We start from the raw sequence: 72,089 nt of genomic DNA, 5'->3' as shown, positions 1-72,089 counted from the left end.
CCCAGGTTCTGGAGCTACCAGTATTGGTAGAGACACCAGGTGCTGCTTCAACTTTTGAAAGGCTTGTTCCACCTCTTCGGTCCAAGAGAACGAGCCGGACTTCCACAACAGCTTGAAGAAGGGCAGCGCCCTCTCAGCCAGCCTTAAAATGAAGCGGCTAATGACCCCATAAGCTTCTGGACGTCCTTGATACGGGTCGAAGGCCTCATCGCCTCAATCGCTTTGATCTTCTCCGAGTTTGCTTCAATGCCCCGGTGCAAAACCAGGAACCCTAGCAACTTTCCTGTGGAGACACCAAAGACGCACTTGTCCAGGTTCAGCTTCGTGCGTGTTGCCCGCAGCTTGTCGAAGACCAGGGTTAAGTCTTCCACTAGGGTCGACCCTCTCTTAGTCTTGACCACGATGTCATCGATGTATACCTCTACTCTGTCCCTAATCAGGTCCTCGAAAGTCTTACTCATCGCCCGCACAAATGTCGGCAAGGCGTTTTTCAGGCCGCAAGGCATTACGACATAGCAGTAAAGCCCATCCACTGTTACAAAAGCGATATGCTTCCTATCTTCCCTAGACATCTGGATTTGATGGAAACTAGAGTAAGCATCTAAGAAGGACAAGAGGTCGCACCCGGAGGTAGAATCCACGATTTGATCTATACGTGGAAGTGGATACGGGTCCTTGTGACAAGCTTTATTAAGGCTAGTATAGTCGATGCACATCCGAAGCTTCCCGTTTGCCTTTGGAACGATGACTGGATTGGCCAGCCACACTGGGTGATGAACCTCTTCGATGAAGCCGGCGTCCGGCAGCTTCTGGACCTCCTTTCGGATGAAGTCTTGCCTCTCAACGGACTGTCTCCGAGGCTTCTGACTCACCGGTTTGGCGTCAGGGTGGATCTTCAGATGGTGCTCGATCACCTCCCTGGGGATCCCAGGCATCTGTGATGGCTCCCATGCGAACACGTCGACATTTGCCTGGAGGAAGGCGATGAGCGCGAGTTCCTATTTTTCCTCCAGATCACCCGCAATACGAGTGGTCTGGGGGGAATCTGCGCAGAGCCGGATGGTCTTGACAGGGACGTCGTCCGCTCCGGATGGCTGCACCTTTGGCACCTTGGTAGGCGTACCGGAGGTCGAGGGGCCCTTCCCTCCGTCGTCCGAGCGAGCAGTTCCTGCAGCCAGGGCGTGCAGCTTCTCCACAGTCGCAAGTGCAGCGGCGCGGTCGCCCCGCACGGTGAGGACCCCGACTGGAGACGGCATCTTGAGGACCAAATACCCGTAATGGGCAATGGCCATGAACCGGTACAGGGCCGACCTGCCAATGATGGTATTAAACGGGAGGTTAACCTCTGCAACGTCGAACTGGACGTTCTCTGTGCGGAAGTTTTCCTCTGTCCCGAATGTAACCGGGAGCGTGATGCTCCCAAGGGGATACACTGGTTGAGCGCCCACTCTGGAGAATGGACGAGAGGGTCCCAGTCGGGACCCTAGGATCTGCAGCTGCCTGAACGCAGTGTGGCTGATGACGTTGAGCCCAGCCCCACCGTCGATCAGAACATGATGCAGCTTGATGTTGGCAATGACAGGGGCGATGATGAGCGGCAGTATGCCAGCCCATGCCATGTTCTCGGTGCAGTCGGATGCCCCGAAGGAGATAGTGGTGCTCCGCCACCGCTGGTGTGAGGCTGCCCTCGGGACCCCTAGGGTCGCCGACAGGACCTCGCGGCGCAGGGACTTCACGTTCCTGCGGGAGGTGAGTTCCCAGCTTCCGTCGTACATCACGTACAAATTCTTGCGGCAGTCGTCATCATCACCGGAGTCAGAGTCTCCAGTGAGGATGTCCTTGAGGACCTGCTCAAGGGACTGATACCCGAGGTCCCATTCTCCCACGATCACATCACCGTCGTCGACCCTCTCCTTGCCAGGCCAGCGATGAGGTGGGGAGCCATCCTTGGAAGTCTGCTCGCGCCGCTCGCTGACGCGCTTCATGAGCTTGATGGTCTTGCGGCACTCCGAGGCGTTGCGGCGATTGTTGGGGTGCACAGGGCATGAGCCGCTGTTGCCTCCCTGTGGCCGTGGGCGCTTGTTGCGCTCGTTCTAGCCCCTAGTCGCAGGTGCAACGACCGGAGCAGCAGACTGCGGCCTCTCGTAGCCGCGGTTCTTCTTCTTTTTCTTTTTTCCGTCCTGGGCGACGGCACCCGAGCCACCCGTCTGGGCAACTCCGGTTTATGGTGCCGAGTGCCATGCACGGCCCTCGGTGGCTCTGGCACACTTGTCAGCCAGAGCGAAGAGCGTGGTGACAGTTTCCACGTCATGCGTGGCCAACTTTTCCAGCATCTTCTCATCACGTACCCCCTGGCGGAAAGCGGTGATGATGGAAGCATCAGAAATACAAGGTATAGTCCCTCGTACCTTGGTGAAGCGGGAGATGAAAGCCCGGAGAGTTTCCCCGGATTCCTGCCTCACTGCATGGAGGTGAGCCTCCACGCCATGTTGCTGATAAGCACTGGCAAAATTCGCTGTGAACCGCGTGTAGAGCTCTTCCCAGGAGTAGATCGATCCCGGGGTGAGGTTCATGAGCCAGGTCCGGGCTGGCCCAGAAAAGGCTACATGGAAATATGTTGCCATTACAGCAGTGTCTCCACCTGCTGCCGTAATAGCAGTGACGTATACCTGCAAGAATTCCAACCGGTTTGACGTATTGTCGTACTTTTCCGGCTGGTGTGGCCGGAACTTGGATGGCCAAGTCGCCGCACGGAGATGATCCGCCAGTGCGGCGCAGCCCACGCCGGCCAACGGGACACCTGCCTGAATTCGGGCACCCTTTGGAGTTTGCGGCGCAACCGCGGTGAAGTCTAGGTCGAGGTTGCGACCCTCGATGTTCTGCCAGCGCTCACGCGCCCTCTCCAGAGAGACTCGAGCATCCCGCATCCTCACCCGCACGCCTACGGTTGAGTTCTGCCCGCAGGTCATCAGGCCTCTCCAGAGAGACCGGAGCGTCCTCTCCCGCACGCCTGCGGTTGAGCTCCGCCCGCAGGTCCTCAGTCGGTGTGGCCTTCACCGAGGGTGAGCGCACTGACGCCGACGCCTCATGTTGATGTCGGGATGACCGAGGCTGGGCCTGGCTGAGCCAGAATGCGCCAGGTCGAGCAGACGGTCGAAATCGTCACGCCACTGCTTCATGGCCCCCGGCGAGGCCGTGAAGCTAGGAGGGTGGCGTAGCAACTCCCTGGCTGCAGACAAGGCCCCAGGCGCAGCCCTTGACGCTCTGGATGTCTGTGCAGGAGTGTGTTGCCGCGCAAAGCGCACAAGAGCAGCACCAGGCGCAGGGCGGCTGGAGGCCCGTGGCATGGTAGACACAGCCTCTTCCTCCATCGGGAAGTCCTCGGGAACGAAGTCATGGTGCTCGACGATCTGGACCATGGTGTCGAGCAGGAAAACAGGCAAAAACCTAATGCCAAGAGCCCCTATCTGGCGTGCCAAATGTCGGAGAGGAAAATCTCCGGCCGGGTGGCGGAACGCACCTGCCCTAAATCCTAAGATGAGGAGGGGTCTAAGCGTTTTGTCTGTCTGCTAGATGATCGATGAACACGAGTGGACACGAGAATTTAGAGTGGTTCAGGCCGCCGGAGCGTAATACCCTACTCCACTGTCTATGTGTTGTATTGAGTCTGTGAGCTTGAGAGAGCTTGTGAGCCTGTCTGAGGGTGTGTGTGAACTTGTCTTGTAACGTTGTGTGCCTTCCATTTTATAGCTCAAGGGAGGCACATATAAGGATGCTAAGCCCCGACATGTGGGCCCAGGAGCATAATGGAAGGAATACATTATAGGAGTAACTAATGCAAGTAACGCCTGAGCAATCTCCGGGCGCCATGATGTCCGCAATCCACGCAGTATTGATATGTGGCGGCTGCTTCTTTGGTAACGTGCGAGTAATGATGAGCGTAGTGCACGCGGCAGTATGGGCGTGTCGCCTGCCAGTGGAATGGACAGGCACGCCGCCTGCGGGATGGACAGGTCACCGTCTGCCAGAGGAATGGACAGGTCTCAATAAATGCAGAGGCGGCACACCGCCTACCAGTGGAATGAACAGGCGGCGCGCCTTATCATCAATAAATGCAGAGGCCGCGTAGCCCAGAGCCCTTACGTCAGGCTCCGCCCGTTGGCTTACGTCACGTGTAGTAGGCAACGCGGCAGCATCGGGTCTCCGCCTGGGCGGGGAGCAGAAGCGTATACAATAAGGTCCGGACACGTGTCGGCTCTGGACCCCCGCCTGGCCTTGATTAAGGCATGGGTATTCTCTGTCCCAGAATCCCGGGACCCTGCTGTGAGCGGCCCGGACCCCACAGAGAGGGGTCCGGATCCCATCCTAGGGGTCCGGTTTGCGCCCGTGGAGGTCCTGGACCTTACCCGAAGGCCCGGTCTGTATACACAGGGGTCCGGCACTTTTCCATGGGATCCGGACTCACTGTTGATACCTTGGAGTATATCATCTTCTCTGGCCACGTGGCGGCTGCTTCTTTGGTAACGTGCGAGTAATGATGAGCGTAGTACACGCGGCAGTATGGGCGTGCCGCCTGCCAGTGGAATGGACAGGCATGCCGCTTGCGGAATGGACAGGTCGCCGCCTGCCAGAGGAATGGACAGGTCTCAATAAATGCAGAGGCGGCACACCGCCTACCAGTGGAATGGACAGGCGGCGCGCCTTATCCTCAATAAATTTAGAGGCCGCGTAGCCCAGAGCCCTTACATCAGGCTCCGCCCGTTGGCTTACGTCACGTGCAGTAGGCCACGCGGCAGCATCGGGTCTCCGCCTGGTCGGGGAGCAGAAGCGTATACAATAAGGTCCGGACACGTGTCGGCTCCGGACCCCCGCCTGGCCTTGATTAAGGCATGGGTATTCTCTGTCCCAGAATCCCGGGACCCTGCTGTGAGCGGCCCGGACCCCACACAGAGGGGTCCGGATCCCATCCTAGGGGTCCGGTTTGCGCCCGTGGAGGTCCTGGACCTTACCCGAAGGCCCGGTCTGTATACACAGTTGTCCGGCACTTTCTCATGGGGTCCGGACTCACTGTTGATATCTTGGAGTATATCATCTTCTCTGGCCACGTGGCGGCTCTGGAGCCGTCCACGTGGTGAGGTCGGGTGCTGTTGTTGGCCCAGAGTAGTCACTCGAAGCTAGAGTGAGTCACGGCCTGGCCCCACGCACAGCTCCATTACCACGCGACCAAAGATAGTCGCGTGGGTACTTCGTCTTCATACAGTCAATTTCAATAGCAATTTAATCCTAGAAAAATAATAGATTTATGATATTAGATATGTGGACATGCGATCTAAGCATGACGAGTGTGTAGAATAAATATAAATTTCACCTAAAAATTATTGGACAATGAGCAAAGCAACAAAGATGGATGCATTTGACATGGTATCTGTCAATGTCATTGTTCCGCTTGTGCAGTATAGAGAAGTAGCCATACTGATCAGCACTGATCCGTCCCGAAGAAGTTGGCGAAGTGAACAGTCATGTCACTTGTGGATAGTCCACCAAAATGTGATTGTAGGCATTTACCCGATCAGGTGAACTCTTGGGTGTAGGGATGGCAACGGATACAAATCTATCGTCTCAAGCTGGTACCTATAAAAAATATCTACAGTCATTAAAAAACTTATACCCATGACGGATTTGAAAATTTGTCCAACACCGTACTCATCAGGTTAGCGGGTACCCACGGGTTTCATCTCCAATATACTAGTGCTCATAATCAATAAATATCGTAATGATTAATGACATCATAGTCTAAAATTTATGTGATGAACAACGAGTTCATGATTTGGTATAAAACATATTAGTAGAGAGAATGAAATACAAATAAAAAATTGTATAATCAAGTGATCTTGCACTAAATTATTCATCCACCACATATATAACGCTAGTAAAACTATAATAGCAAGCAACCAACACTCTCACCAACTACTTATACAGTCATCATTTGATAAAAATTGGGAAGTAAACTAGGGAGATAATAAGTTTATTGTTCGTTTATAAAATAAAATGACAATATGCACTAGGTTTGGTCGGGTTTTAAAAACCCACGGGTTCACGAGTTTGGGTACTGTAGGTACAAACACGTACCCATAAACCCGTCGGATATAGATTTATACCCATTAACAAAACCATAAATATAAAAATTGATCCAAACATGTATCCTAATAGAGTAAAAACCTATCAAGTTTCGAGTCCATTGTCATCCCTACTTGGGTGACACATCTCAGAGGCCCTATTTCAAAATGCTCGTGCTTGCAAGAACAGGAATAGAGAAACTTGGTCAACAGTAGAAATATATGCAAACTAAATAAATATGACATGATAAAACAAGAAACTCTCGTAACTCCATAAGTTACACGATTTTTCGATAACTTATAACCTTCTCGGTGAAAAAACATCATCACACTCCATTGCTTCGGATCGGCGGTGGCGACGCCTGTGTGTGGTATGACTTTATTCTTTTCTCAACAGCTCAGTTAAGATGATCTAACATTCAGTTAAGATCTCGTATGAAACTAAACCATAGCGTTTATTTTATTTAATATAGATATTAGAATTTAATTATTTATATGGATCAAACCCATAATACTGTTGGATTTTTTATGGGCTTGGCCCATTTATTGAATAAACTCTATGATGTGTAATGGTGGAGAATATCAATAGTACCACATTGGAAGTCCAAGGGTCTTTTGCCTTGACTTATATGGTGGGATTTATTCCACTTAACTTGAGAAGTCAAGAAATGGACAAGGGCGTGCCACACGCGCGCGCGCGCCGCCGCCGCCGGCCGGGCCGGGCGTGGCAGGCAGGCGTGGTGTGGTTTGCCGACTTATGGCGTGACTCGGCAAGAGCTGGCCGACTCATGACATAACTCGGCTAGAGCTGGCCGACTCTTGGCGTGACTCGGCGACCTTTCTCCTTCAGCTTCCCTCTGCGAGAGGTTAAATAGAGGAGCACCCCTGTCACTCGGTACACGCGAGAAAACACTTTCAGAACACAGTCCAGCAGCCGAGTGAGGGTATTTCCATCTCGTGACTCTGCGCGCACAGAGAAGCGAGAGGGCAGGTGCCTCCGGAGCCCTTGCCGTTCGAGACCTTGCACGAGGGATCGGCAATTAGGTTTTTGGGGAGCGTCTACGCGACTGCCCAAAGTCTTCTTCCTGCTGACATGACAAGTGAAGTTGGACAAGGATCTAGATCCTCGGAGCGCATGGCAGGGTATGATCAATTCATCTCCTTACTGTTTTTCATTCTGCAAATTATATATGTTCATACCTGCTGTTTTATTTATAGCCATAAATTTATCCAATATGTTTTGTCGTATTATATCATGACGTGTCTAATGCCTGATCATACTAGTAATATGATAAATCTGTTTGTCTTAATTTTACAGTCATGCTGTTTATATTGTTATCTGTTTATTTCCAGTTGTTCTGCAATAATCCATGAACCATGTTTATATGCTTATTTTATTTATATGAATTACATGCTTCATATGCTTTGTGTTCTCATGATCCATATTGTTATGGATATTTTTGAGATCACGTTTTCCATGTTTGATTATCTATTATATGTCATCATCATAATGTTAATTTATGGAATTAAAATAATACAGAAAATGCCTATATTTCTAACATTCCAAAAACCTAATGTTAGGCATTTTTCTGTCAGAGGTTTTGCTGCTGTGCTAAAGCCTGATCCTTTTGATGGTAAAAACTTCTTGATATGGAAAGCTAAAATGGAATTGTGGCTAACTGCAATGTCTTGTTTTCATGCCGCTGAGGGCAAGCCTGCCAACTTACCTCCTGAGGATGAGGCTAAGTTTAAGGCTGAAGACAACCTCTTTCGAGGTGCAGTAATTAGCGCACTTGACACTAAATTCCAGAAAAGCTATATCATCCTTCCCACGGGGAAAGAGCTGTGGGATGCTCTTGTTGGAAAGTTTGGAGTTACTGACGCTGGTAGCGAGCTGTATCTCATGGAGCAGCTGTATGACTACAAGATGGTTGAGAACCGATCTGTAGTGGAACAGGCTCATGAGTTTCAGGCACTAGCTAAGGAACTCGAACTTTTTCCTTGTCCTTTGCCTGACAAGTTTGTGGCTGGCGGTATAATCGCCAAGTTGCCACCTTCTTGGAAGGACTTTGCTACCTCTCTCAAACATAAGAGACAAGAGTTCAATGTGGAAGAGCTCATTGGTACTCTTGATGTTGAGGAAAGGGCTAGAACAAAGGACAGTGGAAAAGGTGTTGAGACCTCTACTGCTAATGTGGTGCAGAAGAGAAACTTCCGCAAGTTTAATAAGAAGAAAAACCAGAACAAACCAGAGAACACGAATAAACCTGTTCATACAGCACAGTTTAAAAAGAAGAACAACAATAATAAGGGAAAGGGAGGTTGCTTTGTCTGTGGCAGTGATCAACACTAGGCAAGAGAGTGCCCTGATCGCAAGTTCACTCAAGACAAGAAATCAGCTAATGTTGTAACCACTGAAACTGAAGAAGGAACATCTGGGTATGGTAATTCTTTACCATTTGTTCTTTCAGTCTGTAATTCACCTGAGTGGTGGATGGACAGTGGTGCAAACATTCATGTGTGTGCTGATGCCTCTATGTTCACTTCCTATCAGGTCGGGAGGTCTGGCGCCTTGTTGATGGGAAATGGGTCGCGTGCTCATGTTCTTGGTGTTGGTACGGTCATTCTGAAGTTTACTTCGGGAAAGACGGTGCCATTGAAGAGCGTGCAGCATGTGCCCTCTATCAAGAAGAATCTCGTTAGCGCTTCGATGCTATGTCAAGATGGATATAAAGTTGTTCTTGAGTCCAATAAATGTGTTGTGTCGAAACATGGTACTTTTGTTGGTAAAGGATATGATTGCGGAGGCTTGTTCCGCTTATCACTGCATGATGTGTGTAATAAACTAGTGAATTCTGTTAATTTTTCTGATGAGTCAGATTTATGGCATTCACGGTTTTGTCATGCAAGCTTTGGCTGTCTTATGCGGTTAGCAAATATAAATTTAATTCCTAAATTTAACTTGGTCAAAAAGTCTAAGTGCCATGTGTGTGTTGAATCAAAACAACCCCGCAAGCCACACAAGGCTGCTGAGGCGAGGAGTTTGGCACCTCTTGAACTTGTTCATTCTGATCTGTGCGAGATGAATGGAATTTTGACCAAAGGTGGTAAAAGATACTTTCTCACTTTTATAGATGACTCCACTAGATTTTGCTATGTGTATCTCTTAAAAACAAAAGATGAAGCGTTCAATTATTTTAAGGCCTATAAAGCTGAAATTGAGAACCAACTTGAGAGGAAAATAAAACGTTTAAGGTCCGACCGAGGTGGAGAATATTTCTCTAATGTGTTCGATGAGTTCTGCGTGGAACATGGTATTATTCATGAGAGGACACCGCCATTCTCACCACAATCCAATGGGATTGCTGAAAGGAAAAACCGCACTCTAACAGATTTGGTGAATGCCATGTTGAGTACAGCGGGATTATCCAAGGCATGGTGGGGTGAGGCGATTTTGACAGCATGTCATGTCCTGAATAGAGTTCCAACAAAGAACAAAGAGATCACACCATTTGAGGAATGGGAAAAGAGAAGATTAAATCTCTCATATTTGCGCACTTGGGGTTGCTTGGCTAAAGTGAATGTGCCAATCAACAAAAAGCGTAAACTTGGGCCTAAAACTGTTGACTGTATATTCCTTGGGTACTCTTTTCACAGCACTGGGTATAGGTTCTTAATTATAAAATCTGATGTGCCTGGTATGTATGTTGATACTATCATGGAATCAAGAGACGCAACATTTTTTGAGAATGAGTTTCCCATGAAGAATACACCTAGTGATACAAGTCATGAGACTATAATTTCCCATGAGCACGAACTGTCGATTCCTATAGATCATGTTGAGGATTCTCACGTGCACATCCCTGAGGAGGATGACACTATAGTCACTCGAAAGAGCAAGAGACAGAGGGTTGCAAAATCCTTTGGTAATGACTTTATAGTGTACCTTGTGGAAGACACACCAACTACCATTAGTGAGGCATATTCCTCTCCTGATGCTGACTTATGGAAGGAAGCAGTAAGGAGTGAGATGGAATCTATTATGTCTAATGGAACTTGGGAGGTCGTTGACCGTCCTTATGGTTGTCAACCTATAGGTTGCAAATGGATCTTCAAGAAAAAGCTTAGGCCTGATGGTACAATTGAGAGGTACAAGGCAAGGCTTGTGGCCAAAGGATATACCCAAAAGGAGGGTGAAGATTTCTTTGATACCTACTCACCAGTGGCTCGATTGACTACAATTCGCACATTAATAGCCGTGGCAGCCTCTTATGGTCTTATCATTCATCAGATGGATGTTAAGACAGCTTTCCTAAATGGAGAGTTGGATGAGGAGATCTATATGGATCAGCCAGAAGGGTTTATTGCGGATGGTCAAGAGAACAAGGTGTGCAGGTTGATAAAATCATTATATGGCCTAAAACAAGCACCTAAGCAATGGCATGAAAAATTTGATAATACTCTTACAGCAGCTGGCTTTGTTGTAAATGAATCTGACACGTGTGTATACTATCGGTATGGTGGGGGTGAGTCTGTTATGCTGTGTCTTTATGTTGATGACATTTTGATCTTTGGATCAAATCTCAATGTGATTGAGGAAGTTAAAAATCTTCTATCGAGCAATTTCGAGATGAAAGATTTGGGAGAGGCTGATGTCATTCTAAACATCAAGCTTGTTAGAGAAGCTGATGGTGGGGTAACTTTGTTACAATCCCATTATGTGGAAAAGGTATTGAGTCGCTTTGGTTTTAGTGACTGTGATCCTGCTCCAACACCTTATGACCCCAGTGTGCTATTAAGAAAGAATCGGAGAATAGCAAGGGATCAATTGACATACTCCCAGATCATTGGCTCGCTCATGTACCTTGCAAGTGCAACAAGGCCAGACATCTCTTATGCTGTGAGTAAGCTAAGTCGGTTTGTGTCGAAACCAGGAGATGATCACTGGCGTGCTCTTGAGAGAGTGTTGCGCTATTTGAAAGGTACAATAACATACGGTATTCATTATACCGGAAACCCAAAAGTGCTGGAAGGCTATTGTGATGCCAACTGGATTTCTGATGCTGATGAGCTTTATGCCACAAGCGGATATGTGTTTCTGTTTGGAGGTGGCGCTGTTTCCTGGAAGTCTTGCAAGCAGACTATCTTAACGAAGTCTACAATGGAAGCAGAACTCGCAGCATTAGACACTGCTGGGGCTGAGGCTGAGTGGCTTCGTGATTTCCTATTGGACTTACCGGTGGTTGAAAAACCGATACCGGCTATTTCCATGAACTGTGACAACCAAACGGTGATTACAAAGGTTAACAGTTCTAGGAATAACATGAAGTCTACAAGGCATGTTAAGAGGAGATTGAAATCTGTCAGAAAGTTGAAAAACTCCGGAGTTATAACTGTGGATTATGTCCACACATCAAATAATCTGGCAGATCAATTCACTAAGGGTCTATCACGCAATGTGATAGAAAGTGCATCGAGGGAAATGGGTATGAGACCCATGTGAGATCTACTCTAGTGGTAACCTGCTCTATGTGATCGGAGATCCCGTGAAGTAGAGTGGAGAAACAAGCTAGGAGTAGATTGTGAGGAAAGATCCCTTCTTTAACTCATTTCTGATGCACATCTTTCCTATCTGTAAGGCAGGATGGTTTTTACCTTAATGTATTCCAAGAGTCTTATAAAGGTGAGATGTTGTCCTACAGAACATCTTCTGAGGAATACACCTATATGAGTCAGACTGCTAGTCACAGTCTATGGGACTTGGGTAATCCCTAAATACTCATGAAAGGCACTGAAGTGTGACTTATATGCTTCTAAACAGCGGGAATACCCTTTTGCAGCCAAGTATCAGCAAAGGATTTGAGTGAATCTTATTTCGCACAAAACTGTCAATTCAAGGCATAGTCCATTGTTCAGTTGTGAATGAGTGAAACTCTTATTCTAGATGGATGTTCAACTTAACAGTCTCCATCGAAACACTGGTATATCAAAGGATTGTGATTCTGATATTTCATCATTACAAACCCTAGAGTTTGGTGGGGATTGTTGGATCTTTTATGGGCTTGGCCCATTTATTGAATAAACTCTATGGTGTGTAATGGTGGAGAATACCAATAGTACCACATTGGAAGTCCAAGAGTCTTTTGCCTTGACTTATATGGTGGGATTTATTCCACTTAACTTGAGAAGTCAAGAAATGGACAAGGGCGTGCCACACGCGCGCGCGCGCGCGCCGCCGCTGCCGCCGGCCGGGCCGGGCCGGGCGTGGCGTGGCGAGGCGAGGCAGGCAGGCAGGCAGGCAGGCGAGCGGGCGTGGTGTGGTTGTGTTAATTTTTAGCACTCACTAACTGCGTCAGCCGAGTGACCCTGTCTCTTCGTCTGCCGAGTGACCCTGTCTCTTCGTCAGCCAGCCGAGTGACCCTTCTCCTTCAGCTGCCGACTTATGGCGTGACTCGGCAAGAGCTGGCCGACTCATGACATAACTCGGCTATAGCTGGCCGACTCTTGGCGTGACTCGGCGACCTTTCTCCTTCAGCTTCCCTCTGCGAGAGGTTAAATAGAGGAGCACCCCTGTCACTCGGTACACGCGAGAAAACACTTTCAGAACACAGTCCAGCAGCCGAGTGAGGGTATTTCCATCTCGTGACTCTGCGCGCACAGAGAAGCGAGAGGGCAGGTGCCTCCGGAGCCCTTGCCGTTCGAGACCTTGCACGAGGGATCGGCAATTAGGTTTTTGGGGAGCGTCTACGCGACTGCCCAAAGTCTTCTTCCTGCTGACATGACAAGTGAAGTTGGACAAGGATCTAGATCCTCGGAGCGCATGGCAGGGTATGATCAATTCATCTCCTTACTGTTTTTCATTCTGCAAATTATATATGTTCATACCTGCTGTTTTATTTATAGCCATAAATTTATCCAATATGTTTTGTCGTATTATATCATGACGTGTCTAATGCCTGATCATACTAGTAATATGATAAATCTGTTTGTCTTAATTTTACAGTCATGCTGTTTATATTGTTATCTATTTATTTCCAGTTGTTCTGCAATAATCCATGAACCATGTTTATATGCTTATTTTATTTATATGAATTACATGCTTCATATGCTTTGTGTTCTCATGATCCATATTGTTATGGATATTTTTGAGATCACGTTTTCCATGTTTGATTATCTATTATATGTCATCATCATAATGTTAATTTATGAAATTAAAATAATACAGAAAATGCCTATATTTCTAACAAATACAACTAATATTTTTTTATCATTAGAACTGTCCCTACCTCTGGTTGGTTAGCCCTTTAGTTTTCGTTTTGAAGGTAATCCTTGGTGACTGATTCACTGACAGTTTTGTCGTGGTCAATCGAACGCATGCAAAATATGCAAGCTATCTTCACAACTACTCTAGCTTACCTCACAAAGTCACAGTTAACAATGTAGAATAATGGAGTGGTATATAAGGAATTTTTTTACGTGACATGTGGGATCAGTGATAAACAAGAGATAAGTATAATTTATAATAGCACACAGGGAATTGCCTGAAAAATTGTACAAATAATTTTATTTATTTAGTACAAATTGAGGTTTCAGTTCGAATTTTGTTGGTTAGTAGCCAATAGAATAATTTAGCCAAAAAATGTATTATAATTGTTTATAATTATTTTGATATGTTGGAGATCAGATAAAATAATAACTTTGGTGGTACAAAACTAAATATAAAATAATGATGAAAAGTTCATAACATATTTTTGTAACGTAAGGTATGATGTTCTTAATCACCTCAGAAAATATGACTCAAAATTCAACTTGTACATGGAGAAACGAAAAAAATAAATCTCAGTTTGAAATTGAACTTGTACCATTATATTTTTATAGGCTAAATTATGCTATTAGCTACTAAGCAACAAAATTTGAACTAAATCTTTGTATTGTACATAAACAAATTAAAAATCAAATTTTGTTAGGAGGTAAAATTGATCAAACTCAAAGGAGCGGTGGGGTAAAATAAACTAAGGGCTAATTTGGGAACCCTGATTTTTCAAGGGATTTTCATTTTCCCAATAGAAATTAGTTTATTTTTCTATGGAAAAATAGAAATCCCTTAGAAAATTGATGTTCCCAAACTAGCCCTAAAAATATATATTTTAGCATGGGTAAACTAAATCTTTGTTTGTACAGGGATCAGAGCGTTATACAACTCGGCTTATATTCTAATCACAACTGAAAGGGCATATTTATGCGGACATACACCCGTAATTTATGTATTTCTGCTGTAGGTTACGGGCAAAAGGTGCGGATACGGAAATTAGTCGGTAGTTCCTTGCACATTCGTTCAAGCCTTCAAGGGCTGGCACTTTTGCATTATATTATACTTACTTATATATGGGGCATGTCTGCTGTGGAGAATGGAGATTGCCCAAGAGAGCAAAAGCATCAAGCAAAGTACGGGAAAGCGGGGAGAGCTTTCGTCGATGGAGCCGTCCGCTGTCCCACAGTTTCCTTCGAAGCCAAGGCCAACAGAAACTTCGACACTGAACTGGCGCCTCCTACTTTTTGACACGAGCGCACCAATGGACATGCTGTCGTTTCCATGACCGCTGGTCCGTGCGTCAGCTGTCGCCGGCTATCTGCTGCCGCGCTGGGAGATGAAGGCCCGCCTTACACGGAAGTACAAAAATTACTTACTAGGCTTTTTGAACGTCCTGGCATTGTATGATGGGCTAGAGACAGAATTGCCGGTTGTGTGATGGACGCTCGTTTCCATCTTGGCGTCGGTGTGTTTAATTTTCTACTTTCTTTTTTAGAAAGGGTTTGTTGTAGTTAAGATACCAAGAGTAACAGGGAAAAAATTGATAGAGAGAAAAAAATGTGTAATACTCTATATCTTCTAGATAATCATATATTATTGTATGTAGATGATACACAAGGTTACAACTTACAAGCTTCATCCCGCTGAGCAACAACACCTCCTAATTGAGAAGTGGGATGTTGTCTTGAATGGATTGAATTAAACTCCCTTTACTTAGGTTTGATGGATCTTGGAGTGATTTCTTGTGGTGAGTTCAAATCCGACTTGAATACTGCTCCATCACCCCTTTTATAATTCAAAAGGGTAGTAGTCTTGCACGCTCTTGTCACCGGACCAACCGTCTTCATCCTATCTTGCCCTTCAATCATGTGGCATGTGTCTGATATACATACTCTAGTCGATGCAAGAGTACTCCTACGAAAAGCACAAGTCCAAGGGAGGATTTGACAAGGAGGCGCTCAAGAAGAAGTACCTCTAGAAGGCAAAGATCCAGGAGCGTGCCTTCCTCGCCTCCCTCGGTAACCTCAACCACAACTCCGACGACGTCGCTTCTTCCTCGAGCGATGAGGAAACTGGCAAGCGGGTCGAGGACAAGCTGAACGGACTATAAATCCTCACCGACACCACATGAGGCCTTTGCACCATGGCCTTTGATGATGATGCGGTGGGTGGCGACGGCCAGGACATCGACGACGGCTCTACTTCTGAGGTATCACATTTCGCTGATGATCTCACCACTGAGATAGAAGAGCTAAACGTTGCTTTGGTGAATCAGGACAAGTTGCTTACGCTTGGTGATCGTGAGAGGAAAGATTTTAAATTCAAGTATGAGAGCACGCTTAGGGAGCTTGAGTATGCTAGAGCTTCAGTTGTGGTGTCCGACGAGACTGAATGTGATGTGTGTGCCCTACACATGTCTAAAATTACCACTTTGCATGTCAAGTATGCCACCTTGCTAGATTAGTGCAACGAGTTGAGATCTAGGTCCAGCTTGTTAGGTGCATGTATTGCTTGTCCTGGCTTGCAGGCTGAGCTAGCAGAGAGGAACGTTAGGATAGCCTTGCTTGAGAAGACTAGCTCAGTGAGTGCCCCTACACCTACACAATGTGCACTTTGTGAGGGTTTGCAGTTAGCTCTCGATTCCCGTAGACACGACAAGACCTAGATTGAGGAAGAAAACACATACCTTCGATCGGTCTTGAGCTGGGTGTCATGCAGTGAGCCCTAGTTGGGCACGATGGTCAATCAGTTCAAAAGGGGAACTGGTGGACCAGGGTTATGCTTTGCTTTTAAGGATGGGAGTGTTGCCTGCTTTGGTAAGGTTGGTGAGTGCAGTGGCCTGAAACCCCTAGATAAACCTTCAGCCAACCCCAAACTTGTCAAGCTCACTCCACCTAAAATTGCCACCCCTACTGTGAGAGATGGTGTGATTAAGGAGCCTGTGTGAGCCTCTCCTCAAAAACAAATGTGGGTTCCAAAACCTAATCACCTCAGGAACACACTTGATACCCTTCCTAACATCTCTAGTGATTCCCTTCCTATAGTCCATCACCCACCAAAAAGTCCAAAACTCACAAACAGACTCCACATAAGAGAGAGGTGAGATTCCATTGTGACTATTAGAGAGGGATGGGCATCTGGTTGCTTTTTGCTTCAGGAGGAAGTGAGATGAGCGGTGGATTTCTAAGCCAAGCAGAAAGGACATGAACCGCCTTTCTCATGGTGTTCATGATCTTCCTGTTCGAAGATGTCCTTCGATGCCTAGAGGTGCTTTGCCTCTTGTTGCTAGGCCTCAGGCAGAGATACCACATGGTGGTCATGCCCGGTGGGGTGTTGGTCATGTGCCATATGGCCAAGGACCCCGTGAAAGTGGCTTTGATTCTTACTTCCTTGGCGGACCACAATTTCTTTCTTGTGGTGATCATTTCCCCCCTTTAAGACTAGGGATGACTGATGTTTTTCCTACCACCTTTTATGGCCAGATACCGCAGAACTGGTATTATCCTCAGTGTCCAAACCCCAATGATGTGCCATTTGCTCACCCTGTGTCTTTCTATTAATGCAGGATGGAGGCCTAGAGAACACGTGGGTCATGGATTCCAGCTTTTTGCGTCACATGACCGGAAGCAACGAATGGTTCTCAAGCCTTGACCCCGTGATTGGTAAGGAATGCATCACATTTGGGATCGAGAGGTAAGGTTGTCACTCATGTCTCTATTCGAGTGAGCGAGAGTTTTGTCCTCAAGGATGTTGCTTTGGTTCCAAGTTTCCATTTCAATCTGCTTTCTCTTTTGCAATTACTTGAGGATGGCTATGAAGTGCGCTTTAAAAAGTGCATTTCTTGAGTCTTGGATGCCCAAGGGGATATTGTTTGTAGAATCTCCCCTTTTGGTCGAGTTTTTCGAGCTAAATTTGCACATTCCTAAGTCTCTTCTCGGTGTATTTTTGCAGGATCCTCCTCTTGATTTTGAAGTGGCACAAGAGGCTAGGTCATTTGAGCTTCGATATTTTCTGTAGACTGAGCTCACTTGGCCTCATCCAAGGATTGTCCAAGATGAAATTTGAGAAAGATCTTGTATGTCACCCTTATCGTCACAACAAGATGGTTGCTGCTTCCCATTCCCTAGTCACCAAGGCGATGACCTCATGAAAGGGAAATAGGCTTACACCTTTTCCTAAATGATTTTGGTGGTTCAATTGCCCAGCACAAATAATTGGACTAACTAGTTTGCTCTAGATTATAAGTTCTACAGGTGCCAAAGGTTCAACACAAACCAATAAAAAGTCCAAGAAAGGGTTCAAATAAAAAGAGCAAAAGACAACCGAAGGATGTCCTGGTCTGGCGCACCGGACTGTCTAGTGTGCCACCGGACAGTGTCCGGTGCACCAGGGAGATCAACTCCAAACTTGCCACCTTCGGATTTCTGGAATTGCCCTCCGCTATAATTCATCGGACTATCCGGTGTAGCACCGGACTGTCCAGTGTGCCAAGTGGAGTAACGGCTACAGCGCCAACGGTCGTCTGCAAAAGGTGAACAGTGAGCTACAGTGCGCGGACTGCGCGCGCAGAAGTCAGAGTAGAAGCAGATGGCGCACCGGACAGTGAACAGTGATTGTCCAGTGCACCACCAGACTGTCTGGTGGCCCCACTTGTCAGAGCTCCAGCGGTCAAACCCTAACGGTTGGGTGACGTGGCTAGCGCACCGGACAGTGTCCGGTGCGCCCTTCGACAGCAGCCTTCCCCAACGGACACTTTGGTGGTTGGGGCTATAAATACCCCCAACCACCAACACTTCAAGGCATCCAAGTTTTCAGCCAACACATTCAATACAAGAGCTAGTGCATTCAATACAAGACACAAATAGAGTGAATCAAAATCTCTCCAAGTCCCAATTCCACTCAAAGTAATTAGTGACTAGAAGAGAGAATTTTGTTGTGTTCTTTTGAGCTCTTGCGCTTGGATCACTTTTCTTCTTCCTCTATTCTTGTTCCCAAGTTCTTTGTAATCAAAGCAAGAGACACCAATTGTGTGGTGGTCCTTGTGGGGACTTAGTGTCCCAATTGATTGAGAAGAGAAGCTCACTCGGTCTAGGTGATCGTTTGAGAGAGGGAAAGGGTTGAAAGAGACCCTATCTTTGTGACCACCTCAACGGGGAGTAGGTTTGCAAGAACCGAACCTCGGTAAAACAAATCACTGTGTCACACTCTTTATTTGCTTGTGATTTGTTTTCGCCCTCTCTTTCGGACTCGATTATATTTCTAACGCTAACCCCGGTTTGTAGTTGTGCTTAAAGTTTATAAATTTCAGATTTGCCTATTCACCCCCCTCTAGGCGACTTTCAATTGGTATCAGAGCCCGGTACTTCATTAGAGCCTAACCGCTCGAAGTAACGTCGGGAGCTCACGCTAAGAAGGAGATGGTGACCGGCGAGAAGCCCGCCACAAGCCACGGGAAAGCTCCATCGGGAGAGTCCGGCAACAAGAAGAGGGAGGAATCACCTCCCCGCGTCAAGTCGCACCGGAGTGGCGACAAAAAGAAGGAAATGAAGAAAGTGGTCTACTACGAGACCGATTCTTCATCGCCTTCCACCTTCGGCTCCAACATGTCGTCCGTCACTTCTAAGCGCCATGAGCGCAAGAAGTTTAGTAAGATCCCCTTACACTATCCTCGCATTTCCAAACGCACTCCTTTACTTTCCGTCCCACTAGGCAAACCACCGGTTTTTGACGGTGAAGATTATTGTATGTGGAGTGATAAAATGAGGCACCATCTAACCTCACTCCACGCTAGTATTTGGGACATTATTGAATCTGGTGCGTAGGAACCATCCGTGGGGGATGAAGGCTATGACTCGGACGAGGTAGCCCAAATCTGGCACTTCAACTCCCAAGCCACTACTATACTCCTCGCCTCTCTAAGTCGAGAGGAGTATAATAAGGTGCAACGGTTGAAGAGTGCCAAAGAAATTTGGGGCGTGCTCAAAACCGCGCACGAAGGAGACAAGGTGACCAAGATCACCAAGCGGGAAACGATCGAGGGGGAGCTCGGTCGATTTATGCTCAACCAAGGAGAGGAGCCACAAGCCATGTACAACCGGCTCAAAACCTTGGTGAACCAAGTGCGTAACCTCGGGAGCACCAAATGGGATGACCATGAAATGGTCAAGGTTATTCTTAGATCACTAGTTTTTCTTAACCCTACTCAAGTTCAATTAATTCGTGGTGAACCTAGATATAAACTAATGTCTCCCGAGGAAGTGATAGGAAAGTTTGTGAGCTTTGAACTCATGATCAAAGGCTCCAAACAAATCATCGAGTGAGGCACCACCTCCACACCCGAGGTGCAACCCGTCGCCTTTAAAGCGATGGAGGAGAAGAAGGAAGAGCCTACGTCGAGTAGGCTTCCCATCGACGCCTCCAAGCTCGATAATGAGGAGATGGCGCTCATCATCAAGAGCTTTCATAAAATCCTCAAGCAAAGAAGGGGGAAGGACTACAAGCCCCGCTCCAAGAAAGTTTGCTACAAGTGCGGTAAGCCTGGTCATTTCATTGCTAAATGTCCATTATCAAGTGATAGTGATAGGGGTGACGACAAGAAGGGAAGAAGGAAGGAGAAGAAAAAATATTACAAGAATAAGGGCGGTGATGCCCATGTTTGTCGGGAGTGGGACTTCGATGAGAGCTCCATCGACTCCTCCTCCGACGAGGACGCCGCAAACATCGCCGTCAACAAGGGTCTTCTCTTCCCCAATGTCGGCCACAAGTGCCTCATGGCAAAGGACGACAAAAAGAAGGTAAAATCTAGAGCCTCCACTAAATATGCAACATCTAGTGATGAGGATAACTCTAGTGATGATGAGGATAACTTGCTTGCTCTTTTTGCCAACTTAAACATGCAACAAAAAAGAAAAATTAAATGAATTGATTAGTGCCATTCATGAGAAGGATGAACTCTTGGATAGCCAAGAGGACTTCCTTATTAAAGAAAATAAGAAGCATGTTGAAGTTAAAAATGTTTATGCTCAGGAGATAGAAAAATGTGAAAAATTAACTAGCGAGCTAAGCACTTGCCATGACACTATTTCCAACCTTAGATTTGAGAATGATAAATTGATTGCTAAGGTTGATAAATTAGATGTTTGTGATGATTCAATTGTTAGTCTTAGAAATGATAATGCTAGTTTGATTACTAAGATTGACAAGTTGAATGCATCACTCTCTAGCCTTAAAATTGAGGATGAAAAATTAATTGTTAAGGCCAAAGATTTAAAGGTTTGCAATGATGTTATTTTCAATCTTAAGAATGAGAATGTCATTTTACATGCTAAGATTGATGAACTAAATATTTGCAAACCCTCTACATCTACCATTGATCATGTTACTATTTGTACTAGATGTATAGACATTAATGTTGATGCTATTCATGATCACCTAGCTTTAATTAAACAACAAAATGATCACATAGCTCAACTTAGTGCTAAGATTAATGAGCATGACTTAGAAAATGAGAAATTTAAATTTGCTAGAAGCATGCTCTATAGTGGGAGACGCCCAGGCATTAAGGATGGCATTGGCTTCCAACAGGGAGACAATGTCAAGCTTAAAGCCCCTAAGAAATTGTCTAACTTTGTTAAGGGCAAGGCTCCCATGGTTCAGGATAACGAGGGTTACATTTTATATCCTGTCGGTTATTCCGAACACAAAATTAGGAGAATTCACTCTAGGAAGTCTCACTCTGGCTCTCATCATGCTTTTATGTATAAGAGTGAGGCATCTAGCTCTAGGCAATCAACCCATGTTAAATTGCCTAAGAAGAAAACTCCTATTGCATCAAATGAGCTTATTATTTCATTTAAGACTTTTGATGCTTCATATGTTTTAACTAACAAATCAGGCAAAGTAGTTGCCAAATATGTTGGGGGCAAACACAAGGGGTCAAAGACTTATGTTTGGGTACCCAAGGTGCTTGTTCCTAATGTGAAAGGACCCAAGACCGTTTGGGTACCTAAGAACAAGGCCTAAATTTGTTTTGTAGGTTTATGCATCCGGGGGCTCAAGTTGGATAATTGATAGCTGGTGCACAAACCACATGACTGGGGAGAAAAGGATGTTCTCCTCCTATGAGAAAAACCATGATCCCCAAAGAGCTATCACATTCGGGGATGAAAATCAAGGTTTGGTCAAAGGACTTGGTAAAATTGCTATATCTCCTGACCATTCTATTTCCAATGTTTTTCTTGTAGATTCTTTAGACTATAACTTTCTTTCATTTTCTCAATTATGAAAAATGGGTTACAATTGTCTTTTTACGGATATAAGTGTTACTGTCTTTAGAAGGAGTGATGATTCAGTAGCATTTAAGGGAGTGTTAGAGGGTCAGCTATACTTAGTTGATTTTAATAGAGCTGAACTCGACACTTGCTTAATTGCTAAGACTAACATGGGTTGGATCTGGCATCGCCGACTAGCCCACGTTGGGATGAAGAATCTTCATAAGCTTCTAAAGGGAGAGCATATTTTGGGACTAACAAATGTTCATTTTGAGAAAAACAGGATTTGTAGTGCATGTCAAGCAGGGAAGCAAGTTGGTGTTCATCATCCACACAATAATATCATGTGGCGACTAACAGGCCGCTTGAGCTACTCCACATGGACCTATTCGGCCCGATAGCTTACATAAGCATCGGTGGGAGTAAGTATTGTCTAGTTATTGTGGATGATTATTCTCGCTTCACTTGGGTGTTCTTTTTGCAGGATAAATCTCAAACCAAAGAGACCTTAAAGGGATTTTTGAGACGGGCTCAAAGTGAGTTCGGCTTAAGGATAAAAAAGATTAGAAGCGACAATGGGACGGAGTTCAAGAATTCACAAATAGAAGGCTGCCTTGAGGAGAGGGAATCAAGCATGAGTTCTCTTCTCCCTACACACCACAACAAAATGGTGTAGTGGAGAGGAAGAATAGAACTGTACTTGACATGGCGAGGACCATGCTTGATGAGTACATGACTTCGGACCGATTTTGGGCGGAAGCAATCAACACCGCTTGCTACGCCATCAACCGTCTCTACCTTCACCGAATCCTCAAGAAAACATCATATGAACTCCTAACCGGTAAAAAGCCCAATGTTTCATATTTTAGAGTCTTTGGTAGCAAATGCTTTATTCTTGTTAAAAGAGGTAGAAAATCTAAATTTGCTCCTAAGGCTGTAGAAGGCTTTTTACTTGGTTATGATTCAAACACAAGGGCATATAGAGTCTTTAACAAGTCCACTGGACTAGTTGAAGTCTCTTGTGACATTGTGTTTGATGAGACTAACGGCTCTCAAGTAGAGCAAGTTGATCTTGATGAGTTAGATGATGAAGAGGCTCCGTGCGTCGCGCTAAGGAACATGTCTATTGGGGATGTGTGTCCTAAGGAATCCGAAGAGCCTTCACATGCACAAGATCAACCATCTTCCTCTATGCAAGCATCCCCACCAACTCAAGATGAGGATCAAGCTCAAGATGATGAAAATGAAGACCAAGAGGAGCCACCTCAAGAGGAGGACAATGATCAAAGGGGAGATGCTAATGATCAAGACAAGGAAGATGATGAGGGTCCAAGACCGCCACACCTAAGAGTCCACCAAGCAATACAACGAGATCACCCCGTGAACACTATCCTCGGTGATATTCAAAAGGGGGTAACTACTCGATCTCGTGTTGCTCACTTTTGTGAACATTACTCCTTTGTGTCTTCTATTGAGCCATACAGGGTGGAAGACACATTAAGGGATTCAGATTGGGTGTTGGCAATGCAAGAGGAACTCAACAACTTCACGAGGAATGAGGTATGACATTTAGTTCCACGTCCTAACCAAAATGTTGTAGGAACCAAATGGGTCTTCCGCAACAAGCAAGATGAGCATGGTGTGGTGACAAGAAACAAAGCCCGACTTGTGGCCAAGGGATATTCACAAGTCGAAGGTTTGGATTTCGGTGAAACCTATGCACCCGTAGCTAGGCTTGAGTCAATTCGTATATTACTTGCCTATGCTACTTACCATGGCTTTAAGCTTTATCAAATGGACGTGAAAAGTGCCTTTCTCAATGGACCAATCAAGAAGGAGGTCTATGTTGAGCAACCTCGTGGCTTTGAAGATAGTGAGTACCCTAACTATGTCTATAAACTCTCTAAGGCGCTTTATGGGCTCAAGCAAGCCCCAAGAGCATGGTATGAATGCCTAAGAGATTTTCTTATTGCTAATGGCTTCAAAGTCGGAAAAGTCAATCCTACTCTCTTTACTAAAACTATCGCAAATGATTTGTTTGTATGCCAAATTTATGTTGATGATATCATATTTGGGTCTACTAACAATTCTACTTGTGAAGAGTTTAGAAGGATAATGGTTCAAAAATTCGAGATGTCTATGATGGGGGAGTTGAAGTATTTCTTAGGATTTCAAGTCAAGCAACTCCAAGAAGGCACCTTCAGCAGCCAAACGAAGTACATTCAAGATATTCTCACCAAGTTTGGAATGAAGGATTCCAAGCCCATCAAGACACCCATGGGAACCAATGGGCATTTCGACCTCGACACGGGAGGTAAATCCGTAGATCAAAAGATATACCGGTCGATGATAGGATCTTTACTCTATTTATGTGCATCTCGACCAGATATTATGCTTTCCGTATGCATGTGTGCAAGATTCCAAGCCGATCCTAAGGAAGTTCACCTTAGGGTCGTAAAACGAATCTTAAGATATTTAGTTCATACACCTAAGTTTGGCCTTTGGTACCCTAAGGGATCCAATTTTAATTTAATTGGTTATTCAGATGCTGATTGGGCAGGGTGCAAAATTGATAGAAAGAGCACATCAGGGACTTGTCAGTTCTTGGGAAGATCCCTGGTGTCTTGGGCTTCAAAGAAACAAAACTATGTAACTCTTTCTACCGCCGAAGCCGAGTACATTGCCGCAGGCCATTGTTGCACGCAATTGCTTTAGATGAGGCAAACCCTCAGGGACTATGGTTACAAAATAACCAAAGTTCCTCTCCTATGTGATAATGAGAGTGCAATCCGCATGGCGGATAATCCCGTTGAGCACAGCCGCACTAAGCACATAGCCATTCGGTATCACTTTTTGAGGGATCACCAACAAAGGGGGATATCGAGATTGCATATGTTAGCACCAAAGAACAATTAGCCGATATCTTTACCAAACCACTAGATGAGAAAACCTTTACCAAACTTAGGCATGAGCTAAACATTCTTGATTCTAGGAATTTTGATTGATATTTTGCACACATAACTCATTTATATACCTTTGATAATCTCTCTTTCATGTGCTCTGACTAATGTGGTTTTTAAGTGTATTACATGCTAAGTCATAGATTGAAAGGGAAATGGAGTCCTCGGCGAAGACAAGGCTTCTACTCCACTCCATCGAATTATCTCCACTTCGCCATCACTCCGCACCGCTCTCCAATTTGGTATAATCTTCACTCATATATTGTTTGCCAAGGGAGAGAGAAAGTAAAAGGGCTTATATTTCACTCACAAGTATCCGTTTTTTGGCGATTCATGCCAAAGGGGGAGAAAGTATTAGCCCAAAGTAAAAGGACCGCACCACCAATAATTTCAAAAATGTACTCTTTCAATTTGTATTAAAAGAAGTTTTTCAATTGGTATCTTATTTTTGGTATAATTTCAAATCGGTATAACCCTTTCAAAATTAATATCTAAACCCCACTTGAGCACTAAGAGGAGAATTTCATTGAGGGGGAGTTTTGTTTAGTCAAAGGAAAAGCATTTGAAACAGGGGGAGAAAATTTCAAATCTTGAAAATGCTTCTCGAAATCTTATTCATATACCTTTGACTATTTGCAAAAGACTTTGAAAAAGAATTTCCAAAACATTTGCAAAAATAAAACAAGTGGTGCAAGCGTGGTCCAAAATATTAAAATGAAGAAAGCATCCATGCATATCTTATGAAATATAAATTGGTTTAATTCCATGTAACCTTTGCACTTACCTTTTTGCAAACTAGTTCAATTACTGCACTTATATATTTGCTTTGGTTTGTGTTGGCATCAATCACCAAAAAGGGGGAGATTGAAAGGGAAATAGGCTTACACCTTTTCCTAAATGATTTTGGTGGTTGAATTGCCCAACACAAAGAATTGGACTAACTAGTTTGCTCTAGATTATAAGTTATACAGGTGCCAAAGGTTTAACACAAACCAATAAAAAGTCCAAGAAAGGGTTCAAATAAAAAGAGCAAAAGACAACCGAACCGGACTGTCCGGTGTGCCACCGGACAGTGTCCGGTGCACCAGGGAGATCAACTCCAAACTTGCCACCTTCAGATTTCTAGAATTGCCCTCTGCTATAATTCACCGGACTGTCCGGTGTGCCAAGCGGAGTAACAGCTACAGCGCCAACGGTCGTCTGCTGTTGGGGACTTGTTCTAAAATGCTATGAGTTAAGAACAAGGCAACATAGAAAATGTTAATCGTTAAAGTCCTTCGTCCTTCGAAAATTTATTTCCCTTAGGGTATAATGGTTTTCGGACGAAGATTATGAAGAACTTACCTTCATAAATTCATTATACAGTGACGAAGGATGAAATGTAAGGAATATAAAAGACAACATGAACAATTATATATTATTATCAAGCATAAACAGAAATATCGTTGAATTACAAGTGTACCTTCAACTGGAAGGAGATGATAGTACGAGCGTGACGCAAAAGGTGAATGCCAAGTCAGCGTGAACAGTATGGGGGTACTGTTCACCTATTTATAGGCACGGAACACAACCCATACAAAATTACATTCATGCCCTTTACACTTGATAATAATTCTATAGTAATCTGTCGAGGTCTAAATAGCCTTTTCATCTTTAAGTCGGTTTCACTTTTTGCTGTCACGCCGAAGCTTTCCTGCTCGCACCTTCGGCGCTGTACCAGCCTTCGTATTATTCTGGTCTACTGTGATGCCGACTTGAGTCCGAAGATACCTGTTCATACACTATACTCCAGAAATACTGTTAAATCTTGTTTTTGAGGACCTTCGGATGCCGAAGGTCCCCAACAGTAGCCCCTCGCAATATTAATTTGTTTAAAATAATAAATTTAGATTGCGACATGGACGAAGGCTTTACGCCGAAGGTCCGAAAAAACACCTTCCCTTTGCTAGAATAGCAACATTCACTGACAAGCGGGGTCTTCCAATTTTCAACGCACTTGGCGTATAAATACGGCCATATCGCAAACTCATTTGACACGCTCTCTGGCCAACTGCTCCCGCTCACTCGATTTTTAGCTCTTGTGCACTAAGATTTGCTAAGCTTTTAGTTTTGAAGCTTCGGCTTTGAAAATAGTTTTTTAGTGTCTCCGAAGATGTCTGAAGATAAGAAGACTGCTGCTGAGATGAAGCTGAGCCTCGACGAAGAGAAAAACTTGGGGTTTCTTATAGCGATGTCAAAGACCAATACAGAAAAAATCACCAAGGAGATTCTGGAAGGTTTGTCTGAAGATACTGGTGATAGTGACAGCTATGATGTGGACAGTGGTGGTGAAGACTCCGAAGATCGTCCCTGGCGACCAAGCCATTCAGTTTATGGTAAATCAACTATCAAAGAGAATCATCTTGTCAACATGAGAGGAAGGTGTTGGGTTTATGCTTCGTCGCCGAAGGTCTTATAAGAAGAAGTGGTCCTCGGCTGAAGCTGTTTGTATAAGATAGCCGAAGGTTCTTCTTCGTGTAGCTTCGGCATCATCAACCGACTTAAAGATAGAATGACCTTTTAGTCCATAAAGGTCTGAGTCAATGTTGTAAGTTTTTATAAGGGGCATACTTGTAATTCCTCACAGGCTGCGTCCTGTGCCTATAAATAGTGAACAGTATTCCGTTACTGTTCACGCATTCTGGTATTTGCAATCGCATCTCTCGGAATACAACCTTTGTCAAGGCATAGGTATCATTGTATTTAGTGATTCAATATATTAAGTGAATATGATATAATGCATCTGTGAATCATTTATCCATTTTATACCTTTTACTTTACATTATCTTACAATGTTTATTGAAAGTTTATTACGAAGGTTCAGCTTCGTAATAAGACTCTTATCAACCTTCGTCCAAGACCCATTATCCCCAAAGGAATAATGCTTCACGGACGAAGGACAGTATCATTTAACATTTTGTGTTGCCTTGTTCTTAATTCATAGCATTTGAGAACAAGTCCCCAACATTGGCGCCCACCTCCGGTGAACTCACTTCCACTTTTTGAGCTGATGGCTTCGTTCAACGACCAAGCTGGAGCTGCTTCGGACCCGAAGCTGGTGCTCCCGATCACAGGTGGCTCGTCCTCAGAGCCAGCTAACAAGAAACAGAAGAAGGAAGCACAGAGAAGGGTACAACATGTTGGGGTGCAAGGACCCTTCATTAAGTCAAGATGGTCTCACATTCCTATTACCTTCTCCCAAGAGGACCTTCAGCTCAAAGATTACCCACACAACGATGCCATGGTTATCTCTTGTGTTATCAAAGGATTTCTGGTCCACAATGTCTTGGTTGATACAGGCAGTGCAGCTGACATCATTTTTGCTAAGGCCTTCAGACAAATGCAAGAGCCAGAAGATAAGATTCATGATGCTACACATCCTCTCTGTGGCTTCGGAGGAAGACAGATCGTAGCACTGGGCAAGATCACCATGTCAGTGACCTTCGGGTTCATCAACAACACTAGAACTGAGCAAGTTGTGTTTGACATTGTTGACATGGAATACCCTTACAATGCAATTATTGGTCGTGGTACTCTCAATGCCTTCGAAGCAATCCTTCATCCTGCCTATCTTTGCATGAAGATACCTTCGGATCAGGGACCCATTGCTATCCATGGAAGTCAGGAAGCTGCAAGAAGAGCCGAAGGAAATTGGACTGACTCAAAAGCAATCCATAACATAGATGGAGCTGAAGCTTGTGAACAGTACAAATTCAGAAGGGAGAAAGCAGCTTCAGCAGATCAGCCGAAGCCTATGCTCTTATGTGAGGACATAGCAGAGCAGAAGGTGCTGTTAGGCTCTCAACTATCCGAAGAGCAGGAAAAAACCTTGATAAGGTTTTTGTTCAATAACAAAGATGTTTTTGCATGGTCAGCCAATGATCTATGCGAAGTTAATAGGGATGTTATTGAGCACTCGCTCAATATCGATCCATCCTTCAGACCCAGAAAGCAAAGGCTTCGGAAAATGTCAGATGATAAGGCCGAAGGTGCTCGCAACGAAGTCAAAAGACTCCTCAGTGCAGGAGTTATTAGAGAAGTGAAGTACCCAGAATGGTTAGCTAACACTGTTATGGTAAAAAAGGCCAATGGCAAGTGGCGAATGTGCATCGATTTTACAGATCTTAACAAGGCTTGTCCGAAGGATGAATTCCCACTACCAAGGATAGACTCTTTAGTTGATGCAGCAGCTTCGTCAGAGCTCATGAGTCTGTTAGACTGCTATTCAGGCTATCACCAAATTTGGATGAAGAAGGAAGATGAGCCGAAGACTAGCTTCATCACTCCAAGTGGCACATATTGCTATCTTCGGATGCCTGAGGGGCTCAAAAACGCTGGAGGAAGTTTCAGCCGAATGACTGCGAAGGTTCTTCAATCTCAAATAGGCAGAAATGTGCTAACTTATGTTGATGACATCATTGTCAAAAGCACGAAGCAGGAGAATCATATTGCTGATCTGCAGGAGACCTTCGCCAGTTTCAGGCAAGCTGGCTTAAAGTTAAATCCAGAAAAATGTGTCTTCGGAGTGAAGAAGGGGAAATTTCTTGGATGCTTGGTTTCAACAAAGGGAATTGAAGCCAATCCAAGTAAAATTGAAGCTATACTTCGGATGGAGCCACCAACTACAAAGAAGGGGGCTCAAAGATTGACAGGAAGATTGGCATCTCTCAATAGATTCATATCCAGATCAGCAGAGAGAAATTTACCATTCTTCGAAGTGCTGAAGTCGGCCGAAGTCTTTCAATGGGGACCAATCCAGCAGAAGGCTTTCGAAGAACTGAAACAGTATTTGATAGATCTAACAACATTGACTCCACCAATGCCAGGGGCTCCTTTATTATTATATGTGGCAGCTTCGCACTCAACGGTAAGTGCAGCGCTTGTCCAGGAGAAGCTTGATGGTCAAGTCAAAAGGCAGGTCCCAATATATTTTGTTTCCGAGGTCCTTAGTTTATCAAAGAAAAATTATACAGAGTTGGAGAAGATACTGTATGCTGTCTTGATGGCCTCCAGGAAGCTTCGGCACTATTTCCAAGCTTACAACATAATTGTTCCTTCATCACAACCTCTGAAGGATATTATGAGGAACCGAGAAGCTACTGGAAGGATTGGAAAATGGGCTGCAGAGCTCAATGAATTTTGTATTGAATATGTTCATAGATCTTCGATTCAGTCACAGGCACTGGCAGACTTTATTGCTGATTGGACGCCAGGGGCTCAGGAGGGGGAAACGAATAAAGACAACGAAGCCTGGACAGTGTTTTGTGATGGATCTTGGGGAACCTTCGGAGCAGGAGCGGCTGCTGTGTTGGTTTCACCTTCCAAAGTCAAAACTTGTTATGCGGCAAAGCTTGATTTTAATTGCACAAACAACATTGCTGGGTACGAAGCATTGATTCTAGGTCTTCGGAAGTTAAAAGCAATGGGAATCAGAAGAGCCATACTTAAAACTGATTCCCAGGTTGTTTCGGGTCATATTGACAAAAGTTGCAAGGCTAAGGATCCGAAGCTTGAAAAATATCTGGATATGGTTCGAAGAGTTGAAGCTTCCTTCGAAGGGTTTTCTGTCAAAAATATCCCTCGAGGACAAAATGAGCATGCTGATTTGCTAGCTAAGTCAGCAGCACAGGGGCTGCCTTTACCTTCGGATGTATTTTTCGAAACAATAAAAGCACCTTCGGTGGAACTTCTTGAAAGAGCAGTTCTTAATATATCTCCTGTTTTTAGCGAAGATTGGAGAACCGAGATCATCTCTTACCTTCAGGGTAAATTTCTTTCAGATGACGAAGCTTATAACAAGAGGATAGAAGCAAGAGCTCGTCCATATGTCATGATAGAAGGGGAGTTGTATAAACATGGAGTTTGTGCTCCGCTGCTCAAATGCTTATCCAGAACCGAAGGTATAGAGTTAATGAAAGAAATACATGCAGGCCTGTGTGGATCTCACATCGGATCTAGGCCGTTACTCGGAAAAATTTTCCGTCAAGGGTTTTATTGGCCGAAGGCAGCTTCGGATGCAGCAGAATTGGTTCAAAAGTGCGAAGGTTGTCAGAAATGTGCAAGAGATCAAAAACAACCTTCGTCCTTGACACAGCTCATACAACCCACTTGGCCATTGCAAAGGTGGGGCCTTGACTTGCTAGGTCCGTTACCACCGGCCCAAGGGAACCTGAGATATGTTGTGGTAGCTGTGGAATATTTTTCTAAATGGATTGAGGCGAAGCCTTTAGCCACAATAACTTCGGCTACCGTCCAAAAGTTTTTCTGGCAGAATATTGTTTGTCGTTTCGGGGTGCCAAAGGCTATCACTGTGGACAATGGAACACAGTTTGACTCCGAAGCTTTCAGGGATTTCTGTGACCAAATTGGTACGAAGATACATTTTGCATCAGTCAGGCACCCGGAGTCAAATGGACTCGTTGAAAGAGCCAACGGCATTATAATGACAGGAATAATGAAGCTAATCTTCAATCAACCTAGAGGAAAATGGCCAGATCAGCTAACCAAAGTGGTGTGGAGCCACAACACGACAACATCAAGGTCTACAGGCTTCACTCCATTCAAGTTGTTATTCGGTGACGAAGCAATAACTCCAGAGGAAGCTAAAGCCGGATCAATAAGGATAGTAGCTTCGGCAGAATCAGATTCCGAAGCTGCTTATTCTATAGAAAAAGATGCTTTAGAAGGGATCAGACTGCAAGCCGTGGAGAATATTAATAAATATCAAGCTGAAACAGTCAAATGGCGGGATAGAAAGGTTCGGCTAAAAAATATTGAGCCAGGGCACTTGGTGCTTCGGAGGGTGGCCAACCCGGAAACAGTGGGTAAATTGCAGTTGAAATGGGACGGGCCTTTCTTAGTAGCATCTTCATCAAGGCCCGGTTCATACAGATTGAAAGATATGGACGGCAATGACATTCCTAGGTCTTGGAATGCGGATGAGCTTCGGCGATATTATGTATAATTCGATGTAATTTTTCATATTTTTATTTTTTCTTTCATGGCACCCTTTTCCTTTCCAAAGGGGGAGAAAGGTTTTTAATGGGGCCAGCATATGTAATTTCCTTTTTTAGTCTTATAAGAGCAAAATCCCCCAAAGAATGTAAATGTAAAAGTTGGGAGCGCACCATCGAGTGCCAAAAAGTAAAAACGAAGAAGCTCCAAAGACGTTCCTAAGGGAATGCAGAGCTTACAGCGAAAAGTCAACGCTGATTCCGCCAAAAGTAAAGGCGAAGAAGCTCCAAAGACGTTCATAAGGGAATGCAGAGCTTACAGCGAAAAGTCAACGCTGATTCCGCCAAAAGTAAAGGCGAAGAAGCTCCAAAGTCGTTCCTAAGGGAATGCAGAGCTGAGGTGTGATTGTTTTTAAGAAAATAATGGCTATGAATATGGCTTCGGATACGTGTTTGGCCATTCATTTGCACATCACATTACATCATAGCATTTGCATTCATAAACATTCATCTAGGCATATGTAGGATAATCATCTTCATCGCATAAAATGGTTGCTTCGGCAAGAAGAGAAAAAAGAAAGGGAAAAAAGAGCTTCGTGCACAAAGAAGAAGGGAAAATGTTGTTTTCCATGAAGGAGAGCTTCGGAAAAAAGGAAAATGTTGTTTTCTATGCTTCGTTGCGTACGAAAAGAAGGGAAGGTGTTTTTTCGCCTTCGGCTCAAAAAAGGAAATTTCGTCCACATCAAAGCATTTCTCATACATCAGTGAAAGGTTAAGGATATATTACAAGGTATGAACAGCATACATTAAAAACAAGTTTTGTTTACATTCACAAAAGTTATCTCAAAAGTTTTTTAAGTACTGTCTGCAGTCTACTATCTAAATCTCCAAGGAGCTTCGGCTTCGGCATTATTTTTGGTCATCAGCTTCGGCTTCGTCATCCTACACGAGTAAGGTCGTTGGAAGTCAAAATCAAGTTTACAAAAAAAAGGTAAGCACAAGGTATGATTTCTTACTGGATCAAGGTGGCTACGAGCTTCGTCTCCAGCTTTCTCTCGACCACCTTTTGTCCATATCATTTTTACAAATCGATTCGAGATGCTTCGGGCAAGATCAGGGATGTCATCCAGGATTGATGGTGACAAAGTGAAATTTGGCCTGTTGACAATTTTCCCATGATCACAGCCAGCCTTCAGGAAGGCTGCAGCAGTCCCTCGAGAAGCCACCCAGGCACAGAAGTCGCCATGCCCAGCTATGACTTCGTCGAGCTCGTCAATCTCCCCCTCAATGTGTTCGAAGGTTTTTGGTAGATCTTCAGCTGAGGGGGTAAATTTTTCGCTACTGGCTCCAACTGAGTGAAAAATCTTTCTTAGTCGTTGAATGCACTTGTTGCTAAATTCCAGACATTTTTCTTGAAGATTTGTCAGTAGTTTTCTCAAATCCGAATTTTGCTGAGCTTCGGCTTCAAGTCTTGCATTGAGATCTTGTTTTTCTTGTTCGAACTGCTCAGACTGGCGGAGAAGCTTCGTGTTCAGTTCTGATATTTTTTCTTCAGCTTCCGCCAGTAAACCTTCGGCTGCCTGGAGCTCAAAGTTCTTTTTCTCAAAAGCATCTGATTGCTCCTTTATTTTGTTTTCTAAATTTCCAATTATAACTTCATGCTTTTTATCTTCAAGATCTTGCTGCATTTGCAAGGCTTTGCTCAATAGCATACTCTACACAAACACAAAACACAACCTTCGTCAGATATGCTTTTATTAGAAGCAATAAAAGTTAAGGGACAAGTCATTTACCTTGAAGTTGGAGTAAAATAAACTACCAACGACATGTTGTCGTCGGTAGCGGCTGATGTCTGATTCTAGCTTCGGGAATCCAATACTCTTGGACAAAGTACTAATAATTTTGGCCCCTGTTTGGTCTCGAATACACTCTAATTTCTCATCATCAATGCCTCCGAAGAGGAGTGCCCCAGGTTTGTATCCACAGGATTGGGCATACTCTTTAAGCTCTTCTATTTCAGCTTTTGTTAGATGTTCTCCAACTAAGTTTTGGAACGCGAAGGTTTCGTTTCCTGAAGCTTCGTCAGCAATTTCTTTTCCTTTCTTTGACGCTGCGGTCACGGCCTCTTCGGCAGCAGTGGTAGCTTCTTCTGCGGCCATGTCTAGTAGCATTTGGTCAATATGTTCAATTGTGCTCTCCAAATTCAAATCTTCCGCTGAGGTAACTTCGGCGGCTGCGGCCTCCGAAGGTGCAATTTCAATATCTGCCCCCTCTGCTGCCGCTTGTGTTTTTTGGGCCGAAGCTCTTGGCGGCGTTTTGTCAATTACCTCTGTCACGGTAATGATTCTTTGTTTCTTTGCCTTGATTGTTTTCCTCGATTTCTCAGGCTCCTTGTCCTTCTGAAAAAACTTTGTCAGTTGAGGACCCAGTGGACTTAGCTTCGCAGGTAAGGATTCAGTCATTACCTTCAGAATTTCCTCAACAACAGCAGCAGAAGGCGATGCGGGGGTTTCTTCTGCTTCGGATATTTGTTGCTTCGGAGAAGAAGCTTTCCTTTTCTTTTGAATTTTCTTCTTTATTGGCTCTTTTTCACCTTCATCTAAGGCTTCAGTTGCCCTTTTCCTTTTTTGGCCCCCGGCACCTTTGTTCAGATCTTCGTAGTCTGGGTATTCGAAACCCAAGGCGTCCAACACTCGATTTAGCCTTCGTTTCGGACGGGTGCCGAAGGCTGCGGTCATCAATTGATCTTCCTTTTTTGAATAATTGCCAAGTATCTCGTTGCACATCACTTCAATCGTATCCAACCACTCTTGGCAAGGAGTTTTAAAGTATTTCTTAAATTTGAAGTAGTAAGGCAAACGTACAAGTTCACCTTTTTTCTTCTCCCCCTTCAGCTTCGGCATTTCCCACTCTTTTACACTAGGAAAAACCTTGAAAGCCAAGAATTCCTTGACCAGGTCCCTTGTACTGATATTCTCTGCAATAATTTTGAATTCATACATTGCTTTTTGAGTTGGACCCTCTGGTAACATGTGGCACTGGGGGCGGGTTTCTCCGAAGGTCAGTTCAAGTGGACTTTGCACAAGCTTTTCTTTATCATCATCAACCTTAACATAGAACCATTCCGATTTCCACCCTGCTGCCCATTTGCTTCGGTAGCTGATCACAGGATACTTCGTAGTTTTCCGATAAGCAAAATTATAGCAACCAAAATTATCATGTAATCCATCCTTTCTAGCCTTTGTCTGATAGTGTAGTTCGTGAACTCGGCAAAAGCTGTCTGCAAACGGTTCCACCGCCTGGCTTCGGAGTGCCCAGATATAAACATTAAGCCTAACGATAGCGTTAGGGGTTAGCTGGTGAAAATAGATTCCAAAATTCTTCAATATCTCTGCAATAATCCCATGAAGGGGGAATCTTAATCCAGCCTTTAAGAAGCTCTTAAATATAACAATTTCATCTTTCTCCGGCTTCGGGGTAGTCTCTTCTCCCCCGAAGCGTAATAGCTTCTTTTGATTTTCAGTAAAATAGCCTGATTTTACCATCTTGGACAGATCAGCCTTCGAAACAGTAGATTTCCCGAAGTCCAAATGACTGGGTTTGCTTGGCGTGGCAAGGTGATAATCATCTTCGGGGTCAGTTTCCCCAGCATCTTCTCCTTCTGCTTCAGCGATAGCTTGTTCCGCATCATCACTAGGAATCTTTTCCGAAGTCACTAGCCCGGATCGTTCCATGGCTTCGGAGATAGGGACAGTCTCCGAAGCTTCCGTTTCGTTCCCCTCACGCTCAACCCTGGCGGTAGAGCGGACTCTGGCCATTTAACTATGAACTTGTGAAACTTTAATACTTTTCTCCTCCGAAGCAGGCTTTAAGATGGAGCTTCGTTCGACTCTGACAAACAAGCTTCGGCGACGGTTAAAAATTTTGGCAGCAAAACAGTGCAAATAGCAGTAAATGCTGTGGTAACTTCACACCTACTCGTCTGTTTATATAGTGCCGCAGGTAAGAAGGCGAAGCGCCAGAAGTTTTACACCAGGCGGACACCCGCTCGCACTCGCTGTACGGTGGACCGCAGAGACCGAACAGTAACTCTGCAAGGTGGGGCCGCTACGCGCAGGGAGATTGAATCGTTTCTCGACAACGAGCTCAGGGAAGGTGTTTTTTAGACCTTCGGCGCTCCGAAGCTTAAGAGACTTTTTTCACGGATCAAGCTCGTTACGAAAAACGATCTAGCACCGCGAAAGGGGCTACTGTTGGGTTTATGCTTCGTCGCCGAAGGTCTTATAAGAAGAAGTGGTCCTCGGCTGAAGCTGTTTGTATAAGATAGCCGAAGGTTCTTCTTCGTGTAGCTTCGGCATCATCAACCGACTTAAAGATAGAATGACCTTTTAGTCCATAAAGGTCTGAGTCAATGTTGTAAGTTTTTATAAGGGGCATACTTGTAATTCCTCACAGGCTGCGTCCTGTGCCTATAAATAGTGAACAGTATTCCGTTACTGTTCACGCATTCTGGTATTTGCAATCGCATCTCTCGGAATACAACCTTTGTCAAGGCATAGGTATCATTGTATTTAGTGATTCAATATATTAAGTGAATATGATATAATGCATCTGTGAATCATTTATCCATTTTATACCTTTTACTTTACATTATCTTACAATGTTTATTGAAAGTTTATTACGAAGGTTCAGCTTCGTAATAAGACTCTTATCAACCTTCGTCCAAGACCCATTATCCCCAAAGGAATAATGCTTCACGGACGAAGGACAGTATCATTTAACATTTTGTGTTGCCTTGTTCTTAATTCATAGCATTTGAGAACAAGTCCCCAACAGAAGGTATTTCCGGGATTTGTCCATTGTGAGGGCCGACGAAGGGGAAAAAACTTGCCCACACCCTGAAGAGAATGAAGTCGTAGTGTACCAAAGCTTTTTGAAAGATGGACTGCGATTTCCCTTGAGCAGCTTCGTTGTAGAGGTGCTGAAAATATTCGAAGTCTATCTCCATCAACTTACCCCCGAGGCAATTATAAGGCTGAATATCTTTGTGTGGGCCGTGAGAAGCCAAGGTCTGAAGCCTGATGCAAAAAGCTTCTGCAATATACACGAATTATCATACGAGACAAAACCTTGGGGTAAGGAACAGTATCACAATAATTTTGGCTGCTACAGTTTCGTTTCTCGGTCCGGGTCAAGCTACCCCGTGCCAACCTTTCGGAAGAGATGGCCCGGCGACTGGATGACAGAATGGTTTTATGTGAAGAATGATCTGACAGTACGAGAAGATATCAAAGGTATAATTATGCGCCCTATTTGGCAAAGCTTCGGCCTTCGGAGACTGAAGGTTGAAATGAATGAAGCTGCCGAAGAATGCCAGAGGGCCTTCGGCGTTATCTGTTCTTTTATTGGAACGAGAGACTTAGTACAAGAGCATATTGCCTTCAGGGTATGGCCGCTCGCGGAGAAATGGGAAATGCCACAAGAAACTATAAAAAAGGCCGACGAAGGTGGACTTATCAGGTTGAAATACACTTTTAAATTTGGAGATAAATTCGTTGAGCCAGATGATGACTGGTTAAAAAGCATTGAGAATTTAAGTGATGAACTGCTTGGGGCTTATTCGAAGGCCGAAGACACCGCAATGTCAGCAGCCTTCGGAGGCCGAAAAAAGAAGAGGCTGAATCGGGTATTTGATGCAATCGGGTTTGTCTACCCTGACTATTGCTATCCCATTCGAAGGCAGAAGAGAAAAAACACAACCTCTGCAAAAGAAGAAGCTGCAACTGCTCCTAGTGAGCCAGAACCGAAAAGAAAGAAGATAAAGGTCCTTACACATCGGCCGCGCTATATTGAACCAGCTTCGGTGCCTGAGTTTACCGGAGAAACCTCTTCGGCCACCGAAGCTAAAAATCAACCGAGCCAACCTTGCTGCCAGAAGTCGCAGAAACGGCCGAGGTGCCAACAAAGATAGAATTGGAACAATCAAAGATTTTGTTATCAGAAACGAAAGAGAAGGCCGAAGCGCCGTCCACATTAAAAATGGAAGAAGTAAAAGAAGCAACTGAGGGATCAAAAACATCAGAAGTTTTGAGTCCTGCAGCAAATATTGAGACAGTAAAAAATCAAAAAGTGCCAGCAGTGACTCCGAAAAGAAAGAGAATGGCTAATGTGCTAGATGTACTGGAAACAATCAAATCTTCAAGCACACCTCCGAAGAAGGCTGCTGTCATTCCTGAAACAACTGAAATTTCTGGTACTAAAGCTCCAGAGCAAGAAACTGAAGCCGAAGCTGGGTCCTCAGAGCCCGCAAAGATAAAATCCTTGGAAAGTGAGGCAGAAAAAATAACAAAGCCAACTTTTGTTGAAGAAATCGGTGTCATTGCCCCCGAAGCATCCCCCAAAGTTCATGATTATATTGTTCATCATGCTTCGGGGAAAAAACTATCAGAAAAAGAGCAAGAGGCCCAGCGCTACGCCCAAAAACTGAAGTATCCAAAGGGGGCGTTAATATTCAATGGCAGTGGAGAAGAAGACTTTTTGTATTGTCTCCCTGACAGCAAAGAGATTTCTGTCTGTCGGGAGATGAGCAAGAGCTTCGGATTCCCAACACTGGAAGACGGGCTCTCAGTGCTATCGAAAAATGATTTGGCCGACAGCCTGGCATATAATAGCTTGAAGGTGCAACAAATGGAATCTTTGCATTTTTTGTTGAGACCAAAATTTTTCGTTTGTTTAAACCTATTGACACACACATATTTCTCTTTGCAGGGCCTGATACTTAGCAATGCCCTCAGGGCACAGAAAGATGCTGAAGACGAAGGGTGTACTATAGCCCTGAGCAACCTTCGTTCCGAAGTAATTGAACTGAGGAACGAAGGTCTCGAGAAAGATAAAATATTACACTCATTGATAAATAAAATAAAGGAAGACGAAGCTGCTTTTAAAGGTCAAGCTGAAGCTCATAAACGCGAACTTGAACATCTTCGGAAACAACTGGCCAGAGCCAAGGAAGAACGTATACTTGAAGAAACAAAGCGAGAACTCAGTGACCAATGGGCAGATCACTTAGAAGGAACTGTTGAAGAGCTTCGGTCATCCAAGAATAGATGCTATAACAAATCTATAGAATGTGTTAAGAAGTTAAAGGCTAGCTTCGCCAAGGTCGGCGCATTCTCAAGTGAGGAAAACTTTACGAGAGGCAATCCCGAAGGTCCCATCGAATGGATCGACCACGAAGCTGAAGCCTTCGAAGAAATTTTAAATAGCCATGGAGATATATGTGCCTTCTCGGGTGCCAGAGGAATTGCCACCATTTTAGAGAAAAAAGGCTGCGAACATGTAAAGATTCTAGCGCAATCTGAAGATGCTTTGTCCTTCGAAGATGCAAGGGATCCATCGACCGAAGCTAGCATGGTTGGTGGGAAATTTTTCACCGATATCTGGGATAATGGTGGCCGGGAAATGGCCCGAGAGATTATTCAAAGAAGCGAAAAGGGCATTCACGATGCTAGAGAAGTAGCTGAGGCTGCTGAGAAGAGCGCAGAGCCCGAAGGTCAATTAGGTATTATCTAACAGTTTTTATTGTGCTGTAATTTTAGGTTTTAAGATTCGTTTGCGATTTGTAATAGCAATGTAGCCGTATCCTGTTCTACTTCAGATTCTGCTAAAGCCCCTTCGGACCCTCAGCCGAAAGGAGACGACGAAATAAAAGAGATGGCTGAAGCTATTATGGACGAAGTCGTCAATCGACTCCTAAACGAGGCTGCAGAAGTCGTTTTGAGAGAGGACTAAGTATTATTGTAAAAACTTCTGAAATGTAATATATTGTAACATTTTGTAACCCTGAATGTAATATACCTGTTTTTCTTGCTTAATTCTTTACGATGCATGAAACTTTACACGTACCGCTTTTGAGTCTTTGACGAAAAAACACCTTCCCTTCTTTTCATGCTTCGTGAAGAAGAATTTTTCAACAATATCCAGTGTCTTGATGAATAATATCCAGGCTTCGTGAAAATATTTTCCGAAGCTACACCTTCGAAGATCAATAATGTATCTCCTTGTGACATTATGATTTTTCCCTTTTTTCAAAACGTTCTTCTGTAGATTGATATTGTGTCCACCTCTTGTTCCGTATGCAACATGATGTATGATGCTTATGCTATGCGAAATGATGTGATGATGTTATGTTATGTGAGGCGATGCGTATTCCGAAGATGCACACGCATCCCTGCAATAAAACACATATTTTTTTTCAAGCCTCCCTTAGGAGCTTCTTCGCTTTTTACTTCACCGGAATCAGCGTTTATTTTTCGCTGTAAGCCTCCCTTAGGAGCTTCTTCGCCTTTTACTTTCAGCGGTATTCGCGTTGACTTTTCGCGCTTCGCCTTTTACTTAGGCGGTATCAGCGTTGACTTTTTGCTGTATGCTCTGCATTCCCTTTGGAACGACTTTGGAGCAGAAAACTTACACTGCGCTCCCTCTGGAGCGGCTTTTTGTGACTTCGGCAAACTTACTCTGCGTTCCTTAGAACGACTTTTTGTTACTTCGAAGAATTTTCGATAGTTCGAAGGTCCTCTTTGTTGTCACAAGTCTTTCAACAATTTAAGCCTGTGAAGAAAATATATTTTCCTTGTGGGAATCAGCGAAACTATTTACATGAAACCTGAACAATGTCCTTTATTACAGAAAATGAAACTGAATGAAAAAGATTGCTATTAAGGTAGGATATTTGTCAATAGATGTGCTTTGACTCTGGCACAGTGCTGTTGACTGTGCGAGCTTCGGACTGCTCTCTGAAGTCCCTTTGGTGTGGAGCATACTGGCTCCCTTCTGGCTGCTGGCCTTGTTGCAACGGAGGTGGAGGCGGAGGCTGTTGCCAGGAAGCTTGAGGCTGACTCGCCGAAGCAACAGAAACTGCAGGGTGGTTGCCCACATATTCTGGGATGTAGGGCGAATGATACGAAGCTGTATGCATGACCTGCTTCGGCTGAGCTTGTTGTGCTGCGGCTTCGGCTATTTCCTTTTGCTTCTGAATAGTAACATGGCACATCCTGGTGGTATGGCCCTTGTTCTCACCGCAGAATAAGCAAAAGATTCTTCTCGGTTGATCGCCAAATCTTCCTCCGAAGCCCCTGGCGCCTCTGCCTCTTGGAGCTGGTGGTCGGAAGGAGCTTTGCTGTTGCCCCGAAGCCTGTGAGGAACATTGTGGCCTTTGCTGTTGGCTCCCTCTATCATCATTTTGTGTAGAGTTATGAATTGATCTCACGTGTCTCGGGTAGAACCTCCCTCCGAAGCCCCTGGTCATTTCAGAAAACCTGAAAGCCTCCTCCCTTCTTTGGCGAAAATCATTATCGGCCCGAATGTACTCGTCCATCTTCTGGAGCAGCTTCTCCAAAGTTTGAGGAGGCTTCCTAGCGAAGTACTGAGCTGACGGTCCTGACCGAAGCCCCTTGATCATGGCCTCAATGACAATTTCATTGGGCACCGTTGGTGCCTGTGCCCTCAAACGCAAGAACCTCCGGACATACGCCTGAAGGTATTCTTCGTGGTCCTGGGTGCACTGGAACAGAGCTTGAGCAGTAACCGGCTTCGTCTGAAACCCTTGGAAGCTAGTTAACAACAAGTCCTTCAGCTTCTGCCATGAAGTGATCGTTCCTGGTCGAAGGGAGGAATACCAGGTTTGAGCAACACTCCTGACAGCCATAACAAAAGATTTGGCCATGACTGCAGCATTGCCACCATACGAAGATACTGTTGCTTCGTAGCTCATCAAAAACTGCTTCGGGTCTGAATGACCATCGAATACGGGAAGCTGAGGCGGCTTGTAGGACGGAGGCCAAGGTGTAGCCTGCAGCTCAGCAGACAGAGGAGAAGCATCATCAAAAACAAAATTCCCATGATGGAAATTGTCATACCAGTCATCTTCGTTGGGAAAACCCTCCTGATGAAGGTCTTGGTGCTGAGGCCTTCGGTGCTGCTCATCCTGAGCAAGATGACGAACTTCTTCAGAGGCTTCGTCTATTTGCCTCTGCAGTTCAGCTAGCCTGGCCATCTTTTCTTTCTTCCTCTGCACCTGTTGATGAAGCATCTCCATGTCTCTGATTTCTTGATCTATCTCGTCCTCTGGTGGTGTCGGGCTGACAGCCTTCCTTTTCTGGCTTCGGGCCTCCCGAAGGGAGACTGTCTCCTGATTGTGGTCCAGTGGTTGCAGAGCTGCAGCCCCAGTCGCTGAAGCTTTCTTCGGCGCCATAACGAAGGTTTATGATCGCCGAAGGTGTTCAAAAAACTTCAAAGAGTGGAAGTGAGTTCACCGGAGGTGGGCGCCAATGTTGGGGACTTGTTCTCAAATGCTATGAGTTAAGAACAAGGCAACATAGAAAATGTTAATCGTTAAAGTCCTTCGTCCTTCGAAACATTATTTCCCTTAGGGTATAATGGTTTTCGGACGAAGATTATGAAGAACTTACCTTCATAAATTCATTATACAGTGACGAAGGATGAAATGTAAGGAATATAAAAGACAACATGAACAATTATATATTATTATCAAGCATAAACAGAAATATCGTTGAATTACAAGTGTACCTTCAACTGGAAGGAGATGATAGTACGAGCGTGACGCAAAAGGTGAATGCCAAGTCAACGTGAACAGTACGGGGGTACTGTTCACCTATTTATAGGCACGGGACACAACCCATACAAAATTACATTCATGCCCTTTACACTTGATAATAATTCTATAGTAATCTGTCGAGGTCTAAATAGCCTTTTCATCTTTAAGTCGGTTTCACTTTTTGCTGTCACGCCGAAGCTTTCCTGCTCGCACCTTCGGCGCTGTACCAGCCTTCGTATTATTCTGGTCTACTGTGATGCCGACTTGAGTCCGAAGATACCTATTCATACACTATACTCTAGAAATACTGTTAAATCCTGTTTTTGAGGACCTTCGGATGCCGAAGGTCCCCAACATCTGCAAAAGGTGAACAGTGAGCTACAGTGCGCGGACTGCGCGTGCAGAAGTCAGAGCAAGCACAGATGGCGCACCGGACAATGAACAGTGACTGTCCGGTGGCCCCACTTATCAGAGCTCCAACGGTCGAACCCTAACGGTTGGGTGACGTGGCTGGCGCACCAGACAGTGTCCGGTGGCGCACCGAACTGTCCGGTGCGCCCTTCGACAGCAGCCTTCCCCAACGACCACTTTGGTAGTTGGGGCTATAAATACCCCAACCACCAACACTTCAAGGCATCCAAGTTTTCAGCCAACACATTCAATACAAAAGCTAGTGCATTCAATACAAGACACTCAAAATCTCTCCAAGTCCCAATTCCACTCAAAGCAATTAGTGACTAGAAGAGAGAATTTTGTTGTGTTCTTTTGAGCTCTTGCGCTTGGATCGCTTTTCTTCTTCCTCTATTCTTGTTCCCAAGTTCTTTGTAATCAAAGCAAGAGACACCAATTGTGTGGTAGTCATTGTGGGGACTTAGTGTCCCAATTGATTGAGAAGAGAAGCTCACTCGGTCTAGGTGACCGTTTGAGAGAGGGAAAGGGTTGAAAGAGACCCTATCTTTGTGACCACCTCAACGGGGAGTAGGTTTGCAAGAACCGAACCTCGGTAAAACAAATCACCGTGTCACACTCTTCATTTGCTTGTGATTTGTTTTCGCCCTCTCTTTCGGACTCGATTATATTTCTAACGCTAACCTGGCTTGTAGTTATGGTTAAAGTTTATAAATTTCAGATTTGCCTATTCACCCCCCCTCTAGGCGACTTTCACCTCGCAACATGGTGAATTGCTTCACATGGACATTGTTGGTCTAGCTCGAGTTTGCTCTTTTGGGGGAATGTGGTATGTGCTTGTGGTCGTTGATGACTTCTCTCGCTATTCTTGGGTGTTCTTCATGAAGGCGAAGGATGAGGCTTTTACTCATGCTCAGGATTTGATTCTTTGGTTGTAAAATGAGTTTTCTAAGAATGCCATGACAGCTATATGCAGTGACAATGGCACAGAATTCAAAAACACTCATTTTTAGATCTTTTTGTGCTTATTTGGGACTTGTGCATCAGTTCTCCTCTCCGAATGTGCCTCAGCAGAATGACATTGTTGAACGCAAGAATCAGACCCTTGTTGAGGTGGCTAGGACGATGCTCAATGAGCATGACTCCTAGCCGTTTTTGGGTCGAAGCAATCAACATTGTTTGCCATGTGTTGAATCACATCTTTGTTTGAGTTTTTATTGAACAAAACCTCATATGAGTTATGGTTTGGACGGCCACTCAAGGTTAGCCATTTCAGGGTGTTGGCTGCAGATGCTTTGTGCTAAAATAGGGAAATTTGGACAAATTTGAGTCTCGGTCTTCTGATGGGGTTTTCCTAGGTTATGCATTACATTCTTGTGCTTATTGTGTTCTTAACCTGAAGACTAACCACATCATAGAGACCTATGAGGTTATATTCGATGAGACCGCACCTTGTTCGTCGCTGTCTTTAAGCCTGCAGGCTCAGATTAGATGGGACATACCATCTTTGTGGAGGAGGAGCACGCCGCCGCCGATTGGGGTGATCCTGAGCCGACTCCACTGGTTGTCCCAGTCGAGTCTGCTTTCGCTACTTCGACTGACGGACCCGACACCACTACTTCCACTACTCTAGGTCCGCTCGAGGTAGTGCATGATGAGACCAGAAGTGTCGAGGTTGCTGTTGAGGGGGATGCCACCTCTTTGAGGACGACTCCACGACATGTTTAGCATGATGACACTCCTCAACGAATGATTTTGTGAGGTTGATGAGCGAGTCACTTGCTCCAGGTATCAGCAGATGTCCCACTTTGCTCACACAACTTTTGTTGCTTCCTTTGAGCCCTGGAATGTTGGACACACTTTGTCTGGTCCTAACAAGGTCAATGTTACGCATGAGAAGCTTGAAAATTTTGAGAGAAATCAGGTTTGGGTTTTGGTGCCACCTCCTTCAAACTGCCACCCCATAGGTACAAAATGGAGTTTTAAAAGCAAACAGAGTGATGATGGGTTGGTAGTGAGAAACAAGGCGATATTGATTGCGCAACGGTTTTGCAAGAAAGAGGGCATTGATTGTGAGAAGACCTTTGCACTGTTGCTCCTTTAGATGTCATTAGGATCCTTTTATCCTTTGTTGCTTCAAAGGGTTTTAAGATTTTTCAAATGGATGTCAAAAATGTCTTTTTTGAATGGGTATATAGAGGAAGAGGTTTATGTGAGGCAACCCCTGGTTTTGAGAATTCCAAGTTTCCAAACCATGTTTTTAAACTCCAAAAAGTTTTGTATGGTTTGAAACAAGCCCTAGAGCCCGATATGAGCGTCTAAAATCTTTTCTGCTTACCAAGGGTTTAAAATGAGGTCAATGGACAAAACTCCTTTTCTCCTCAAACATAGCAACAATACCCTTTTAGTCGAGATATATGTGGATAATATTATCTTTGGTGGCTCTTCTCATGCTATTGTTTCCAAATTTTCATATACTATGAGCAGGGAATTTTAGATGAGCTTGTTGGGCGAGCTAAACTCTTTTCTTGGGCTACAAATCAAGCAGACCCAAAACGGGACCTATATGCATCAAGGCAAGTATAGAAAGAACGTTCTGAAAAAGTTCGATATGGGCGAGCCCAAGCCTTGTTCGACGCCCATGTCCACCACGACGACGCTTGATGCTGATGAGGACGATGAGCCCGTGGACCATAAGGAGTGCAAGAGCATGCTTGGCTCTCTCCTGTACTTGACTACGACGAGGCCAGATATACAGTTTGCAGTATGTATGTGCTCTCGTTTTCAAGCTTCCCCACACACTTCTGATAAATAGGCTATGAAACAGATTATTAGGTACATGCGCTTCACTCCGGAGTTTGGTTTGTGGTACTCTTCTTCTTCCATTCCATCTTTGTGTGGGTACTCAGATGCTGATTTTGAGGGATGTCGCTTGGAGCGCAAGTATGCTTCTGGGGCTTGTCAGTTTTTGGGGTCTTTGTTGGTTTCCTCGTCTTCGCACAAACAGTCTGAGTATGTTGATGCCGCTAGCTATTGCTCGCAGTTGTTATGGATGATGGCTACTTTACAGATTTTTGGCTTGGATTTTCATCATATGCTTCTGCTTTGCGATAACACGAGTGCCATAAGTGTTGCCAAGAATCCTATGCTGCATTCGAAGACCAAGCACATCGGTGTTTGTTTTCACTTTCTTCGTGATCATTATGAGAAAGGCGACATCGATTTGCGCCATGTTGATACCCATCGATAGCTTGTTGTCATTTTGATCAAACCCTTTGACCAATCCACTTTTGCACATTGATGATGTGAATTGGGTGTTTGCTTCCCTTTTTGATCGAGGGCTCCTTTTGTTTTTATTCCTTTTCTTCTGCTTTTTATGTAGTTTATAGCTTTTGCTTCTTGCTTTTTTGCATTATATGTGCATCTCATATAGCCTTTTGAGCTTCACTTGTATAACTACTAGAATGTGACTATGCTTCTAGTAGTATGTTCTTTGTATACAAAATTTTTAAACTTAATTAATCTACGATTATTAAATATTTACTGTAACATCACATGATCGAATCATTGATTAATTAGACTTAAAAGCTTGTCTTATTATTTACTTCTCATTTACTATATAATTAGTTTTATAATTAGACTATATTTAATTCATCTAACTAATAATCAAACATCGGATACCTTAGAATCTTGCTTTGGATGCATACTTAAAAAAAGTTAATTCTGGGATCGGAAGCCGGAGCGCCGGAGGAAGAAAACGGAAAACGACGCAGCAGCGAAAAGAACCCAATCCGCTGGCCCCGCCAGCCCGCCCACAGAAAAGCCGTTCTCCCCTCTTTCTCGATTCGACGAGGGGAAGACTCGTCGAGCCGCCGGCCAGCCCATCTCGGCGCATTCCCGGAGAATCCCTCCGGAAACCGGTCGATCCTGGGTCATCCAACACACAGCACTTCGCTTCTCCCGCGTCCCCGACCCGCGCGCAAGCCCTCATGCGGTTAGGGCTGTAACGATCTCGTCTCGCTACCGGCGGCCGGCTGCGGAACGGGCCACCCCACGCGCTCCTCTGAGTTCGTTCGACTAATCTACCGCTGACTGTACTTTGGGCTGTCGCCACCAGAAAGCCCTCACGAGTCCTTTGCCTCCTCACTCCGTCAGGCTCGTCGCCACAGGTGCGTGGATCTCTTTTCCTTTTCCCTTTCCTTTTCCAAACATACCTCGGCGGTGTAGTTGATTTCGGCATCGCAAAATCATTGATTTGTAGCAACTTCTGGATCCACAAATTTGTCCACGGTAGTGTTCGGATTAGGGAATGCGTAGATGCACTGTTGATGAAGTGCGAACTGAGGTGGTAGTTAGCTCTGCTAACTTAAATATTATCTTATACTACCAGTCCATACTATCCCATAATACCGGTCCCTTCGAAATCTAATTGAAGAGCACTTGCAGTTACTAATTGGCAGATTGGTGTGTGTTCATGGCTTAATGCAAATCATTTTTTTTGTGCACTTGGAGATTTGGAGCCAGCCATCTTTTACGTAAACAATAGCTATTAAGTGCTCTCGCATATTTTATTTTTTATCATGTTCGTACACAACATTTGACACAAGGACCTTGTTTCAGTTGAAATTTACTAACTTCAGTTTTGTTCATACATGTTTGCTGTTGAGTGCTGCAGAGAAAAACATTTCAAGCTCAAAGTACATGCATGGGTTAATATTTCCAAGTTGGGTCCTATAGGCTCCCTTAGCTTCTGAAATTCAAGTTTAATTTACAATGAGGATAAAAAAAAACTCGGCCGGTAGGGGAAAGATTGTTCTCACTAAGAAGAAGCTCAATCGAAGCCCCGACTGAGCAAGATCATGAAAGTTGCCCCCCCCCCCACTGCAGCATGAGGATCCGTCCCCTATAGGCTAGATCTTTACTCGTGCTTTGAGGCTTCCCAATCCCTACACGAGGATCCGCCCCCATGAGTGCTAATCAGATCACCAAACTAACTCAGCTAGAAGCCCTTTCGCACAACATGAGGATAATTTTGCGCCTATATCAATCTGGTAGCTGTTGCATTGTGCAAATTCTTTGTTTGGATCATCTTCGGTTTGTCCCTGTGTTCAAATAATAAATGTACATAACATAGGTAACAGACGCATGGAAAGGTTATTATAATAAGGCTGACCTTTTGTTTCTATGCTTTGATGGTTCCTGATACTTTGTTTTTTTAAATACTGTGTTTTTTATGCTGTACTTTATAAACTGTAACTTGGAAGCTTATGATCATCTCATTAAATTTTTTATATGCGGAAAGTCAGAGACATGTTATAAGAAACATGACGATAAGTGTGAAGAATAAAGCAACAACTAACCATGCATTCTAATCTTACAAGGTCCAAGGTTGGGACTTCCTTTAAACTGCAAAATGATTAGCTGCGAACCTTTTCATATATGATATTAAGCTCTTAGCCATACCAAATAAGTGATAAACTGAAGTAAAGGTTAAGGCTGCGATTATCTCTGTTCTGTGCACGTGATCTTGCTCAGTATACTGTGTTCATCTGAACAATCAAGATACTGAAATTGTTTTCTGTTGTGCAGGGTTTTGTTCCTAACTTTTTAGCTTCAATTTTTGTCTTGAATGGCAACACCTCTGGATGTTCCACTGGATGATTTGATTAAGAGCAGAGCTGGGAGGGGAACAGGAAGAGGCAGGGGACAAGGAGGGGGTCGAGGCAGAGGTGATGGCCAAAGGTTGGCTCGTGGTTCGTGGCGTGGGCGTGGTACTGGCAACTTCCGTGAAAGGGGACTTGGGGTGTCTTCGCGGAGGCCACTTGGTGTTAATACTTGGTCCTCATCATTTGCTATTGCCAAGGCAAGCACACAACTATAACTGTTTTTCTGTTACCTTCGAGAATCCAAATTGCAGTAGGTACCTGATGAGAAGTGGCTATAAACTTATTAAAATGGCACAGCCCAACTGTTCCATTCAGACCATATCTGTGACCATTTAACTGTGGAGCTTCAAAGAGGATCCAATGGCTTTTTCATTGAGACCTGTCTCTTCTCTGCCGAGTATGTAGGGTGGTGAGGCATATGTTGGTTTGTGCTGGCTATTGCTTCAAAGTTCAAACTGATAACTTTGTCTCTACTCGTGAGCAAGCTGATGGACTACTTAATAATCTGTGGATAAGGCCTTTTCATGTATACAGAAATAGCACCATTATGTGGAATGGTATAGGGTTTTATGATTTTGCTGATGCTAGTTGCTTCATCAAGTACTGTGGATTGATGAGTTTTGAGATTTTATGCTAATACTTGCTCGTCACAACATCGACATGCATGATATGGAATATTACAGTCATTCAATAAAGCAAAGGATTTTGTGTGGAGACATGATCTCTTTGAGGATAGCATGGTAGCAGCTGGGCTTTCTGGGATAGAATCTGGAACAAAGCTTTACATTTCAAATTTGCACTATGGAGTGACAAGTGAAGATCTACAGGTAGCTGGACCCTCATCTGTGTAATACAATATCTGACAGTCCCATTCATATTCGGCATTCTTGAAACTGATCTTTTTTTATTCAAAATATTGCCTCAGGAGCTTTTTTCAGAAATGGGTCATTTGAAGCACTGTGCTGTTCATTATGACAGTTATAGACACCCAACTGTGAGTATCACTAAACCTTGGTGTTTTTTTTTCTATAACACAATTGAGTGTTTTGTAATTAAGTTACAAGTGAGTAAAGTTGCAAAACTACAGAACTAAGAAGTTGTATCACAAAACTGTATTTGACATATCGAAGTATCACAAAACTAGATATTTAAGAAATAGCACCACATGTCAAGGGCCTGCAACCCTCGAACAGCAGGGCCTCAACTACGCAGTTCGTAGTCGCGGCCCGTCTTCTCTGGCGAGGTTATGCCCCTCAGCCGCAGGCTTTGTTGGTGAGTGGAGAGGAGAGATTAGAGAGAATAAACTTTGTTTAATTCCCAAACCGGCTGGTTACAAGAGCATATATGGGCAGCGGCCCTAACTGACTGGAGATAAATACTCCTCAATCCTAGGAATAGCTAACTTATCTTCCCTAACCATCTCTGCCAAATCTTCTCCTTAATTGCTTTGTTTAATTCCCAAACCGGCTGGTTACAAGAGCATATATGGCCGACGGCCCTAACCGACTGGAGATAAATACTCCTCAATCCTAGGAATAGCTAACTTATCTTCCCTAACAATCTCTGCCCAAATCTTCTCCTTAATTGTAGGGATTTGAAACAGAAAGTAATCTTTATCTAACTAACTAGCTGGCGCGCCTAACAGCTCGCGCGTGCGCCTAACCACCAACGGCCGTCGCGCGCTCTTCTGCCTGGTTGACATCGCGTGCGCGCTTGTGCTTGGCGTAGGTGCGTCCGCACATGACATCTCTCCCCCCATCGAGGTCCAACTCGTCGTCGAGCTGAAAGTCTGGACACCGGGAGCGGAAGTCGTCGAGATCCTCCCACATAGTTGACGAGGCCGCTCGTCGTGCCAGTGCATGAGCACTGGGCGAACTCCTTGTGCCAGGCGAGCTTGCTCGACCCGGAGGGGTTCTGGTACCACCGCGCCATGGTGGATTGGGGGCAGGTCAGGAGGTGTGGCCGGCGGGGTCCCGATGAATTTCTTGAGGACTTCCACATGGAACACATCATGAAGCCGTGCACCTGGCGGCAGTTCCAGGCGGGCAGCGACGTTGTTGATCAATTCAGCGACGTGGTAGGCCCCGACGAAGAGGGGCTTGAGCTTCCCCGTGGCCGAGCGTGGAAGGGAGGTGGCCGCGTGTCGACGAAGGCGCAGGAACATCCTGTCGCCGAACTGGTACGACACCAGCCAATGGTGCCGGTCGTAGTGGCGCTTTTGTACCGCCTGTGCCTGTTCCAGACGGTAGCGGACGTCGGTGAGGAAGGCCTTGCGATCTGCCATCTCTTGGGCTACCGCTACCACACGAGTCTCCCCGGGCTCGTAGGAACGGATGGAGGGCGGGTTGCAGCCGTAAACCACTCGGAACGATGTCTCGTATAGTGACGATTGGTAGGCCGTATTGTAGACGTACTCGGCCCATGGCAGCCATCGAAGCCAATGTCGGGGATGATCGCTTGTGAAGCAACATAGGTACATATGACGATGACACAGTTAGTAGCTTCCGTCTGGTCGTCCGTCTTTGGGTGGAAGGCGGAGGACATGTGCAGCTTCGTGCCCATGAGGCGCATGAGCTCGCACCAGAATGCCGACGTGAACACCAGGTCGTGACCGGACACGATGGACTGCAGAATGCCGTGGAGACGAACGATGTTGGTGAAGAAGGCTCGCGCCACGGACTCGGCGGTGTACGGGTGTGCCAATGAGATGAAGTGGCAGTATTTGCTGAAGCGGTCGACGACAGAGAGGATGACCGTCTTCCAGTGTACCTGGGCAGCGCCTCCACGATGTCCATGCCGATGCCTGCCCAGACGATGGCGAGTACTGGCAACGGTTGCAACAAGCTGGCCGGGTGCAGTTGTTCCTGTGATATCCTAGCCCAATGCTTAATAGAATTAATAGATTATCCATACCAACAAGATGCATCTTCTTTTTCGGAAGCCTATCTCGAAAGAACCTCCAAGTTAAGCGTGCTTGGCTTGGAGCAATTTGGGGTGAGTGACCGACCGAGAAGTTTTTCTCGGGTGCGCATGAGTGAGGACAAAGTGCGCACAAAAGACTCATGTTGGTCTGTGGGGACAATATATGATCCTAGAGAGCTGCTAGGAGTAAGTACCACCGGTCCAAGGATTGGCCGGGGTGTTACAAGTGGTATCAGAGCCGACCCTCGCAGTTTCACGAGCGTGTGTGGGTTAGAGGTTTGGGTATATGGCGCATGGCGCATGTGGGCCCAGAGTGGTCACATGGCATGGCATATGACGACACTAGACACAGACGTGGCTAAGAGGGGAGGTTTCTGGATTGGGGTTGACCGACGAGGACGTCAGTCTTCTAAGGGGGGTGGATTATGATATCCTGACCCAAGGCTTAATAGAATTAATAGGGTATCCATACCAATAAGACGCATCTTCTTTTTCGGAAGCCTATCTCGAAAGAACCTCCAAGTTAAGCGTGCTTGGCTTGGAGCAATTTGGGATGGGTGACCGACCGGGAAGTTTTTCTCGGGTGCGCATGAGTGAGGACAAAGTGCGCACAAAAGACTCTGTTGGTCTGTGGGGACAATATATGATCCTAGAGAGCTGCCAGGAGTAAGTACCGCTGTTCCAGGGATTGGACGGGGTGTTACAGTTCCGACTTGTACTTTTGACAAGTTGTGCACGTGTGCACGAAGTCCTGCACCAGATGACACATGTTGGGAAAATGGAAGTCGCGGTGGAGGCGGTGTAGCTTGCGGTGGACGCCCTTATGTCCGTCGTTGTGGACGACCGCCAGGATCTCCTGCAGGAGTGGTGCTGCGGGCGGTATGTACAGGCGTTCGTCGTAGGTGACCATGTCGTCGACCACTGCCCATGGTGCCGTGCGTGTGACGGCGTGGACCTCGTCATGGATGGCAACCAGGGCCGTATCAGTGGCCTGGGCGTGCCGTAGGCGCGCGATGAAGTCGAAACGGGGCGCCGAGATTGCCAGCAACTCGCCATCGACGGTGTCACGGCGGGAGAGGGCGTCGGCGACGGTATTCGTTGCGCCTGACTTGTACTTCACAGAAAAATCGAACCCCAAGAGTTTGCCGACCCAGTGGTGCTGAGGTATTGTGGCCAGGCGCGGGTCGAGGACGTACTTGAGTCTATAGTTGTCGGTCTTGACGACGAAGCGCCGCCCCCATAAATATGGCCTCCAACGCCGAACCGCCTGGATGAGGCCGATGAGTACCCGCTCGTAAGCGGCGAGGGAGCGATGTCGGGGGCAATGGGGGCGGCTGAAGAAGGCGACCGGGTGGCCGTCCTGGACAAGCACGACGCCGAAACCGTGCGACGACGCGTCGCATTTGACGACAAAGAGCTTGGAGAAGTCCGACATGGCAAGGACGGGGGCCGTGGTGACTGCGACCTTGAGTGCTGTGAACGCAGCGACCACTGCGTCGTCCTAGGTGAAGCCATCCTTCTTGAGGAGGGCGGTCAACGGTGCGGCGACCGTCTCGTAATTGTTGATGAACTTGCGGTAGTAGCCCGCTAGACCGAGGAAGCCCCACACCGCTCGAGCCGAACGGGGTGCCGACCAGTCGAGGATGGCCTGCACCTTGGCGGGATCCATGGCGACACCTGCCTTAGATATGACGTGGCCGAGGTAGGCGATGGAAGGAACGCGGAAGGCGCACTTGGCGCGCTTGATGAAGAGTTGCTGCCGCCGAAGCTCGGAGGACGACGCGGAGATGTTGAAGGTGATCCGCCCACGTCTTGCTTTATATCAAGATGTCCTAAAAAAATACTAGGACGAAGCGACTAAGGAAATGTTGAAGTACATCGTTCATGAGGGCCTGAAATGTTGTCGGCGCGTTGCAGAGCCCGAACACCACCACCAGGAACTCATAGAGGTTGTCGTGGGTGCGGAATGCGGTCTTGTGTACATCTTCTGGCCGCATGCGCACCTGGTGGTACCCAGACCGGAGGTCCAGCTTGGAGAAGAACCGCGTGCCGTGGAGTTCGTCGAGAAGCTCATCGACCATCAGTATGGGGAACACGTCCTTGACAGTGAGCGCGTTTAGGGCCCGATAGTCGACGCAGAAGCGCCACGACCCGTCGGGCTTCTTGACAAGGACCGGCGATGAAAACGGAGAGTCGCTGCTGAAAGGGAATTAGGCTTACACCTATTTCCTAAATGATTTTGGTGGTTGAATTGCCCAACACAAATAATTGGACTAACTAGTTTGCTCGAGTCTATAAGTTCTACAGGTGCCAAAGGTTCACAATAAGCCAATAAAAAGACCAAGAAAAGGGTTCAAACAAAGAGAGCAAGGGACAACCGAAGTGTGCCCTGGTCTGGCGCACCGGACTGTAGGGGACTTCAAGCTGAACTCCTCACCTTCGGGAATTTTCAGAGGCGCTTCGCTATAATTCACCGGACTGTCCGGTGCATCACCGGACAGTGTCCGGTGCTCCAAGGGAGAGCGACTCTGAACTCGCCAGGTTCGGGAATCCGCTCCGCTATAATTCACCGGACTGTCCGGTGAGTCACCGGACAGTGTCCGGTGCACACCGGACTGTCCGTTGTGACAGCGGAGCAATGACTACTTCGCGCGCAATGGTCGACTGCAACGCATTAAATGCGCGCCTGCGCGCGCAGAGGAGCAGAGCACGCGCGGGTGGCACACCGGACAGCCTACAGGGCCTGTCCGGTGCACCACCGGACAGCCAGGCGGGCCCACAAGACAGAGCTCCAACGGTCGAACCCCAACGGTCTGCTGACGTGGCTGGCGCACCGGACAGTGTCCGGTGGCGCACCGGACTGTCCGGTGCGCCATGCGACTGCAACCTTCCAACGGCCACTTTGTGGTGGTTGGGGCTATAAATACCCCAACCACCCCACATTCATTGGCATCCAAGTCTCTACACTTCTACACCTTACAAGAGCTATAGCATTCAATACTAGACACCAAATAGATCAAATCCTCTCCCAATTCCACACAAGGCTTTAGTGATTAGTGAGAGAGATTTGTTGTGTTCTTTTGAGCTCTTGCGCTTGGATTGCTTCATTTTTCCATTCTTTCTTGCGAACAACTCAATTGTAACCAAGGCAAGAGACACCAATTGTGTGGTGGTCCTTGCGGGGAAGTTTGTTCCCGTTTGATTGAGAAGAGAAGCTCACTGGGTCCGAGGGACCGTTTGAGAGAGGGAAAGGGTTGAAAGAGACCCGGTCTTTGTGACCACCTCAACGGGGAGTAGGTTTGCGAGAACCGAACCTCGGTAAAACAAATCCTTGTGTCACACTCTTTATTCGCTTGCGATTTGGTTTGCACCCTCTCTCTCGGACTCGTTTATATTTCTAACGCTAACCCGGCTTGTAGTTGTGATTAAGTTTGTAAATTTCAGATTCGCCCTATTCACCCCCCTCTAGGCGACTTTCAGCTGCGGCAGACAATGCTCTTCAGGAGGAACAGCCGCTGGCAGAAGCGATTGTGGCCCCGGGTGTACTTCTTGTCGCAGTTGTAGCAGAGGCCATTGCGGTGTCGCTCCTGTTGCTCCGCCTGGGTGACTCGCTTGATCTGGCGACCCTCGATGGAGATCGTCGCGGGTGCTGCTGCTCGGGGACCTGGCGACGCCGGCAGAGGCCATGGCAGGGCTCGGAATATCGGGGCGGCGTACTGGTCGCGCAGCTCGAATTGCCTGGCTCAGGGTTTGGATTAGTGGATAAAGATTAGATTAGATTAGATAAGATTTAGTTACTTGTGATTAGATTAGATAAGATTGAGTTAGTTACTTGGGGGCCAACTCTTCCTATCTATATAAGGATGGTTCGTACCTCCTTAAGGGGGAATCAATCAATGAAGAAGAATTAGTCCCAGACCTCTCTAATACTCTAGTCTCCCCCAAGCCGACTTCGCCCGACTATCTTCCCGGTGCTGTTTATTCCCTTATGAACTAGGATCTATAACATCTGGTATTAGATTCCAGGCCATCCTCCCCACCACTTCCGCCACCGAAATCCATCTCTTCACCACCATCCGACGCAGCCTCATCAACCTCTGCTATGGTTGCTATGGCGGTACCCAACACATCCAACCTAGTTACCATCATCCAATCCCTTGTAGCAACGGTGGAATCCCTCAAGCTTTCGTTCTGATACCAGATGTATGTTATAGATCCTAGTTCATAAGAGGATAAACGACGCCGGGAAGATAGCCGGATGGAGTCGGCTTGGGGGAGACTAGAGTATTAGAGAGGTTTGGGACTAATTCTTCTTCATTGATTGATTCCCCCTTAAGGAGGTACAACCCATCCTTATATAGATAGGAAGACTTGGCCCCCAAGTAACTAACTCAACCTTATCTAATCTACTCCCAAGTAACTAACTCAATCTTATCTAATCTAGTCTTTATCCACTAATCCTAACCCTGAGCCTATCCCTATGGCCTCCATGCTCTGGGCTGCCGCCCCATGACACAGCTACTCCAGGAGCTTCATAGCCCCCTCATCTACAACAACAATGTCAGAGCGGTCTCCCTCTCCATCAATCTCGTGCAACACTAGCATACGAAGCACGTGGAGATCGACCTTCACTCGTTCGCAGCATGTCGCTGTCGGCGATGTCCATGTCCCGACCACTTCTTAGTCCGCCGACATCTACACCAAGGGCCTCCCATCCACAACGTTCTCGCCTTCTCGGAGTTTCAGTCCAGTACTCCAGTCTCAACATCTATATAGGCTAGAGTTATGGTTGGGGGGTGGGTTGTCTAAGAAGCGAGGTTTGAAGACCGATTGGTTCCAACTAATCTTGGTCGATGGATGAGATATTGCATGCCATGCTGCAATCGTGATTAATCACAAAGTCAGAAATAAACTGGAGGGCGGGCGTACCCAGTGCGGTAGGCTTCCCGCATTGTGCGGGGTCTGGGGAAGGTTATCTTTAAGCGCCAAGCCTTACCCGCATAATATGCAGAGGCTGGGGCTCGAACCCGGGACCTTCCGGTTACAGACGGTAGGCTCTACCGCTGCACCAGGCCCGCCCTTCAGAAATAAACTAGAGGAAGGACAGATTTAAATTGACTGCTATGTGCTGGCCCATACAGTCTGTCATCGTAACATAAGCCTTATATAGTATCTTGCCAACATGCAGCCGCCTTGCTCCCTTTGGCCTTGTCTTCTCTTTCTTCTCTCAGACAAACTCCCTTTTGTGATCTCTGTTTTGTTGGAGAACTGCTAATTTGTAGTCTGCTTGAACAAATCTCATACCTATCACACCTATCTGCCGCTTGTGGAGGATAGCCCTTCGTGTCGAGCATCTTGGCAACAACAACCTTTTCCTCTCCCCCTTCTCTTCTCTCACATCTTCGCCAATACACATCACATTTGTACTATGATATATTATTGACTCAATTTGGCCCTGACCCTTGAATGGGGATGATGGCCCAGGGTCATGGGACATGGCTTCAACCAATCGGACCTTATCCCTGTTAATATGCGAAAGGGCCTCTAGCTGAGTTGGTTAGGTGGTCTGAGTAGCACTCCTCAGGTCCTGAGTTCGACTCCTCGTGAGAGCGAATCTCAGGTTGTGGCTAAAAAAAATCCCCTCGTCTGTCCCACACCAAAGCACAGGTCTAAGCCTCAGCCCTCGGTCCTGGTCGGTCGTTCTCACATGTGCTACAATACGGTGTCGCTATGTATGAGGTCATCTTAATATAATGCTCGGGGTTGTCTTACCCCTGCAGGTAGAGTTTTTTTTTATCCCTGTGACTATGTTTTGAAATCTGGAAAAACCTAATTGTCATATTTCAGCTTGGAGGTTGTAAACTTTAGATTGTCAACTGATATTTACCATATTTTTTAAGCCAGTAAGGCGTCCGCCTCGCCTTACCTCGACACCTAAGGCGAGTGGGAGAGAGGGCTCTGCCCGCTGGCTCCCGCGCTAGGGAGGGAAAGGTGGTTGGAAGGGGCGGCTGTGCCAGCAGGGGGGGGGGGGGGGCAAGCGTCGGTGGCCGGGAAGGTGTGCGACACGCGTCCAGAGCTGATGCGGTGTCGGGCGCAGGTTTGGCGACGGGATAGAGGGGGGAGGGAGGATTGACGCTAGGAGTAGCCAGTGGCGAGTAGAGGGCGGCGGCGAGAAGAGGAGCCTGGTGGCTAGGGAGGGAAGGGGAATAAGTGGCTGGGTGGTGTGGGGAGGGGTAACCTAATTTTGATGGGCTAGCTGGATTGTTGGGCTGATATATGGGCTGCTTGACTGATAATCTTTCCCCTTTTTCTTTTCTGTATCTTTTTTGTCTTCTTTATTGATATTTTTGTTCTAAACACTTCCTCAAATACCAGTATTCCTTTATTTTTAAATATATTTAAGGCGTCGCCTCGCCTTACGTTTTATCGCTTGAAAGGTAAAAAGGGAACCAATCGCCTTACCACCTTTAAAACTATGATATTTACAATATATTGGCATTGTGATGGCTTAACAGAACAGAAACATGCTATTTGTACTAAATTTACTCTCTGGTTTGTTCATGGATATTGTTGAACAGGGTTCGGCTGAGGTGATATTCACCAGGAGAAGTGAAGCTCTCGCAGCACTGAAGCGATATAATAATATGCGCCTTGATGGGAAGGCCATGAAGATTGAAGTAATAGGAGCAGAATTGGGTCTATCAGCTGCTGCCGTACCCCAGATTAGTGTTGTTCCTGGTGCAAGCAGAAGAGGGCAGAGAGAAGTTGTTATGATGTATGGCTCTTCTTTGGCATTGCCTTTGCTATTGGATTCACAAGTCATGTAGCAACTTTCTTTGTGTTCATGACGTGTTTCTTTTCAGGCCTGGTGGAAGTGGGTTTGGACAAGGTGCATCTGGCCCATCTAGTTCGCTTCCTGGGTAGGTTCTCATGGCTAGATATTTTATAGGCTAATCACATGCAAAAAGCTTTCCTCCTATAACATGTAAAAGTGTTGCAGGAATAGCCATTTCAAGCTAGTCAATTTATAATTGCCAAAACTTGTGATCCCCCCTATTTTTAAAACCGCATATGGTTGCGGGCTGTGGACTTGTGCGCTGTGTCGTATTTAAGTGTGGCATTACCTACCAACATGGCGCATTAGACTCAGTAGTAACTAACTACACCAATGTAACATGAACTAAAAAGTTTTATGTTTGTTACGCCTTCAATTTTTTTGGCAACAAAAACACCTGCAATTACTAGACATCATTTTCATGGTTATTGTGCTATGTCCAGGTGGAAGCGTGGAGGCTTTGTTCGAAGAGGACAAGGGCGTGTTAGTTTTCCTCAAAGAGGGCGAGGGCAAGTGCGCAGCCGTGGCCGTGGCCGTGGCCGCAGTAGCTTTGTTCAGAGCCGTGGACGTGGCTATGTGCGCAGGGGTAATGCAGAGAAATCAGCCAAACAATTGGACAATGAACTTGACAACTACAACTCTGGTGCGATGAATGTCGACTAAGTTAATCCATCGTGACATCATTCAATCCAACCTGGAAGTTGGAACTATGTTGAAGCTAAGCTTGTTTTCTGTCGGTATTCTGTCAAATGTGCACACTTCTGTCATGCTCTAGTGGCATCAGTTGAAGATTAGATATTCCATTATTCCTACTGCAATAGTCTTGTGATATCAGAATTTGCTGTAATTGAATGATGAATTATGTTTTCAACCGTTGAAAGGTTTGCTGTCAAAATTTCAATATTATCCTAGTTATTGTCAGAATTTTCAGTAGGCATTAGCCAAAAAGATTGGTGCTGACTACTGGTATATCAGAATTTGCTGTAATTGAATGATGAATTATGTTTTCAACCGTTGAAAGGTTTGGTGTCACAATTTCCATATTATCCTAGTTATTGTCAGAATTTTCAGTAGGCATTAGCCAAAAAGTTTGGTGCTGACTACAGGTTGAGGTGCTCTTCAAAAAAATCCTAATGTACCTAGAGGTGACAATGAGCTTTAAATTTTGGGAACATATTCGGTGCACCCAAGCCTTGGTGCGTATATGATACACATGAATTAATAAAGTTCATAAAAAATCTAAAAAAATTCATACATATTTTTTTCATTCTACTAAATTGTATACAAAATTTCAAGTTTAAAATTGCTATACTTTAGTTCTAATAAAAAATATAAAATTTCTAACAAGTTTAAATTAGAAAATTGGCTAAAATGTTTTTTGTTATAGTTAAAATATAACGAATTTGAACTTGAAATTTTGCATACAATAGGAGTAAGATGAAAAGATCAAAAGAATATGTATGGATTTTTTTTCCAGATTTTTTATAAACTTTGTTAGTTCATGTGAACCATATATGTACAAGATATGTTTTTTAAATTTTACACTGTAAAATTTAAGGATTGAACGAGGCTAGGACCAGGTTCTATTTTTATTCTATTTTGAATTAAAATTAGTTAAAAGCTCAAATAAATTGTGAAAAAGCATTTAGATCACCCCTAAATGTACCAAATCGACAATTGGCCCTTCTCAACTATTTTTGGGCCCATTTGATTGGAGGCCACTGTTTGGCTTTATTATGCATAAGAAAATTTGTTATGCCCATGTATTCTCATTCCAACTTCGTACCAAATTTGGGTGCATAAATACTATGAGTACAAATATTGATAATATTTATAAACCTAAGAAAAAGCAAGATCTATAGTTACTTTAGAATGGAGGGATTAATGTTTAGTTCACATCCTAGATTTGTTTGGTCTATCTATGCACATGGAATGAACCGCGTATACCATTCTACTTCGTCTATCCAAATGTAAATCTCGAGAAATCAATCAATCTTTAATGGGAACGTATTTGGTGCAACCAAACTAATTGGTACAACCGTGCAACCAAGACATAGAAATGAAGGTGGGAGGGTCTTTTTAAAAAAGTTCAAGGAGAGATGAGAGGCTTATTTTTAAAAACGATGTTTTTAAAAAGGTGCTTGCACACCATTTTTGTCTTGGTTTAATTATTAAATATATCTAAAATTATTATTATTTATAATCTATAGCAAATCTTGCACTTTGAGAAGCAATTAATCTTAAATTTAACCACATAGATAAAAATATTATTATTTATAATGTACTAGATAATATATTTTATAATAAACCTATTTGGAGGTATACATATTAATACTATTTTCTATAAATTTAATCAAATTTAAGATTTATTGACTTCTAAAAAAATAAGATTCACATTTCTTTTTTGAGATGGTACACCAATAAACAACCAAATCCAGTGGCACAACGTCCATTATGGTGCACTGTGGTCTGCGCCATACCTAGATTTTTCAGCTCGGTCCAGCATGGGAAGTGAGAAAGCCTAACGTTTCCTTGTATCACATTCGAGCAGACTGTCGTCTCCATCTACGAGCTTCGCTTGCTCGCTCGCGCTTCCCCCTGTCATCATCTATGAGGCTACCGCCTCCTTTCAGGCTCTTAGATCCCAGTCGTGAGCCACACGCTCACAGTCGTGTGCCACTGCACCCGGCGCTCCGCCACCTGATCCGCATGACCGCGCCTGACGCTCTGACCTCTAGTCGCTGGCGCTCCGCCATCCGCTCCCTCTTAGCAGACACCGGCAAACAAAAATATTAGTGTGTGTCTCGCCGAACCATACATTGTACGGTGGCATGTTCATGCATTATTTGTTCATACATCATATGCAGTTAGATTTCTACTTATGGTATATCAAATATTTATACATTGCTTCTATGCAATTGTATATTTCAACTTTCCTTGCGATACCAGATCATTGATATTATAAAAAATACAGACTTCAATCTTGTTACTTGTTTTCCAGTGAACTTGGTAAAAATGTGATAGTTATGTTTATATTCTTGTAACTAGCTCAGTCATTTAAGTTCCCCGCAGCCATACCTAAATTTTTAGGCATCTTCCGTCACTGACAAAATTGACATGTATGGTACTAGCATCATACGCCACATCAACCTAGGAATTGAGCATAAAAATAGAGCATTTTAGATGTAACAAACACAAGCGCCATGAGCCCAAGATACCTCAATGGCTAGTTTTTAGCCAGTGGAAAATAACAATTGGAAACACACCAAACATGTCTGGTGTAGGCACTAGTGGAGCATCAGTTATATCTAGTGATTCTATAATTGGTCTACGAAGAGGGTAACAGTTGCATTTGTGGAGTCTATAAATTGACATGTGGTCGACTTTGGCCATATGCTTGCCACCCCATACACTTATGCACACTTCTTGAGGGTAAAGAGACACAGTCCACTCACTTGTATCATTGGGATCATCATTTTGGTGAGATTAGAGAGCTCCTAGGGCATCACATTTATTTATTGCATCTTATGAAGATTGTATGCCACATTTATTTCATGGTAGAATGCATTGTTACCACATTTGCCACCAAACTCTGTATCCTTTAGTGATATCGGTAAAATCTAGGTTATAAGGGATAGGGATTGATAGCTCAGAGAAAATATAGTATGCCCAGAGCAGAAGGTTGGGTCATTCAGATCATCTCTGCACTCTATGTAGTGATGGGTTTGGAAATGGAGAGACAGTTGACCAAGACCAAATTGACGAGCTATGATATCAGACTGATATGATTTGTAGCCAATGTTAATGACTCTATTGGAAGCATTTGTGCTATAGGTACAAAACAAGGATGAATGTGTAAGTCCCTAGTTCTAGGATTCTCAATAAGTTGTCTAGTCTGAAGGAAGAAGGGTCTTCAAAAACATCAGAATTTTCATAAGCCAATTTTATGGTATTAGGTGTCTCTTCATAGAAAATTTTGAACCACTTTGCTACAGTTTTATCTTCTAGTTTGCTACATGGGATTCGACATAAGGCTTGACCATAGGATGTGCACTTGATAAGTCTACCAATGGGATCTATAAAACTATTCTCACTCAGCATGGAAAAAGATCTAGGATTAGATTATGAAATCAAATCATTTTCATTAGTCTGAAGAAGGACTGGGTTAGGCTCCGAAGGAGTTAACCCAAGAAGTTAGATCAATTTCTTGGTACTTGAAGGGATTATAGTATAAGAGTATTTGAAGCATCTTAGTTCTAAGACTATCTCCAATAGTTTACCCATCAAAATTATCATAATCCAATTTGATGGTATTATGTGTCTCTTCATAGAAAATAATGAGAAGTGGAATATTAATGGTGACTATTAAAGAAGGTGAAGAAATTAATGCATGTAAAATAGTAGTTTCAAGGGATACATTTAATCCAAGTACTTCCACTTCAAGAAGTTGCTTGCCTTTGTTTAGATTTAAACTTCAAATTGGAAAACCAACTTAGGGTTTAGTTTGCACCGTTAAAATTTGGTGGATTGGGTTTCTAGTTTAAAGTTAGGAAGGCTATGATGCTTGTGTGCATGGATTTAATGGACGAGGCTTGAGTCAAATGAGAGGCGGATTGGGTGAGATTTTGAACTATTCAACTTAGATTTGGATCTTTGTCTTGACTATTGAGTTGATGGTGGTGTATTTTACCGAACTATCATGCTAAACATTATATAAATCAAAGACAATTTGATGACATTGAGATAAAAGATAATAAACTTTATTAATTTAGGATGGATATATCATATACTACAAATGCGATGGAGTGGTTATTTCCCTCTAAGGTTATTTATCAACTAGATTTAACCTAACCTATTCTATCGGCTAATCTTAGACTACGCTTCTATATACCACCATTATCATCATCACTACCATCATCACCTTCATCATTGTTATTGTCATAGTCATCATAGTCTTCCTCATCATCACCATTGTTGTCATCATCATCATCCTCCTTGCCTTCTGGGGTGACCTTGAAGATCTTGGGGTCTTCCTCCTCCGAGTTGAAGGAAGAAGAGTAGGGGGGAGGAGATCGGATGATTCCTCATCATCGATGCTTGTAACACCCTAATTTTTGCAATGTACAAACTCCATTGTAATTGTGCAACTCCAAAATCATGGAATGAATTTACTTGACCACAAGTGACTCTTTTCCTCTAATTATGGAGAGAGGAAATTATTTTTTATATAATAAATTCTTACAAGAAATAAGTTCAAACTTTGTCAAAGTATTCCTGTCTTTGATTATAATTTTTTGGATTTTTTTGAAATAATTTGGACTTCATTTGGATTTGAATCTGAAATTTTAACTTAAATTTCTTTCTAAAAAATAACAATGGTAAAATAGTGTCCCGAGCTAGCCTAGTGGCTTTTGGCCTAACAGTTGCGTGTGCTCGCGTCCTTCTCTTGCTCGATCGCTGATAGACGGGCCTATGGTGTTAATGCCTCCTCGCTCGCGCTCATGTGTTCTCTCTCTATCTCTAGCGTGTGGGACTGGGATGTCATCCCTAACCTCATGTACCTTCCTTTCTATTCACCAGCGAACATCCCGTCACCAATTCCTCATTTGCAGCGCTTGACTGATCTCACTGCCACTGTCAATGGATATCCAGGATAACACGCAACTTCCCTAGCCATTTCCCTGCTCAATCCATTTCTTAATGGCACCAATAATGCCCAACAATTCCTACTTGCATCGCCTTCATCGTCGCCTTTCCTTTTGAGTTGAGCATGCTACTAGTGTCATCATCGACATTATTGAGCTTCAGAGGAGTGTTCTACAGCCACCAGAGTGTTCCCGTTTCCATCTCTAGCGTCATCAACTTCATCAGTGCTTGTGACACCTACAACGAGCCTCATCGTCAAATGTACCAGCACCTATCTCACTGAATCTTCGTCGCTCCAACGCCAATCACCTCCGGTCAGCGTCACCCCTATGCGTGCCACAAGGAGCGTAAGAAACCCTTTGCGCCCCTCCTCGCTTTTAGTTATGCCCTGGGTTCGCCCCAATTACTCACAGTAGTAGTCTAGTAGATTAGGGTCGCAAGCATCCTCACCACGCAATCTGGCACCACGGTGTAACACCTAAATTTTGAGGTACAAAAAAGTTTCTTTTCTAGGTGTTACCCTCCCTTCTTCATTCTCTCCTAATTTATTTCTTCCTTATTTGAGAGAAAAGATTTATTTTTGGTATACGTGCAAAGCTGGAGATTAAAACCCTAAGGGAGTTGTGCAATGTTGCATTATGCTTGAAAGGGAAATAGGGTTAACCTTTTTCTACAATTAATTTTGGTGGTTGAATGTCCAACACAAACAAATGGACTAACTAGTTTGCTCTAGAACTCATGTATTACAGGTGCATAAGGTTCAACACAAACCAATAAATATTCCAGTTAGGGACCCAATTCAAAAGGAGCAAAAGGAACTTAAGTGTGTTGTGGTCTGGCGCACCGGACAGTGTCCGGTGCACCAGGGCCGTACAGAAGCCAAGCAACCACTCTCGGGAAAACGCAGGCGCGCTCTGCTATAATTCACCGGACTGCCCGGTGTGCCACCGGACTGTCCTGTGAGCTATCGGGGTAACGACTACCAGCGCTCAACGGTCGACTCTGACAGCGCTACAGTGTCGCGGCAAAAGTCTGAGCAGCGAGTCAGAGGGGCACCAGACTATCTGGTGCACCACCAGACTGTCTGATGCCACAAGAAGACAAAGGCGCCAACAGTCAACTGCTCGAGAACCCTAACGGTTGGGTGACGTGGCGGCGCAGCAGACACTGAACAGTGAGTGTCCGGTGCGCCCATCGCCAGCGGCCTCCCCAACGACTACTTTGGTGGTTGAGGGCTATAAATACCCCCAACCACCACAACTTCAAGCATCCAAGTTTTCTGAATATCACATTCAATACAAGAGCTCTAGCATTCATCCAAGACACAATACAAAATATCAAATCCTCTCCGAGTCCCAAATTCACTCCAAACACTTAATGGCTTGTGAGAGAGAGATTTTTGTGTTCATTTGAGTTCTTGTCGCTTGGATTGCCTTTCTTCTTTTCTCATTCTTATTCTCAAGTGCTTTGTAAGCGAGGCAAGAGACACCAAGTGTGTGGTGGTCCTTGCGGGGTGTTAGTGACCGTGAGATTAAGGAAGAAGGCTCACTCGGTCTAAGTGACCGTTTGAGAGAGGGAAAGGGTTGAAATAGACCTGGTCTTTGTGACCTCCTCAACGGGGTCTAGGTTCTTTGGAACCGAACCTCGGTAAAACAAATCACCGTGTTCGCTCGCCTTATTTCTTGGTTGATTTGTTTTCCCTCTCTTCACGACTTGAATTTAACTCTAACGCTAACCCCCGACCTTAGTGCGTGCTTAATTTTATAAATTTCAGGTTTCGTCTATTCACCCCCCTCTAGGCGACTTTCAATTGGTATCAGAGCCGGTGCTTCATTAGAGTCTAACAACTCGAAGTGATGTCGAGAGATCACACCAAGAGGGAGATTATGATCGGCGAAAAAGCCGCAAGCTCGGGGAGGACTCTTTGAAGAGAGTCCGACAACAAAAACAAGGAGGAATCCTCTTCCTCCATCAAGTCACTTTGGAGAGGTGACAAGAAGAAGATGAAGAAGGTGGTCTACTACGAGACCGACTCTTCGTCACCCTCCACATCAAGCTCCAAGTCGTCCATCGCTTCTAAGCGCCATGAGCGCAAGAAGTATAGTAAGATGCCTCTTCGCTATCCCCGTATTTCTAAGCGTGCTCCATTATTTTCCGTTCCCCTAGGCAAACCACCATATTTTGATGGTGAATATTATTGTATGTGGTGTGATAAAAGGAGACATCACCTAACCTCACTCCACGAAAGCATATGTGACATAGTTGAATTTGGAGCGCAGGTACCACAAGTGGGGGACAAGGATTACGACTCGGACGAGGCCGCCCAAATACGACACTTTAACTCCCAAGCAACTTCTATACTCCTCGCCTCTCTATGTCGAGAGGAGTACAATAAGGTGCAAGGATTAAAGACCGCCAAGGATATTTGGGACGTCCTCAAAACGGCGCACGAAGGGGACGAGGTGACCAAGATCACCAAGCGGGAGACGATCGAGGGGGAGCTCGGTCGATTTGTCCTCAACAAAGGAGAAGAGCTGCAAGCAATGTACAACCTGCTAAAGACAATGGTGAACCAAGTGCGCAACCTCGGGAGCACCAAGTGGGACGACCATGAAATGGTCAAGGTCATTCTTAGATCCCTCGTTTTTCGCAATCCTACTCAAGTTCAATTAATACGTGGGGATCCTAGATATAAACTAATGTCTCCCGAGGAGGTTATTGGCAAGTTTGTGAGCTAATGATCAAAGACTCCAAACACATCATCGTCAACTTGGAGCAAGGCGCGCCACCTCCACACCCGAGGTGCAACCCGTCGCATTCAAAGCGACGGAAGAGAAGAAAGATGAGTCTACATCAAGTAGGCTTCCAATCGACGCCTCCAAGCTCGACAACGAGGAAATGTCGCTCATCATCAAGAGCTTCCGCCAAATCCTCAAGAAAAGGAGGGGGAAGAACTACAAGTCCCACTCTAAGAAGGTGTGCTACCGGTGTGGTAAGTCCGGTCACTTTATTGCTAAATGTCCTATCTCTAGTGAAAGTGACAGGGACGGCGACAAGAAAGGGAAAAAGAAGGAGAAGAGGAGGTACTACAAGAAGAAGGGCGGCGATGCCCACATATGTTGGGAATGGGACTCCGATGAGAGCTCCACCGACTCCTCCTCCGACGAGGACACCGCCAACATCTCCGTCAACAAGGGCCTCCTCTTCCTCAACGTCGGCCACAAGTGTATAATGGCTAAGGACGGCAAAAAGAGGAAGGTACAATCTAGAGCCACCCCCAAATATACAACATCTAGTGATGAGGGTAGCTCTAGTGATAGTGAAGATAATTTAATGTCTCTTTTTTCCAACCTTAACATGGACCAAAAGAAGAAATTGAATGAATTAATTGAAGCAATTAATGAGAAGGATGAACTCTTGGATAGCCAAGAGGACTTCCTTATTAAAGAAAACAAAAAAATTGTTAAATTGAAAAATGCTTATGCTCAGGAGGTAGAGAAATGTGAAAATTTATCTAAGGAGCTTAGCATTTGTCATGATTCAATTTCTAGCCTTAGAAATGAAAATGCTAGCTTAGTTTCTAAGGTCAAAGATTTAAATGTTTGCAATGATTCTATTTCCTGTCTTAGAGATGAGAATGCTAGATTAAAATCTAAGATAGAAGAATTAAATACTTGCAAACCCTCTACATCCACTGTTGATCATGTTTCCATTTGAACTAGATGTAGAGATGTTAACATTGAAGCTATTGATGATCACATTGCCATGATTAAACAACAAAACGATCATATAGCTAAATTAACTACTAAAATTAATGAGCATGAACTTGAAAATGAAAAGTTTAAATTTGCTAGAAGCATGCTCTATAATGGGAGACGCCCTAGCATTAAGGATGTCATTGGTTTCCAATAGGGGAGCACTGTCAAGCTTAATGCCCCTAAAAGATTGTCTAATTTTGTTAAGGGCAAGGTTCCCATGGTTCAGTATAATGAGGGCTATATTTTATACCTTGCAAACTATCCCGAACATAAGATTAGAAGGATTCATGCTAGGAAACCTCATAATGTTTCTCACCATGCATTTATGTATAAAAATGAGGCTTCTATGTCTAGGCATATCTCACATGTTAAAATGCCTAGAAAGAAAATTTCTGCTGCATCAAATGAACATAACATTTTATTTAAAACTTTTGATGCTTTCTATGTGCTTACTAACAAATCAGGCAAAATAGTTGCCAAATATGTTGGGGGCAAACACAAGAGTCCAAAGACTTGTGTTTGGGTACCCAAGGTGCTTGTTTCTAACGTCAAAGGACCCAAGACTATTTGGGTACCTAAGAACAAGGCCTAAAATTGTTTTGTAGGTTTATGCATCCGGTGGTTCAAGTTGGATAATCGATAGCGGGTGCACAAACCACATGACCGAGGAGAAAAGGATGTTCTCCTCCTATGAGAAAAATGAAGATCCCCAATGAGCTTTCACGTTCGGGGTTGGAAATCAAGGTTTGGTCAAAGGTTTGGGTAAAATTGCTATATCCTCTGACCATTCTATTTCCAATGTTTTTCTTGTAGATTCTTTAGATTACAATTTGCTTTCTGTTTCTCAATTATGTAAAATGGGCTACAACTGTGTAACGCCCTGAATTTGGGGGTAGAATTTTTTTCTTCTTTTCTCTCACCAAATTCGGGCGTTACCCTTTCCTTTTCCCTTTTCTCCTCGCTAAACCTTGATCTTTTCCAAAGTTATAGCGGGATTCGACTTGAGATCCCATGTAAAGCAAAACCCTAAAATACTTTATTTTGTTTGATGCACCATGCCGAATCATGCATTCTCTTTGATTGTTTGAAAATGTGAATGCATTCATCTAGGAAATGGGTATTAAAAAAAGGGAAAAACCTTTTTCTTCTCTCTTTCCCACTCTCCTCCCATTTCGGCCCAGCCGCCCCTCCCCCTCGCGCCCGGCCCAGCCGCGCCCCCCTCCCCTTTCCCTCCCCCGCGCCGTGGGCCGGCCTCGCCGCGGCCCACCTCGCCCCCCGCGCACCCCCGCTTTGGGCCCAAAGCGGCCCAGCCGCGCCCCCTCCCCCTCCCCCTCCCCCCAAAATTTCTCTCCCTCCCCTGCGGGCCCCGCCCGTCATTCTCTCCCCCTCCCTCCCTCTCCCCTCCCAACCGCCCGCCCCCTCCCCCTGCGCGCCGCCGCCACCGCCGCCGCGCCGCCCTCCCCCGCGCGGTAAGCCCCCCTCCCTCCCTCTCCCCGGCCCTGGCCGCGCCGTCTCGGCCCCGCCCCGCCGCGGCCGCGCCCGGCTCGCCGGCCCCCGACCGCGCCGCCCCGCGCCCCGCCGCGCCCGGCTGCGCTCGCCCCGACCCCGCGCCGCCCTCGGCCGCGCTGCCCCAAGCCCCGCTGCCCACGGCCGCGCCGCCCTCGGCCCCGGCCGCGCCCGTCCCCGGCCATGGCGGCCCCTGCCCGTCGCGCCCGCGCCGTCCCCCGCCCGTGCCTCGCCCCGCCCGTGCTCCGTGCTCGCCCGCCCGCCCCGGCGTGTCCTGCTCGCGTCGTGACGGCCCCGACGCGGCCTGGAGCTCGGCCCAGCGTGCCTATGGCGCGCGGCCTGGAGCTCGGCCAGCGCGCGGCCCCGACGTGCGCACGGCTAGTTCACGACGCGTGCGTGCGGCCTCGCGCGCGTGCTCGCGTAGTGCGCAGTGCCTTGGCACGGCTCGCCGTGCCTTCGTCTACCCCTGGACGAGTCCGTCTACCCCCTATTTTATGCGCGCTAATCACGTTATTCATGTTAATAAAATAGGAAACTCAATTTATAAATTGGTTACGTTAGTTAATTTATATAGTTAACCGTCTATCTCATTTAATGTTGATCTACTAAAAGTGGTCACGTTTCTATTAGTGCATGTAGCTAATCCTTACTATTGGAGCTAAGTAGAACTAGAGCACGTAACGTTTAGTTATTCTTCTACCCGTAATGTGCTTCGAGCATAAGCTTAAACCCCTGCGAGACCCTCCCTCGTCTCTTTCTAACCATGGTAAATGCAATATCGCATGTCATATTCTATGCACATTTAATCTACGTGTTCTCTTGTATGGTGTACTGTTTGTTTCCTAATTTGAATGGATGGATGTATGTATGTTTGCACTCGCATAGATAACGATCCGGTTGAAGAGCCCGAAGAACTCGCAGGAGAAGCCCCTGAGCAGCAGTCGGTTGGTGGAGGCAAGTGTCCCTTGACCTAACTCTGTCCTATACATTCTTTAATTCACCTCCCGCATTACACGTTTATACCTAAGGATTTACTAGCTTTGGTTATCCATGTCCTTGTTTACCTATTTGGGTTGGATTATTATTGTTTAGCTTTATGCTATTGCCCAACTCTAATCAATGAACATGATGAGAATTATCAATGATACGCTGTTTTCCCTTCTTTTATTATGATGTTATACTTGTGGTCTTCAAGGGGGCTCGAGCGGTTTCTCGAGTGCCTCTCCGTAAGGACCTGTTCTTTGGATGACCGCCCGGGAAAACAGTGCAACCATGAGGGTGGAATGGGGTGCCCTTAGCTGAATAATTAGAGGATCCGGGGTGTAGTTCGCTTAGCCGTTGTGCCGTCAATGGGGCTCGGTGTATGCAGCTCGCTCTGCCAAGTTTGGGTTTGCCCCTTGGGGAGGAGTGCAGTGCATTTAGGAAACCTAACGGGTGGCTACAGCCCCGGGGAATCTTTGTAAAGGCTACGTAGTGATGCCCTGCTGGGTCACCTTGGTAGTGATCAATGGAGAGTCATGATCTCCGGGCAGAAAGGGAATCACGGCTTGTGGGTAAAGTGCACAACCTCTGCAGAGTGTTTGAAAACTGATATATCAGTCGTGCTCGCGGTTATGAGCGGCCAAGGGAGCTCCAGTGATTAGTGGTACTTGATCAGAGACATTTTGGTTTACAGGTGGCAATGAGACTGATGGTTTTGGTTATGACTATGCTGCTGGTAAGCGGTATTCTTTCCGTTTGGAAAGGGTACATCGGGCTAATAACTTGGGTTAATACTAAAACCTGGCTTTCTACTAGTAAATAATAATCTGACCAACTAAAAGCAACTGCTTGACTTATCCCCACATAAAGCTAGTCCACTACAGCCAAACAGGATACTTGCTGAGTATGTTGATGTGTACTCACCCTTGCTCTACACACCAAACCCCCCCATCCCCAGATTGTCAACATTGCAACCACTGCTCAGGAGAAGATGAAGCCGTGGAAGGAGACTTCCAGGAGTTCCAAGACTACGACGAGTTCTAGGCATGGGTTAGCGGCAACCCCCAGTCGGCTGCCTGTGAAGGCCGCATTTATCTAAGTTTCGTTTTCGCACTTTGATTTATTGTAAAGACTATGTGGATGTCTCAGACATATGATGTAATCGACTATTATTTCCCTTTTTAATACTATTTGAGCACTGTGTGATGTGTCCATGTTATGTAACTGCTGTGTACGTGAATTGCTGATCCTGGCACGTACATGGTTCACATTCGGTTTGCCTTCTAAAACCGGGTGTGACATAGGTGGTATCAAAGCCGTGCTGACTGTAGGACCGCTAACCTAGAGTAGAATGGCCGTTCTAAGGATTATAGACCTCTGTCCCTGCCTTGACTTTGGTATCCCTTCAAAAGTTGGTCATACCGACCAAACCTAGATTCTACTATATATTATACCTTGCTGAAAATTATGTTTTATTCTAATCCTTCATTTACTTATGGTTCATTATTTGCTGGTCATATTAATTCTGTTCTCACTCTTTTACTTGCGGTGTCTTTTGTAGATGGCTCGTCTTAGGCACACTGCACGAAAGTCCGTCATCCCCTTCTTACCCTCCCGCCTTGCTGAGCGTCCGCTTCGCCGTCCCGTGGCCGGTCAGTCCAGCCACTTGGAGAGGCTGCACCACCGCCTGCATGAGGAGCAAGAGCGTCGACGACAGGAGCAGGGTCAGCAGGGCTCTTCTTTCTCGCTCCAGCAGGAGATAGAGTCCGTGAGGAGCTGCTCCCCTGTGCTTCCTCTGGAGGCGCCCCCTGCATCACCACTGGGCGCCCCAGCCTCTGGAGTAGCTGCCGGAGGAGACCCAGACGACGGAGGTGGCGATGACAGCTCGAGCCACGACACCGACTTTTCTGCTGACCAGGAGCCGGAAGGATGGGTTGCTCGACCCATCACTCGCGACGCTGCTCGCGGGTGTCACTTCCATGGCGCGCTCGACACCCTGCTACGTCGGGCATTAACCGACGTACTTGGTCTATCGAGTATCGCTGTGTGGTCTACCAGCATAGTCGCGAGGTTTACCCGGACCGTTGGGAGGCGACCTGCTT

At 45.4% G+C, this 72,089-nt stretch overlaps 1 protein-coding gene across 1 annotated transcript; it reads left to right on the top strand.

The window, feature by feature from the left end:
- The first annotated feature begins 46,474 nt into the window (after positions 1–46,474).
- On the top strand, positions 46,475–58,995 carry LOC100280336 (THO complex subunit 4). The gene is given in 7 exon segments (NM_001153262.1): positions 46,475–46,842; positions 48,263–48,536; positions 49,023–49,166; positions 49,265–49,333; positions 57,840–58,036; positions 58,125–58,181; positions 58,540–58,995. Coding segments are annotated over 6 exon segments (921 nt in total). The 5' UTR covers positions 46,475–46,842; positions 48,263–48,302; the 3' UTR covers positions 58,760–58,995.
- Positions 58,996–72,089: the final 13,094 nt, after the last annotated feature.

This window comes from Zea mays, chromosome 6 (assembly GCF_902167145.1).
Source record: "Zea mays cultivar B73 chromosome 6, Zm-B73-REFERENCE-NAM-5.0, whole genome shotgun sequence".
NCBI lineage: Eukaryota > Viridiplantae > Streptophyta > Magnoliopsida > Poales > Poaceae > Zea > Zea mays.
The sequence above is the reverse complement of the archived record's forward strand: the minus strand, read 5'-3'. Positions and strand labels throughout refer to the sequence as shown.